At 30.4% G+C, this 72,089-nt stretch overlaps 1 protein-coding gene across 1 annotated transcript; it reads right to left on the bottom strand.

Moving 5' to 3' along the window:
• Positions 1-1,224: 1,224 nt before the first annotated feature.
• Positions 1,225-46,637, bottom strand: LOC109606180 (POU domain, class 2, transcription factor 3-like). Its single transcript, XM_049970146.1, has 7 exons — positions 46,045-46,637; positions 38,842-38,883; positions 19,435-19,536; positions 9,949-10,008; positions 6,814-6,926; positions 4,490-4,726; positions 1,225-3,899 (listed from the first exon to the last, which is right to left on the bottom strand). The coding sequence occupies exons 1-7, from the start codon at positions 46,364-46,366 to the stop codon at positions 3,039-3,041; spliced, it is 1,737 nt and encodes a 578-aa protein (XP_049826103.1). The 5' UTR covers positions 46,367-46,637; the 3' UTR covers positions 1,225-3,038.
• Positions 46,638-72,089: the final 25,452 nt, after the last annotated feature.

Raw genomic sequence — 72,089 nt, forward strand, 5'->3', positions numbered from 1 at the left:
TACGTCGCGATTTTTTGCAATAATTATTATAATATATATTGTTACTGCTGTACCAGATCAAATATTGTGTATTGGTGAGTAGAATTTTTAATATTAAGGTTATTTTATTCATCCTCTTTACATGATTTTTATACATATATTTCGGTTTTTACACCTATTATAAACTTAGTTTTGTTTCTACAGGGTGTTTTTTGAATTTTCTAAACTAGTTTAAATGGATGCAGGCAAATTTAAGTAGCAATGTAACAACATCTATTTACTGGATTGGGATTTGCAAATTTTCTAATAAACAATATTTATTTATTAATAAGTTAACTTAAAATTTGTTTAAATAATGTTCATAAAAGCTTAATGATGTCAATTCAAAACTAATATTTCAAATATTACAGAGCCTGTGATATTTTTCAACATTATTTTAATTTGTTTTCTTTTATAAAATATATTGTATGTGAATAAAATACTCTAAAATAAAATGTTTACTATGTTGATCTAACAGAAAAGTGATTGCAAATATGTAACCCATATTACACTCTCCGAGATTCATTACAAAATTCCCAAAAATTACTGGGACACAGAGATACCACCTATTGCGTGTGAAAAGGATTTATTTAACTTATTTTTGTACTCTGTTTAGAAATGCAAGAAACAAATAAAATTTAGTAAATATAGATTTTAGGGGATTACCCTACTTTCTGTAATCAAAGAAACCCAAAAAATAAATTGTATTTTTTTTTAAATTGTAAGTGGCAATACGACGAGATTTTCTTATAGGGAAGGTTACTAATTATCTTCATTTTTTTATTCTTGTAATAACTCCGTGTTTCGCAAAGTTTTGAAGGAATAAAATGTTTCCTCCTTTCTGTCTTGTTTTTCACGTCATGGCTTCATGAACACTTCGGAGCTCTTCCTGGTGTTCTATGAAAGATGATCCATGTGTTAGTTTGGAATTTAATTATGACCCTTCAGGAGCGGGTAAAAAACACATTAAATAAACTAAGTGTATTAGCAGATAATGAATTATTATATTATATAGTAGGACAAGTGTTTGACCCGTGTGAATTTAGAGAGAGACATCACGCATGACAGAGACAGTAGAAGTCTGTTCCATAGTGCGACTTACTGTCTCTAATGCACACGATGTCTCTTTTAGGATTCAGATGTATAATTTATTTATTTATTTAATTGGATAGCTTAGTAGAACATCAGAAATAAAAATGCGTTAAATACGAATCCATTTCTTTAATGAAAATAATGTACAAGTTATTGCCTAGACCACCATTAGTATCTTACAACTTCGAATAGGGTCCTTACATAAACTTTCTCGATAAAAATCTTCTAGATACAAAGTTATGTTTGTGTATAGTGTGTTATTACTATTTTTTGTTCGAAACAGTTTTTAGCCATTCTCTCGTGATTACAAAGTCACACAATCTCTAGAATACATTTATACTACACACATATAATTACTAACGATAATACTAAAACACTATGACTCTGAAATGAAATGTCATCTTTACAAAGGTTCGAATCTGCTCTGGTTATTACTAGTTGTACACATTGATATGGGTGCAAAAATTGGAAACATTGTCGGGTCGAGAAACCATTCGAAATGTGACGATATGTGCAATAACGGACCGGACAATGTTTCCCTATACATTTAAATCACAAGTTACAATATTAATTTCATTTCGGTACAATTTCATCCAAAGGAAAATGTACAGAAATAAATATTAAAAGCTCAAGAAGAATATCAGTTACGTTGTACAATATCACCTGAGTTTTAGGAGTAAATGATATTCTTCGGGCTTTCAGCTTAAGAATTACTGGTAAATATATGTGTGTAAAATGAAGAAAACATACACGACCCTATTCTTCTTCATTTGTTAAATTTCGAAGGTCTAAAAACAAGAGGTGCTGATTTTGTACAAGAACGCAATGAATTGTAAAAAATCGAAAAACAAAACCATTTTTTCCTTTTTCCTTTCAGTGTATACGAAATAAAGAAAGATATACAACAAGTTGTTTATTATTATTATTATTTTTAACTAATTAGGAACTTTTTCATTCATCTTCTAAGTTGGTCCTCATAAATAGACCGTCTAATTTCGATTATATACACTGACATACATATATAAAGTGATTATTAAAATTCATATACACTATGCTAAACAAAAATCTAGACCCTAAATTACTTATATATTTACCATTTGAATGTACGATCTTCTCTATGTTACAACAATATATTACACCAATTAGCGAATGACAATCACTCAAATATAATATATGAGACCCTGCTTTACAAATGAATGTCACCTGCCAATTATTTTATTTTTAAAACACGCCTTTCCGAAAAATCCGATCTTTTTAGTCGATCTCTCGAAAACGCCACCTCAGGGACACTATTTACATGATATATATATATATATAATAATATATAAAAAGGGATAAACAAAAAATACATTTTATACAATAAAAATAAAACTATAAAACAAGAAATAAAGGGGGGACACCTACCAACTATGAACATAAGTAGTTTTTGGCATAAACGTGTTGGGACCGGTGCGCACACCAGCCGCGACTTGAACGATTAAAAAAATTAAAAGTCTACGACAGTCGAATGAAAAATAAATCGTTGTTAATGACAGTACTAAAACGCTAAAAATAGGAACTTGTTATATGGAGTGGAAGACTGTTAGTAATGTTTCGTCAGCCGATTTCGTTTCCCGCAACGACTCGTGGCGGTTTGCATTCATGAAACACAAAACGTTATTTGATACAAATAAGGAAACGCCAGTGCAAAATCAGAAACGACCGGCCGATCGGGTGCGGCGAACATCCGTGCGTAAATTAACCAAATAAATAATGTAATTAGTAAGACTAATCTGATTATGTATTCTTGTTCTGCGTTCGACCGATTGTGAGATCCAATAAACCAATCGACAGTCGTGAAAAATGTCCGTCCATCGCACAATTTCACATAACAAGCATTCCATTGCACATTAATCGATGTAGTGATCGGCGAAGAAGTTGACGTTGTGTCATTCCTGCTTCACCATCACGTTCGGATTGAAATTGTGTCCCGACGACGTCACCAAACTCAACGGGCTGCTGGCCAGGGAATTGGCGATGGCGAACATGGCGCCGTTCGTGTTGGCCACCGAGCACGGCGATCCCATCGCCGCCGATGGCGGATTGATCCTCTTCTCCTTCTGCCGCCGGTTGCAGAACCACACGCGCACCACCTCCTTCTCCATGCACAAACTGTCGGCCAGCATGGAGATCTCCTCCGACGTGGGCTTGGGATTTTGCATGAACGCCTTCTCCAACGCCACGCGTACCGTCGTCTCGATCGACGTGCGCTTCTTCCTCCGTCTGCCGATGGTCTCGGGCGTCGTCATCGGATTGCTCAACGCTCCGGGGTTCGTCAGCGTGCTGTCCGCGTCCTCCAGCCACTTCTGCAGCAGCGGCTTCAGCTTGCACATGTTCTTGAAGCTCAGGTTGAGCGCCTCGAAGCGCGAGATCGTCGTCTGCGAGAAGTCGTTGCCGTACAACTTGCCCATCGCCAGACCGACGTCGCCTTGTGTGAAGCCCAGCTTTATCCTTCGCTGCTTGAACGTCTTGGCGAACTGTTCCAGTTCCTCCAGGTCGGTGGTCTCTTCGGGCGAGGGTTCTAGTATTCTCGAGGGGGTTTTCAGGTGCTGGGGCGTCAGACCGCCTGAGCTGGGAGTGCTGGGGGTCAGCATGCTGGCCGGGATGTGGTTGTTGGGGGGTGTCGTCTGAGTTTGGGGTAGCTGCGTGTTCGCTGGTATGCTCGTGTTGTGTTGGTTCTGTTGCTGTTGCTGCTGCACCTTCTGCAGCTGCTGGAGCTGTTGCGCCGCCTGGGCCGCTATCTGTTGCACCTAGGGAAGAAGAAGAATTGATTTAGATTATGCTTTGGGTTTTGGGCGATTGCATGTCTGGTTTAAGTGTGTGTTGAAAGTGTTGGGTATGAACGTCATGCGAATCGGACATTAGAAATTAAATTTCTAGCTTGTGCAATCAATGTACATTGGTTGGTTATGTAAATTGTAATTATGTAAGGGGTACATATATTAACTATCGGTGTCCATGCTGTGTTTTATTGAAGCGAACACTCCGGAAAGGCCACACTAAGATATATAGTTACTGTTCACGTGATTAGAATATACATTGAAAATCATCTTAAAATTAAGGTGGTCTTTTCGTAATGGTCTTCATCGGTGGCAACGTACAAGAACATGTAAATAATCGTGTGAAGGGGAACAACACACCTGCATGGGCGGTCTGGTTTGGATACCAGATCTTGGGAAACCTTGCAGAAAGCCCTTCAATGCAAAATAAAGAAAACCATCTTTTAATCCGTCGAAACATTTTAAATATCAGCCAATATTTGCGATCACGATAAAGATTAATGTAACGATAAAACACGTGACCATTTCACACATTTCGTGATAATTTTGATAAAACGTACCTGATTGTGCAGGAGAAATTGTGCCTGCGGGTTCATCTGGTTGCCGCTGGCCTGGTGGAGCATCGCGAGCTGTTGCAACTGCTGCAGCCCCTGGGGGTTCTGGAACGCCTGTAGCATTTGTAGGGGATTGCCCAGGAAGCCTCCTAGACCTCCTAGCGCTGCCAGTACTCCGGGACTGGAGCTGGTGACTTGGGAATTGGGCGTCGATATTCTCGGCTGATCATTCTCTCCGGTGACCTGCGAATAATGACAAAGCTGCGATTTAGTTGGAGGCTGATGGATGGGACAAGAACGTAAGACAAAAGGCTGACCAGTTTTTTCGGCAACGTAATTAAGAAACCGGCCAACACTTAAATGAAGCCGTAAGATGTAAAGTGGTAAATTATGATCTTAAATAGATGATGTGCGAAATTCGCTCAGGTAGTTAATCGTTTACTGTGCGCTCGCCACCAACAATTTACCATGCTTAATTTAACAACTAATTACGAGCGTCTCAAAACAAATAGCCTGGGAAATTAAAGGATGCGCCAGCGGTTTGTTTTCAGGGAGCGAGCATTGAATTATTGCCCGGCCGGTGTCTGCATAATTAATTTCGATACTGCCTCTCGCCGTAATCATCAAACCGACTCCTCGGACCGTCACTTTAATGAAGACGTCGAACAAACAACGGCGGATATTAATAAACCGGCAAATCAAACAAACCGGGGAATTTCGGCACGGATCAAATCTACGAGGGCCGCATTGGGGGGTGGGGGCGGTTTACTCCCCGCGGACCTTGTTCATTTAACTTTTCGGCCCCCGCCATTCACGAACTTTGCGATTTATTGTTGTATGATTTTCGTACAAACGTTCTGGGATGCCCGTCAAATATTTAAACTGAAAACTTTAATATAGTTGTGTAACGTTGATCTTTGTGCCCTCGGGACAACTCGACTCGATTTGCACGCGTCCGGAAATTGATATTATACCTTGTTTTTTCATCAATTTCTCTTCCATTTTGTTTATTGTTAATCAACATTTGTTGTTGACAAAATAATGCTCATAATTAAATACTTAATTTCATTTTTTATTCTCTGTAACATATATTTTTAATTTGCTTGTTTATTATGTTCATAATTCTTCTGGTATTTTGTGTGAAATGATAATTATTGACTAAACTATATGATTAAAAAAATATTTGTCCAATATTCTCTTTAAAATTACCATTTTACTTACTGAAATTTAGAAAATCATACCTCTCATTAAATAATTAAAAAATTGAACAAAAACATAAATGGAGTGACATAATTACTAATATTTCTTTGAAATTGAATTTATACAGGGTGATTCGCCCAACTTATTCATCAAAAGATTATGGAGAATGTAAAAAAGTATTGATTTGAAATTTACATGGTTTTTGTTATTTACGTTTAATTTTGTGCATGGCAATACTTATACTAATCGAAAGGTTTTCTATATTCAATTTATTGGAGCTAAAGTATATATTATTCCATTGAAAATAACAAAATTGTTTATGTTTTAAGATGCACAAAGTTAAACGTAAATAACGAATACTCTGTATAACATTTATTAGTATTAATAACTGCTCCTTAAAGAATGATACTTAATTAAGGTGTATGCCAAAAATGAACTTTTCATCATCAAAATTGGTGGCTTTACAATCATTTTAGTTGTTAGTTGGTACAATGATCAGTCAATTTTTGGAAAAAGTTAGTAAGTCAGAATCCACTGGGTACAGCCATTTTATTTACGATCCAATTTCATTTCTCATTAAACATCTTTTAAATAAGTTGGTGATTCATTGAAAGTTTGAAATAGAAAAAGATAAAAAGGTTATAAAAAATAAGTAGAAAAATCATTGCATTTTTAGTCAGTTTTTAAATATTTCAGAAATTCTTTAACAATACTGAACACTAAAGTCACTTCTTATATCTGTCTGGAAATATTCAATTGTCAACAGTTATAGTTATTTAATTTAAAATTAAATAATTAATATGTTAAATTTATATCAAAATTATAATTCTGCATTTATTTTATTGTTTATTTAATAAACAAAATAATATTTGGTTGATTTTATCATGTCATTTTAAATAAAATTATTATAAAACAGATGAACTTTTATATTTTTTTGATTAAAATAATTTCAGATTGGAGAAATATTTATATATATTTTTATATATATATAATAGGAAGGAATAAATTATCTGTCAAGTTGTATATAACTGATCCTTTCAATGTTTCCCTTTTTCTTTCATTTGAGATGAAATTTAATTGGGTAACTTTAGGAATGGTTATAGATTTGGTCTTTGGATGATTAGACTTACCAGGTTTAGTGCGCCTCCTCGGTCGCTGTCCATCGAGTTCTCATCCTGATTGTCGAGATGGTCGCTGTTGATGCTCTGATCGTCGCCGCTCAAATCGCCGTTAGGATCGCCATCTGAAATGATACAAATTCCCAATTATCCGTTAACTAATGCGCTTCTGACGATTTATAAATGACATCGGGGGAGGGTGGATTAAGCGTGTTCAATCAATCATCAATCATATCGGCCGTGGAGAAGAAAGAAAGACGGGGACCGGCGATAAAAGGGGTGTGAACGTCCGAGGAATGAAAACTGGTGTTAATGCGTGAAATACAACCCTCCTTAATCGATTATCGACGCGCCATATGTGAATTACGATCGCGCGACTGTGATTTTTTCAAATAAAATTCCCATTTTTTAAACCCCTTTTTTCCGGACTCCCTAATCGGTTTATTGTTCGCTTGAAATATGACCGTTGTACATTGTCTTGTTGGCCGTTTTGGTGGCACCATTTGACACTAAATATGGGAAACGAATTCGAATATTTATAGTATTTAATTATATCGTTGATTAGAAAACAATTCGTAGTAGGATTTAGGTTTATAAAACAATAATAGCGGCGCCGCAACATTTAAAAACACTTCAGATTACCCAGATAAACGTCGATCATTAAAATCGTAACGCGCAAATAAAAGCGAAATAAGAAAAAATAGGTTTATAAAACCCTAAGTGATGTTTAACCCTTTTTAATAAAGAAAATGGGCACGTGCCAAGGCTTATGGGTCACGTGCGACCGCTTGTTGAATTATACAGGATCGGAATTTATCACGGAACTCTTTGGCAACCCCTTAAAAAAAGATGCAAACGACCGTGAGGGGGGAGCAACCATTTTACATGGCATTAGCATTAAAGTGTGTTAAATTGACTTGTGGGGTGATCGATGGTAGTTTCACCCTTTGACGCCGCGTCGTAAACGCCATTTTAAAATGAAGGGGGTGAAAAAGCATCGCGGGCAATTTTCCGACCGATCTGGCGGCGGTGTTGAGTCCTGCGACCGCGCCGATAAGCCCCATAACAGTTCGGACGATAAGCAACCGGTCCAGACGAAATTTCACACCGGCTGAATCTTTATACGAGCGCGGTGTTTTTTTCTTTGTCGAGGGATGCACCCGCCGATGCGTCCGTTTGGGCGTGAAAATAGTTTTTTTTCCCCGTTCACACTCGCGCGCGTCCGCATCCACTTTCGGGGACGCAAACTCGATGGTCAATAATGGAAATCAGTGTCCGGTTTTTTTTTTTTTTCGTGGGGGGTGAAGTACATTGAATAATGTTTAAGGGAATTTGTGGGGGAATCATCGGGTCAATTTTCTGGCATTATGTTCCTGTAAAAGGATTTTTTATTGATGTATTGGAATTATAATTTTTGGTTGGAATTTGCATGATGTATGAGCGGCTGTCGGGTATTAAACAGTCTGCCAGTTTTTGGGGTAAACGAGACACGATTTCCGCATACAAATCTGGCAAGTTGTACGGTCTGTTGCTTTTGGGGTCCATTTAAACGACGCACAGAGGAGCTGGTCAAAAGTCTATTTCTGAAGTTGGCTAAGAAAGATTTATGTACCCGACTTTTTTTCATTCACTCACAGTTTTCAGAAGATTTTTTTAAATATTACTTCAGTGTCTTTGTGAGATATTTTCAATTTGTGATTTAAGCCAAATTTTGAGAATTTTTGGAGTAAACTCTAATTTTACTTGTTAAGTTAATAATAAAGTTGATGTCACTTCCAATGAAACCGGAATAGTATAAAATAAAAGAATTTAAATAAATATTAATTAAATTTTTAACTATTAAGAAAATTCATAATACAGTTTACTTAATTAATTTCAATAATAATCTATTTCAAGGAAAAATTATTGTTAAATTTAGAAAAGAATTTTAAAATTGATATAAAATACAAATTTTTTTTAATAATTTCAAGTAATAAGTCATTTAAGAATTGCTGAGAGGAAAATAATTTTCAAAAAAATTAAATTTGTGTCTAAATATTTTTTTATTATGTTTATGATTTTTTTAATTATAAAATAAAATTAATGAAATTTCAAAAAAGAAAATTTTTTATGATTTTTTTAATTAATAAAATAAAATTAAAGAAATTTTCAAAAAAAAAAAAAAATGTAATCTTACATATAAAATTTATTTTTTTTCTTTGTTATATTTAGTTATTATTAAATTTTTTTAGTAATTTCAAGTAATAAAAAATATATACAGAGTCAATTTCTCTAAATAAAATAAAAAATGATTTCCTTTAATAATAAAATAATTATATATTGAACACAAACTTCAAATTAATTTAATCTGATTATATTATGTACAAACTTGTTAAATATCATGTGATATATGTGAAGTAACCACTTTGTACAATAAAATATACTAATTTCAACTTTTAGTCCATACATTGATGTGTACTTTGAAATAATAAGTAAAAAATATTATATTTATCATACTACGTAAAATAAAAATTTGACTGTAAGCATTAAATTTAAATGAACACCTTCACAGTTTAAATTTAATGTACTAAACAACCAACAATCGAATTCATTTCGGCCAGCTTCCGGTGGTCAAACACTCCTTCGTGCGACGGTCAAGTTTGCGGGGCATGTAAATCGCCCCTCGTGATTTTTAACTCGAAACTACGTGCCCGGACTGTTAAAAAAAAATGAACTCGAAAAGCACATTTTTTTTCGAACGTTACAAAAGTGTTTTCCGGACATAATAAAGCGAAAATCCCCCCGTTTATGCATTTTTCATACCTGCGCCGATCGCATTTGAATAAGTCGACGGGGCTGAACGGAAAAATATTCAGATTTGCGCCCGTGAATCGGGATAATAAAACTATACGATCGCGCCGATACAGTGCCACACAGTGTGGACAGTGTGGCCGAATTAATAAAACAAAAACCGTTCATTTTTCCAACGTTCCAATTGTTGGCAATAAAACGTCGGCCGTAATTAGGCTGGGAAAGAGTGGTCGTCTCGACCTCGTGGGGTAAAAAAAAATGCTTCATATAAAGCCTCGTTACGTGGCATTACGAAAATTACCCGGGACGAAACAAAAGGCTTTCAGACCCGGTTTTTTATAATTCGAGCAAACTCACCGTCGTGGGACTGGGGCGTCGACGGGGTCTTCTCCAGCCTCGTGATCGGCCTCTGGTCAGCTGCAACACACACAAAACATAAGTCTTAATTTGAATCCGCTCCTGGTGGTGGTGGCGGTGCTGGTGTATTTTTTCTATTACAGGCCGGCCATAAATAACGTTCGGCACGGGACATAAGTGAAATAGTGTATAGGTGTAAGTGAGCAAAGGATAAGGAGCGGGAGTCCGGTGTAATGGAGATCGGGATGTATGCAAAAGCCGGGGTTAAGGATGTGAAATAATGGCGTGGGGTCAGCGATGTCCCAGGAGTGCACTAAGGAATAAACTATCCGGGACGAGTGTCCGGATGGACGGCGGCGCCCGCAAAAGACCCTCTTACGTTGTCCACATTTATAAATAAAACAGATGCCCCGGACTGCATCGCATTATCCCCCCCGGATTACTTAAAACTACTCACAATAATATTATAATAACAACAATACATATCCTCATAATTTTATATAAATATGAATAATAGGTAAAGGGGGAAGGAAAGTGGAGCGAAGGGCTGCGATTCGTGTATTATTCATTTGTCGGTTTGATATTTGCATGTAGAAACTAGCCCCCCGTCTTAAATAATTTATGATAGGATTCTCGCGTTCGAATTTCGTCCGACTACACATCTACGCAGCATGAATATTTAAATGTCCGATCGGGAAAATGCATGCGATATGAACGGACATTCAAAAATTCAAAACTCAATTACCGGTGCATGCGAGATTCGACGGCCCAAACACAAAATATCGATTTCAATATTTATCGGTTTAATTGCGATTGCGATTGCGATTGACGGCCTCTTATTAATGAGAGAGGGGGCGGCGGTAATATAAAAAATTAACGGTCCAGAAGGAATAAAGCAATAAACGACGGGATTAATTGGTTTACCGATATATTTCGGTCATTATCCACTATCAAATACAGAAAAGCAATTAATAGAGCGATATCAATTCGATCGCTTCTGTCGGGAACTAATTTCTTGTTATGTGCTTTTTTTTCATAAATCTCTTTGAAAGTGGAGGCAGGACAAATTCAACCACCTCCCCCTCAGGAAACAAAGGAAAAACTAAATAAATCTAAGACGGTTTAATCAAAATTCTCTTTGATCTTAATTATTATTTCCTGGTTGTTAAAAATTAATAAGATTTCTTAATTGATTTTTTAAAACACACAACCCAAAGTTTATTAAAATTTTTTCAATAATTTCAAGTAATAAAAAGTATATACAGTGTCAATTTTTCTAGATAAAATAAGTGATCTGAAAATTACTGAAAGGACAATAATTTTCAAAAAAAATAAATTTGTCTCTAAATATTTATGATTTTTTTAATTATTAAAATAAAAATAAAAAAAATTCCAAAAAATATATTTTTTTATTATATTTCTGTTTTTTTAATTAATAAGATAAAATTAATAAAATTTATAAAAATAAAAAAAATTCCAAAAAATATTTTCTTTTATTATATTTATGATATTTTTAATTTATAAAATAAAATTAATGAAATTTCAAAAAAAAAAATAAATAAAATTATATCTACATGTAAAATTTATTTTTTTTTCTGTTATATTAAAAAAAAAAAATAAAAAATTTTTCAAAGGTATGTTAAGTATCAATAATCAAATTGTGAAAAAAATCAACGAATTATTAATTAATTTATAATCAGCCATAATATAAATAGTAGAATATTATATTGTATATTAGATTTTAAAATATAATAATTTTATTATTATATAAAATAGTTTAATTACGATGATTTAGATTACAATATTTTATCAGTTATGTTATGTGTTTAATAATTTAATTATGATAATAAATTATTACATTGTCAGATGAAAAAAATTAATTTCTAAGTTAATAAATTGAAATATGTTCTTATCTTAATTTATGTAAATTTTTAAAGCTAGAATCTTTAATTTAAATGGAATAAATTAATATATTTAATTGCAGTGAATGAATGACACATTTTATAAAAAATACAAATTAGTCACTGATAAAAAAATAAAGCACTTAAGTTAATTTTTTCGATAAAATAATCCTTGACCGAATCTAATACATATTTCATCGGCAAAAATAATTGAACAATTGAACGCGGAGACGAGATAAAACTACAAACACAAAACATGTACTTACGGAAAGCAGGAAAATGAGGCACGTTGCTCTCAAAATTCAAGTAATTAAAGATGTGTCGGTGCGGCATACTATTACTCGTGACCAGTGATGTCATATTGAAGAACTTATTAAAACTGAATAATATTTAAAACGTATGAACTTATGAGGTGATAAAGATAATTCTTTTAAATATTGATAAGATCGATTAAATAAATAATAAATATTTTAAGTTAAGGCGCACGTGGAGTGTTTGATCTAATTACGCTCACTCACTCACACACACATTACTTATACTTCATTAATCACCACGAAAATTCCCGAATTCCTCGACTAAATCAACAAGAGCAACGTTTTAAAAACGAGCACGTAAATGAGCCAACTGATCACGAGCATCGGCATAAAGATCAAGAGATAGGCGAACATGATCTTCACCCTCCGAATGCACCACCGGGACTGGCCGCGGTCCACTCAACACAAATATTCCGATATTCGGGACGGTTCGAATTTTATTAAAATTCACCCTTCGAACGACGTTGCGGCCGCGACACGATGGAATCGGGTACGTGTAAAAAATGAACGAGAGGTAACACACCCGGGGTGTGTATCATTTATGCAGCAGGCCGTGATTGTTTGCGTCAACGGCGGGTTATTTCTGTTAACTAATAGAATTCGAATTTCGCAGGGGAAGGGGATGTGCCCCCACGTTAAAGGGTGGGGATTTATTTGGGCATTTTCAATTGTGGGACTCAGAAATGTGTGATTACTCTGAACTATTAATTTTTTTTGTAAACCTAATAGGTTTAATTAGACAGTGAACAATATTCCTTCCAAAAACACCTTAATTACCTTAATTAAGACTTTGGTTTGAGGGCACTTTAATCACGAACACTGAATTTGGATGCGAAAAACTAATGGCTGTGTCTGGATAGACGCAAAATACTGAAAACAATTAGATAAATACTTAGTTTTTTTCTCAATTTCAAAGATCATTGTCTTACAAGTGTCGAGATTAGACCCACGGTGGTGCGATAAGAGTACAGTACGTGAAAAGATGCTGTCAAAACAAATTCGTTTCCAGTTTTCCGTAAATTAAATAGTTGCATAATCGCTTAGGATAATTGAACTTTAATCAGTAATAAATAATTCACTCGACTCTATTTGTATAATTGGCGTCAGGTTGAATAATAATAAAAAAGAGTGATCGTTTAATAAAATATTTCAATATAAATTTCAAAACATCGATACTTGAAAAGCGATAACAGGTGTGTGTTTATTACGTGCAAACAAATTTGTTCTCGATTGATAATTTTATTTATTTTTCATCATTCCCTCAGTGAACAACACGGCGAAGGCCAGACTGGAATTATTATTATTATTATTACCTTTGATAAATTATCGAAATGTTATTTATACATACAATATTTAATGATATTATGGATTAACTTGTTTTGTATTTTTTATTATTTAAAATTTAATTAAAATATTTTAGTCAAGTCAAGTTACAAGAAATATCTAATAAATGGAAAAAGATTAATCTTTAAATTATCTATATTATTCTTCATAAACAGTTTAAGGTTTTTTATTTATTCTAACTTTAAATTATTATTCAAAATAGTATTTTTATTATAAATTTTATTATACATATTATTTCCTAACTTAATCTTACCTAACTTAAAATCAGAAAATGCTAAATAATAGAAAAACTTAATTAATTTTTTATTTTTTTTATATAAACCACTAAAAAAACTCATAATGTACAATATTATACTTTATACATTGTTTCACATTCTTTATTAAACTCTTTAATTAGAAATTTAATTTAGATCATTTCCTCATAAGTTATTTAAATTATTCTTATCAATCCAATTTCTGTAACTATATCAAAATATGAACAATTAATATATTATCTTTTATTATTTTTTACACATTACTTTTTATAAATTGTCTAGAATTGATAAAAAAATATAACCTACATCTAAAATTTATTTTTTTTTTTTTGTTATATTTAGTTTATTAATAATTTCAATTAATAAAATACACAGTGTGTATTTCTTTAAATAAAATAAGTGATTTAAAAATAGCTGAAAGGAAAATAACTTTGTTTTTTATTGTAGTAATGTTTTTTTTTAAATTAATAAAATAAATTAAAAGAAATTTAAAAAAAAAATCAAAAAATATTTTTATTATTATGATTTTTTCAATTTATTAAATTAAAATTAATGAAATTTGCAAATTTCAATAAAAAAATATTTCTTTTATTATATTTATAATTTTTTTAATTAATAATTAAAATTAATGAAATTTAAAAAAAAAATGTAAATTACATCTAAAATTTATTTTTTTTCTTTGTTTTATATAATTTTTTTATTGAAAAAATTGAAAAAAAAAAATTAAATTAAAAAACAAAATTTTTATTTTTTTAAAAACAGATTTTAAAAGATTCACTAAACATTTTTTATGATATTGAATATAAAATAATAAAGTTTTTCATAAATATGTTTTATTGTTTTCTTTGATTAGAGAGTCTTTGATCATTTTAACCGATATTATTTTCCTATAACTAAAAAAAGGAAAGATAATCAAAATCATATTAATTAGAAAATTGATTCAGATTATTCTTATCAATCCAATTTTTGTTATTCTATCAAAATATGATCAATTAATCTTTTATTATTTGTTACACATTACTTTTTATAAATTGTCTGAAATTGAAATATTCCTTTTCTTTGAAGAATAAGTAAACGTTTAAAAGTGAAATTCGTTTCATCCCAACGTTGGTCTTAAAAAATCGATTCGCTCACACATCCATACATAAGTGAGTCCTCTCATTTCGGCCCAATTTCCATACATACACACAGAAAGTGCATCTCACAAACGTGTTTACACAGTATCGGGAATGAGGCGGTGCGGGTGCGGGGGAGGCTCGGCCAGCTGCTCGCCCTCACAATTCGCACACATTCCTACCCCCTTTGGGCGAGCGCCCCGCTCACATGTATATGTGCATATTTGCCTTTGGCCCCATCAAATTTTACTCCGTCCAATGCATAGAATATTTAGTCCACCTTCATCGAAGTCCACCGGTCGGTCAGCGGTCAGTGTTTGCGCTCGAAATTGGTCCCGGCCACTCTCTTTGATATTTATGCGGAAAAAGGGCATGTTTTATTAATGCGAGCCCGCCGAAAAAACTTCATTTTTTTAATAATAAGCGTCCGTAAACGACCCATCCGATCGCAGACGGCCGTGTTTGCCCAACACTCAAAATACTCGTACAGTACGGTGTGTGTACGTACGGGTTATCGAGATAAACACCTTAATCGATTTTATGTGGAATCCCACGTATGGAAATTTTAATCCCGTGTAACCGATAACACACATTTAAAAGGGTGTCCCTTTAAATTGACACGTCGCCGCCGAAGACGATGTAAATTAGGGTACGTGCGATCCGGGGACGGAATTTAAACTACCCCCTTGACTTCGACACGCTCCTCCGGACGGAAAATGCGCCGCTTAACAGGTAGCCCATTATGCATGCACCCCCTCCTAATATCGTTTTTTAACCGTTCAATCCGATCCGTATCAGTTTGATGTGAGCCAGGTACGCAACCCCTTTTTTATATTCACGCGGATAATGTTATGCAAGGACAAGTGTTGTCGTTTTACATGTGTAATGAGGGGAGTGAGGATGGAAAAGAGTTGTTTACAACCCCTTTTTTATACGGATCTGAATGGGTTTATCGCGATAGGTAAATAAGGTGTGAGACACGGTCTATTTACATGTCAATGTGTTGGCACACTTTGTGGCTTTTAAAATCGGTAAATAAAGGTGGGGATTGACTGGAAATTACTACGGAAGATTATTTGGAGAGTCATGGTTTTTGAGAAACATGATTAATTGGAACATTTGATCGATTTCATTTAAATCAACCAATTTTGTTTTCATAAACATTATAATACTAAGAAAAATATACACATTTTCAATTTTAGAAATAATTTTTTTATTTCAATATGTTGTCTTTGGTTGAAATGTAGAAAAGGAATAAAAATATTTTAAAACATTAATTGAACTTATTTTGGTAATAATGCTGTTTATATATTGTTCGAAACATTTTATAAAAGTTATTGATGAGTAAATTGATTTTCATCATTTTCATAAATAAGTTTTCAATAATTTAAAATATACTAATTGAACTTATGATGACAACATTACCCTTTATAAATTATCTTATTTTCTTTAAGAAATTCTGTCTATAAAATTGATTTAAATCATTTTCATAAATATTGTTTCATTAATATAAAAATTAGAAAGATTTAAATATATATATATATATATAATTTTTGAATTTATTTTTTAGTATAATAAGAAACCTATTAATTATTGTTTTTACTCAATAATTATTTATTAAAGGATACTTTTAAAATAATTATAATCAGTTAATAAATTCTCTTTGTTATAATGGTTGAAATATGAATTTTAAAAGAGAAAATATATTTAATAGAAAGCAAACATACAAACAATTTTTTCGATTTAATTTTTTATTTTATAATAATTGGAAATAATTTATTTGTATATTTATCAAATATTTAAACAATTTTTTTTATTTATAATAATTGAGATATAAAAAAGAGTATGAATAATTCTATTAAATTGTAATAAATTTATCAATATGTAGATGTATTCGTTGTAAAAACTGATAAAATATTAATATTATTTAACTAAATATTTAAATATATAACGAATGTACTTTGAACATGAGTAATACGTAGATAAACAGATAAATTGCCGGGAGAAATGTTTCAAGAAAAAAGACCAGCATCATCATGATGAGTGTGGAACGTCGCAAAAATTGCATCCGACACTTTTAATGTGTTTTTACAACAATGAATGTGGAGGAGAAAGTATTTAATGAAATTTAATGAAATATGACGGCGAATAGCCATTATATCAGTATTAATAACTGTCAATTTATCAAAAAGACATTAAAGGCTTCTCATAAAAGCGCAAAAATATGAAACTTTGAAACATTAATTAATTTAATTAGTAAAGTTTCGGGACGTTTACCCAACACACATATATGTGATTTAGTGTCCGACATTATTATTTTATATCTCCCATTTTCTTTCGGTTTATTAATTTATGAAACTTTAGATTGATCCGGTGTCGGTTTCAATTTATACGAAAAACAATATCAATTTAGGTTGTTACGTTACTTCAAGCCGTATCGCAAAGTAAACAACACAATTAAAGTAAAATGTAATCCGGATTTTTAAAATTCTTGAATATCTTATCATAATCAAATAAAGGCGTATTTTAATAAGTTACGTAAGTCGAATCGACAGAAAACAAGGGAAGAGAAGAGAAAAAGAGTTGGACGTTTTACTTTGGCGAGGAAGGATTTTCGTCGTCTAGAAATAGTTGGAATTGTCGGACGCTCGCGACTGCATAAGCAGCCAACAAGAAGCAAGCTGGCGAGGAGGCAAAGAAGCACAAACAATGCCGGTTTTTTTTCGGGGTTGGGACGCCCTCAGCATTTAAAGTGCCTCCGCGCTCGGACCGTCGCCGTCGCTGAATCGCCGATTTACATTTCGGAAATCGGAATGCCTCTCTAATGAGACCGGGCGACGGACAAAAAATCGCTTTCGTGCAAAATTCGGACAATTATTCTAATGCCGTGCCGTGCGCCGACACAATAAAAGCCTCGCGTCGACCGAAATAGACCCCATCGACGTAATTAAAAGGCCGGGACACTCCCCCGCAACTGTCCTTTCCCCGATGCATAAACGATGGACGACGCGCCGGACGGGACGAATCGGAGTCGCGAAACGGAAAATAAAAAACAAATGGTAGACGACCAATTATCGGAGCTAGTCCATTACTTAGTAATCAGCTTTTTTCATTATTAGATGTATTGTTTGGCGCAATTATCGGGTAATTGTATGGGGAATGTCAAATTGCAGGTCTAATGTCGCGAAAAAAACTGTAATTTTATTGTGCGGGTCGATAGATCCGTTTCCAAGGATCCAGGACTCAAAATTACACGTGCATAATGTATAAGGTTCGTCCCTTTACTTATTTGCAGGTATTAATTACTTTCGTACTTGGACTCGTTAAAGAGATTATTTTATTAACTGTAACTACAAAAATACATGTATTTACAATCATTAAACGATTCTAGAAAATGATTTTTATATTATAAACTAGCGAATTGCCCTGTATAAATAAATGAAAGCAACTTGTTTCTCCAATAATTACTCAAAATCTGTGTTTAAAAAGAAAATTTAAAAATTCATCAACATATTTTGATGGTTATAATAATTAACATTACAGAAGAATTAGAAGATGTTTAAATTAAAATTAATAATCAGAAAATATTAATATAATCATAAAACAAAACAAATTAAATCAAATTATTTTCTACAAAAACGTATTTAATAATTATTTAATTATAATATTAATATAATCTGTAATAAAAATATAATAAAATAACTATTTTATTAATTTATGATTAAAATATAGAAGAGAATTAGAAGGCTTTTAAATGAAAAACAAGTATTTAACAAGTTTTAAATATTAAGAAATTCCATTACATAAAAAGTATTCACTAAAAGTGTCCGTTATTATTTATGCAGTTAGAGACACGGAATGAAAAATTCAAAAAAACGGTGACAATTTCGTGCAGCATGTCCATAGATCATCGAAAATGATGTTTACAACTTGAGCCGGTCGTGAAATAATTTTCAATATTAAAAAGGGATAAGGTCACGTAAAAAAAGCATATTTTTTATGCGACACCATAAACTTCCCCGTCCTGTCATTTAGTTTACGTCCTTTATCCATACGCTTTACATCGGTTACACCGTATATCGGGGGTGGAGAATGTTCGAGGCCGGGCGCCACCTTGGCCCGATGGTCCGCGTTGATATACTGCCCCCTGCCAGGTTATATATTCCTAATAAAATTGTCCGAAACGTAAAACCATAAATTACTATCGGAAAACGAAAAAAACAATAAAAAAATATTATTTACCGTCCGTGATATGCAACCAACAATACGAATCTTATCAATTTTAAATCGTACAAAGTGAAGAGCCCCATTTTATCCACTCTCATTCAAATCGAATTACACTCGAGTCCCTGAAAGTCCTGAAATACGTTTCGGTCGGGTTTGAGCACGTCCCGCTTTGTCGCACGAGAAATTAGTTTATTCGATGATAAGGGCGGCGCAGCTTTTTAACTCCCGGTCAGCAATATTATTTCACTAATAATGTGTCAAGGTTCAATTCAAATTAGCGTCGTTTCTTTGGGGGCGCAAAAATTGACTTTGTCAGGGGGTAAATACTCACTCGGTGACAATCCCAGTCTTGTTTGGAGGACTTTTGAGTCTTCTGGGGCTGTTGACAGCTCCGATCTCCACGGAATCTCTTGGTCGTTCATCCATAGTTTTCCTGAAAAATACACCAATTACTAAAATTGTTTAAAAATATAAAGAAGCTTAATTTAATGGTATTCTTTTGGCCTTAAATAAAGTAATCATATTTTTGATAGTTTTGATAAGATTCTTCTCAAATTATACAATTTTTTAAAAATTATTATTAAATCATTAAAATTTCAGTTATTTTAAATTATATTTCTATTAAAATTGGACACTCATTATAACTATTTTATGATTAAAAAATTATTATAATAATTTATAATAAACAAAATTTTGATTCATTTAAAAAAAATAGTATCTATAATGTTGGAATTATTTATTAAATTAAAATATATACTAATAATATAATTAAAATTTTGAAATCTACAATTTCAAATCAATTTTAATTAATAAAAATTAAAATTTTATTAATGTAGTAGTATTAAATGTTATTCCTATTAAAATTCTTCTTAAACATCACTCAACAATTGGGTTTTGATGTTTGGACATTCATTTTCACGTCACTGACGAGATTCTAGTATTGTAGATGTATTAATGAAGAGAATTCGTTCGTCCGGTGCGAGATGCTGTGTGTGCCGAGACGAAAAGAGGGTGGCCATATTGATTAGTGAGGACCCTAGTTAGCAGCCACCCCCGAACTACCCTCGAAGCGCGGCACTACTTCATTTATTTACCCAACATATTATTGGTCCTCCCCGGTTTTTCCATTCTCTTCTCGCGCTTCCATTCAACTGTTTTGTCTTTTGACGACGATTCGAATATTTGTTGTTTGTTTGGGTGGTGTCTTTGATTACGTACTGATTTGGTAAGCTGTTTTAAAACTGTGTTTAATAATAATAATCGGGTTGTGGGGCTTAAAACTGAGAGAGATTTATCCAAGGTCGAGGTAATTCCGTTTAATACAGATTTCGTTTTTAAGACACCGGCTATAATTGGTTCAAAGAAGCCAGTAGCTGGACTATCGTTTCGGTAATGATAGCCTTTCGGACGATTGTTTTTTACATTGCTCCAGGTACTAAGAAATATGAATGTTTTTTATTCGTTTCTGGTCCGGCGTCGAGTAGAAATGTAGCTATAATATTTATATAATTATTCGGTAAACAGTTAAATACCAGCCAGTTTCCCACCGTCCAACTAAAATCTTAATCAGCATCAGTTCTAACGGTCCGGGCCCAGAAAAAAATATTCATTCCAGAGTTAATAACGAACGGGACGTAGATAAGAGTCCTCCCGCTTAATCTCCAATTTCCCGAAAGTTAGTAGTCAACATTCAACAACCCGGCGGCTATCTGATTTAAAGCGGGATAAAACCCGAATTAAATAAAAGTGAAATAGGGGCATTTTGAGCGTGTGGGGGGCCGGGGCCATTTTCTCTCTTTGAACCCGGCGAAATTCGATTGAAAGGGGCCCCTAAGTAAATTGCGGCGACGGCTTTCAGGAGAGCCCGGTCCTTGCGAATCAGTGCAACGGAAGGAAGCCGGCGTGGGCGGCGGAGGTGGGCCGCAAGGAGCTACATTGTTTGCTTGTTGTGCGCCCGCATCCAAAAACCAAATGAATCTTATCAAAGTCCCAGTTCGTAGGAATATTCCTTCGGCTGTTTTGTGTGCTTTCGTCTTTCCATTTTCTGTGGAGAGTAATCGAAATCATGGGGAAATGGGGGTAGGAATTAGTCCTGCACACTTTGAGCAGTTGTTTAATTTATACAAAATGTTTTGAACATTTGAACCAACTTCAAATAAAATATTTAAATTTTTTGAGTAAATATTACAAAATGTAAGTTACCCACTTCTTTTACAGAGTAATTTAAAAAGTATATAATAAGAAATAATAAAAAAGTATGTAAAGAACAATTTAATTAATTTTTGTATATAAAAGTTTCATTAAAAAATACTATTTATAGACTGTAATACATTTTTTATAACAGAATAGTTTTATATTTATTTTTTATTCCTCAAACGTGTCATCGTCTTTATACACACACAAAAAATTAATTTTCCCATAAAAATTGTTGCACATTTTAGGGATGAAACCTTAATTTTCTATTAAAAAAACTTGGACAATAGATTCGAGACTTTTACCCCAAAAATGGTCTTTCTAAAATTTGCACCTTGTGAGAATTTTTAACCTTTTTATGGAAACCCTTAAAAAATTCACCCCTGTTAAAAAGTGCGTTTTTTCACATTTGGGATTTGGGTCACATCATAATCCACCCCTCGACATTTTTTAGGGTAAATCGTATGTTTTATTCACAATTTGATTGAATTGAAACCAGTTATGAGTGTGTATCAAATCATTAAGTTGTGTACTTTAAGGAAATGGTTAATTTGTGAAGATAATAAATGAATAAAGTGAATTAAAAGTTTTAATTCGGACAATAAAATGAATGAATAAAATATTATTTAAATTTTTTGAGAAAAAATTACAAAATTTAAGTTGTCCACTTGTTTTACAAGGGTAGTTTAAAGAGTATATAATAAGAAATAACAAAAAAGTATATAAAGAACGAGTTAATTAATTTTTATATATAAAAGTTTCATTAAAAAACCTTAATATTTTTAAAATCTTATGAAAAATTACTAATTATTAACTTTTTATAAGAATAACAGAAACGTCCCATCGTCTTTATGCATACACAAAAAGTGCCTTTTCCCATAAAAATTGTTGGACATTTAAGGGATGAAAGCTAATCTATTTTCTATTAAAAAAAACTTTGACAATAGATTCGAGATTTTTATCTCAAAAGTGGCCTTTCTAAAATTTGCACCTTGTGAGAATTTTTAACCTTTTTACGGAAACCCTTAAAAAACTCTCACCCCAGTTGAAAATTGCATTTTTTCACATTGAAAAGATTTGGGTCACATCATAATCCACCCCTCGATATTTTTTAGGGTAAATCGTATGTTTTATTCACAATTTCATTGAATTGAAGTTGTATCAAATCATTAAGTTGTGTACTTTAAGGAAACGGTTAATTTGTGAAGACAATAAAAGAATAAAGTGAATTAAAAGTTTTAATTTAGCGGACAATAAAAAATATATTAAAGTTTTGTAGGTTTAATAAAATGATATATAAACATGGTTTTAGTAAAATTGTTTTTCAAAAATAATAAAGCAATATTAAAAACGATTTACCACTCAAGTTAATTCAATTAACAGAATTATTAAATTTCTGAGATTTTATCATTTAATTCAGATTGTGGCACAATTACAAAAAATAATATAAATAAATCGTTAATTGCTTTGTCGGCCTTTTCCAATTTTCCACGCTTTTAACGTTAATTTCTACAAACAAATTAATACACGAGGATGATTTCTAATAATTTCTTTATTATTAATCGTTCCCATTCAGTTGGGGCGCATCCACCACGTCCCACTCGACTTCCTGTTCGATAATTGCGTCTTATTTACCTGTCACAGACACAGGGTACGGACCTGAGACGGTTGAACGTGTGTCGCTTGACATATGTTTGCAAAACAGGCGAGGGGTTGGTCTCGTGTCGAAAATCCAAAAGGGTTGCCATTGGTTACCGGTCGCGAATAAGGGATTGCAAAGCGGTTATGTCGCGCGCGGGATGCCCATAAAAATGAGCATGTAAAAACGTGCGAGGTCGCGCAAGCGTTTCGCTACCCCCTTTTTACATAATATCGATAAAGATATGGGCGGGTTACGCGTGCGCGTCGCCGCTCCCCGAGATACGCGGGCGGCTACCCCTTTCGCGTCCGCGTCATCTGCATACCGGGCCCGAGCGGCGAATTGCGATGGCGGTGCCCCGCAAGGGATGTTTTCGCCCTTAATCGTTCTTTAAAGCCAGACAAATGGTGAAGAATTTAACACAATTTAAAGTGTCTTTTCATAATATAAATTTAAAAAAATATATATTAATATTTAAAAAACTGACAAAAGGTATAAGCTATTTTATTATTATAATTTTATAAAAAATTTTGATTCATTTAGAAAAAAATATCTATAATATTTAAATTATGATGTACAGAATACATTCTAATAATACAATTAAAATTTAAAATATTAAAATTATTATAAATATTTAATTACTTAATTAAATATTCAAATGATGTTATTAGATATATTTATAATATTTCAAACTTTTGAAATAACTTTTAAATTGGAATTTAATAAAAAATTGCTCATTAAATTATTTCTATAAATTTATAAATTAATTAAAAAAAGCTAATTAATAAAAATATTAATTCAAAAAGCAGAATTCATTTTAATTTAATAAAATATCTAAATAATTTTATTAAATTAAAGTGGTTTTAATATTTTAAATCTTTAAATTGAAAATTAATATAAAAAAATTTTTATTAAATTATTTTTATTATCTAAATTTAAATTCTAAGTAATAAAATTAATATTTTCAGGAACAAAATCTTATTTTAATTAAAAAATAGTATTTTAAATGGTTAAATATAATAAAATATTTAAATAAATTTATTAAATTAATATAAAAAATTTTATTAATATTATAAATTAATTAAAAAATATTAAAAGTTTTATTTAATATTTAATATTTTTTTTATCTGATAATCTGAAAGTCAGTATAAAATATTTAAATGGTTTTATAAATTAATTTCTAAGAAAATAAAGATTTATAAAAGAATATACTTTTATAATACAGATTCGTCATGACAATTTGAAATTTTAAAAGCGTTTAATGCTCTTAAAAACCGCCGATCGAAACAGTCGAAAACCGTCAACCGATTTAAAACCCCATAAAAAGGGAACCCCACCGACCAAAAAAAATCAAAACATTAAAAAGCAAATACGCGACTCGCCAAAAATGGTGTTTGTTGTGCGCCCTTTGAAATCATGACATGTGGCCGCATTGTCGGACGCACGCTCTCTTTCATCCCGCTACCTGGAGGGTCGCAACCCTTATTCGCATCAGCTGTGCACCGTGCAAACAACCTGAAAACCGAAAACCCGAATATTTTTTTTTTCTTGCACTGAAAAAGAAGGAAACTGAAATAATATCATTTTTTCTTCGGCGCATTGTTCGGGGTGCGTCTTTAAGAAATCGTGAATCGGGATTATGGTCCGTTGACGTGTTCATTTTCGAACCCGAGGCGAATCGGGGACTGGTAATAAAAAAAAACCGTTGGCAACAGAAACAGTAATATATCAAAATGCGAACAAAGGGGTGGCTTTAAAATAAATTTTAGCCCGTGTTTTTTAAAAGGACAAACCCCTTTTGTTGAATCGCGTGCCGGTAATAATATAATGGGGTTCTATTGTGCGGATTTTTTTAACAATTTCCATTGGACATAACGAACCAATTGAAAGTGGTGTTTTGCATAATAACCGACGGAATCGTGAATTTAAACGGGTCGCTCACAAAATGGCGCACCGAAATTTAAATTTATTCTCATTTCATTTGAATAAACGAAGGTCAATCGCTCAATTTATTATTAATTACTGTTACATTTCTTACAGCAATTAGCACCATTAACATAACAATCTTCTCACGGATACAAACTATGTTAAAGTGGCACTTTTTTTGCTTAATCCATTTTTATAGAAATCACGCAACCCCGAAGAAAAAAAAATCAATTGACATTCATGAACGTCAAAAATTTAATGACTCGCCCCATTTTTACCTTGCTAGGTAAACTCGGTTAAAAAACAAGGGGTGGATTACGTTATTGTTCGTTTCGATGTGAAAAAATGCGTTTTTGTGCGTAAATCGAGGGGAAGGTTTCCCGAAATTGGTCGTATTCGCACAAGGTGGTTTTTTTTATTAAAAAAATACTTTCCGGGGTAAAAATCTCACGACCTATTGTTACGATTTTTTTGTAAGTTTGAAGAATTTTTGTGGGAAAAATGTCGTTTTTTGTCTTGATTTTTAGGGGATGTGCTTCAGATATTTCTCAAGAAGGGTGTTTTTTTTTTTTTAATTTTGCAACGACTTTTACTGGACAATTCGGGGTGAAAGGCGTTAAAAAATTTTATGGGAAAAAAGTAAATCTTGTATTAAGTTTCGGGGGTTGTTTTTCATTATTTTTTGGTCCCCAAAAGTTCGTTACACAATCTGTAAGATCCATCAACTGATTCGTTTTAAATCAAATTTTGTTCAAACAAAGAAAAATCGTTACAACTTCAACAGTCTTAAAAAACCGTTTAAAAGGCTTTAAAGGGAAAAACGTAAATCTGGCTAGTTTCAGGTGTATCATCTATTGTTCAAAAGTTCGTTACTAAATCTAGAAGATTCATAAAAAACGATGGAATCTTATACTCCTGACATGTATTCATCTCAAGTCAAAAAAGTACGTTATAACTTTTGTTTGGTCAAAAAAACCGTTGAAAAATTTTTATAGGAAGTAAATGAATCTAGTGTTAAGGGCTGTTTTTAATATTTTTTCACGTAACTGATGATTTTAACGGTTAAAAAGTTCCTTGTGGAATCTAGAATATACGTAAAAAACGTTAGAAACTACTTCTGAAATATATTTATAGGTTTTTTCATTATTTTTTTCAGATTAACTATTTTTATTGTAACAATTAAAAGCATCTTTAACGGTTTTTTAACTGTAATCTATTTAATAACAGTATTTTTTTCAAATAAGAATATTTTAATATTCTGACATCATTAAAGATCAGTATTTTATGTATTAAGATTAAAAAAACATATTTTATGTTCAGTTTTATAACATACTTTAATTAATTGATGTTTTATTATCTAAATTTAATTTCTAAATAGTAAAATTAATATTTTCAAGAACAAAATTCTTTCTTTTTGATTAAAAACATGAATAATTTTAAATAATTAAATAAAAAACATGTTTAAATAATTTTTATAAATTTATATATTAATTTAAAAAGACTAATTAATGAAAATATTATTTTAAATTATTAAATAAAATAAAATGTATAAATCTTTAAATTGAAAATTAATATAAAAAAGTTGATTTAAATATTTAAAATAATTTTTTACTGGATATAGAATACCAGATTAAAAAGTTTCTGTTGTAGTCTGATAAAAATTGGACACAAATTTATCAGAAATTAGGAATACAAACAAAACAATAATTTTTCAATGTTATGTATTTTCTTAATGAGTAAACATTTTTGTAGATTATAAAGAAATGAATAGTAAAATAAATGATAATTGAAGTAAATCTTAAAAATAAATAGGACATTAACGAGGCCTGTCTGATGAATCACAGAAAAGCGATAGAGGGAACAAAACGCATTTGTGTTATTGAAATCGGCTGTCAATTTTATGAGAAATCACCCCCGAGATAATTATTCCGAAAAACACCAATTAACAAAAACCCATTCAACAAACACTCGACCCGGAGATAACAAAAAGCCCCTTAAAATCCAATATTCTAATATCACTTATCCCATTTCGCCAAAAACAGGTAGAACGAAATATGTTTTGAGATAGTGGATGATTGACACCTTAATAGGCGCACCTATTCACAGAAAATATGAAACGCGTCCGGAATTCCAACAAAAGCACTTGCCTCACAAAAATTACGATACACCAAGAATCGCTTTAATTAAACCCCGAAATTCCACCCCCTCCACCCCCTCCATCCCACCGGAGGGCGTCGATTTTTAAAGACGCTAACTGTTTCTCCGGAACAGTAATTGAATTGTCTTGCTTTGTACAAGTGGTTTTGTGTCGCCGAAGTAAATCCGAAAGCAACCCCTCGCCACCGCCACTCCGCCCCGTCCCTAACCGGCGGCGATCTAATTGAATTCCACCCCCTTAGATACATATATATTTACAAGCCGATAAATTTTATTCCAATAAACTCCCCGCGGCCAATTACGGCGACCTCCGAAAAACGTCTATTACCCAAATTAAAGGGTTGAGAAGTGGAGGTAGCATGTGTGCGAATCGATCCGCCGTACAATACCCAAGCCGCCTACTCGCAAAATAAATAATAAAAATAAAAACATGTGCTCCCGTTTCTTACCACCGTACTCCTCCTTTAATGACACGTAATTATCTATTACTTTGCGGGGCAAAAATGGCCGGTCGGTTTTAGCGAGAAATCGTTAAGTTCTTTTTTCGTGGAGCGATTATTTTTCTGCCTCATGTCGGAACGGAATTATACATAAACGATAATTTACAGTTTCGACTCTTTTATTCGACGACATTAAGTGGGGCACGCCATTCAATGCGAATTGTAGTAACACAAGGGTTAAAAATTACAATAATTTGCCGCTGAGAACTAACGAATAACCAACTACTAAATGAATTCATCATATTATTTATCATAAATTTTCGTTATTATTTCAGTTAACTTATTTACTTACATTTTTAATAAGACCTATCGAACGTCTTATGGAATAAATCCACTGGAATATTCAAGAAATTTTATCTATTTTGACACACTAATTATAATTTAATGACGCTAAATAACATATTTAACGCTTGCGCATGCGCATATGCACATGTACATGGACACTGCCATCTATCAGACAATAGCCATATTAAGCAGGTATTTTATAATAATGTATAATTTTAGTTTTGGAATTGTAAATGAAGTAAGTACATAATTATTCTGAGTTTAATTTCACTCAATCCATGAGAAATAAAAACTCAACTATTAAATAATTCGATGGTCTCTACCACCACATATTTTAATAGTTATGCAAAGTTACGAAATGGAATAAAAGCAGTTTCGAAAGTAAACAAGGGGAAATAAAAAACCAATAAATCGGACCGCATGCACGGCCGGCAATAACTATACATAAATCGCCGCCAAAGAACGATAAATCTCGCTTAGCTAGTCTAATGGAGCCCATCAATACGAAACAATTAATTATTATAATAAGAGAATCGATCTTTCAATCAAGCCGGTTGTTCCGCGATCGAATTAATTAATTAAACCGGAATTCGATTGGCCGGTACGGCACTAAAACTTTGTTGTTTGTACATTTCGGCGGCCGTACAACCCGTACAAAAGAGCCGATTAATCATATCGCATGTTCGAATGCACTAATGAAATGCGGACTATTCTCTCTTCTCTTTAAAATAGTTCGTTCGAGGCTTCGTCGTCGGTGGAAAGTGAAAGGAGACCGAACGATATTAGTTATTTAAATCGTGCACAAAGGGAAAAACCAATAAAAGGGGCTTGAATTTTCGAAATTCAATTGGAAAATGGAATCGCATTGTCGACGCTTATCGAACGGGGCCCAATCGTTTCGACGACGCCGAGATAAGAATCGCCCCGCCGGACCAGCAAATCATCGCGATGAATATCCATTTATACGAACATAAAGGACCCCCTTTCGGCCATCTCCCCCGCGCCCTCGGATCCGGGGATGCGAGTTGGAAAAGGTGAAAAATCGAAAAACCGAAAAAACGTGCCTCTCCCACAGGCGTAACTCATCCGCGGGACGCGACCTAATACAACTAAATTATTAATGATTAAAACACCGTGGCCGATGATAAATACCGAACTGATTTTATGGGCGGCTCGCACGTGATCCCCCGGCATACCGGCTACGAATAACCGAAACGCGAATGCAGATTACGAAATTTATGTGTGGTGCTGTACCGAGAGAGTACGAGAGCTCCACATTAATTTTTTTATTGGTTTATTGGTTCGTCAGCACGTTCTGATATACTGCAAATTGCCTCGGCCCGAACCCGAACGCGATTGAACGCGGGACACAATGAGGAAAATGCAAATCCCATAAATACGATTTTCAATTAATCAGTTCCGCTGTTTACAGTACACCTGTGCGAGCCCGACTCTCCTCTGCACACTTTTTCTTCTTCATTAACACCAACAAACGAAAACAGTTATGGCTTAAATTTACTAATGTGCTGCTAAAGAGAACAATCATTTTGTAATGGTTTGATTTATTGTATTACATTTATTACAGTGATTAATGGCAAATTATTTTATAAGATTTAATACCAAATGTTCAAGACATAATTACGAACTAGTTTAACTAGATAAATTTAATATTAAATATTTGCACTTTAGCCATATTAGCTTAAATGTTGATGTATAATTTAAATAACGCTAGATAACATATTTAAGACTTGCGCATGCGCATATGCACATATACAAGAACACTGCCCTCTATCAGACAATAGCCATACTAATCAGGTATTATGAGGAGAAAATTAGGCAGCCGAGAGTACATTAATAATTTATAAATGATTAATTGAATTGAATGTAGATAACTGGAGTAAAACGGCATACAAGACTTGAGCAACAAAATCAGTTAACACAGTTTAATAGTTATGACACATGTGTATATGGATATGCGATTTGGCCATAAAACAATGCACGCAATTAATTAGATAGTGTTTTGGAATTGTGCGCGATCACATAGAAGGGTATAACGAGCCAATAAAAATGATTTTTTACGAATTAATTGCCTTGTCAGACCGAAAAAATTGTAAAAGCGTAACAAGCCATATAGTAAGAACAAACGTCCGTTTAATTAATAAAATAACAAAGAGCCGGACATACATATTTAATCGATTGTGTGCATTTTGAAATATCAATTCAGCTCTCGTAATGTAACACAAACGGTTTGTGTCTAATTAAAGGCATGGACGTAGGTAAAAATTTTGCATGTATGAATTTTTATGATCTTTTGTGCGGTGTGTGCACGGTGTCGTGAGAACAGAACAAATAAAATCTCGTTTCGTAATTATCATCAAAGGCAAAAACTCGTCGTCCATATAATTTCCATATATTCCAGCAGATTATATTCACATATTGCTCCAAGTAGAACTTTATAATACGTATATCCTTAACGAGCTAATGTCATTTTGTGCGACGCAGCGAAAAAAAAACGTCATTTACATCCTTTTCTACTACTTTCGTTCGTCCGTGTTTGATTGCATATTATTCAAAATTGTTTTATTATATAACAGTAATAACGCAGACAATTAACCGAGGCTAATCGACCGTTTCCCTTGTTCTCTTAACTTAAAATTAATTTGTTTTCGGTGTGAAAAATTCACTCGAATTTGTATTTGTCAGTCCCTTTGAATTTTACCGCAGCAGCCAATTAGAACTATTCAGTTTCTCGCATCGTGGTTCACTAAAATTTCTATTTATGCACTGATTTAAAAAGGTAATTAAAATATTTAACACAGTGCTGATTCTTTTAATTCATTCAAATTTATTAAAACATTCATAAAATAATCGTAAAATTGTCGGAAATTAATTTAAATTGTGTTCATTTGGGTCAAACTTACTTTTAGCACCATAGTGCCAACTTTAGTATACAATCAAATTAAATTTATTCGTTGTTCTGGTATTTTTTAAATATATTGATTCAACGAAATTAATATAAATTTAATTTTTAGGCATCTACATTTATATAAACAACTGGAATATTTAACACTATTTTAAAACTTTAATTTTTAACAAATTCTTTAAGTTATTTTAAATTTAAAAAATTATATAATTTTTAAATAGTAACAAAAATGTCCTATATTATTTTACTTACTTTGTCAAATCAAGGTACACCTTAGCACCACAGTGCTAACTTTGATATTTAATTTCTAAATTTACTGTACGATCAAATTCAATTTGTTCTTTGTTTGATTCAATAAAATTAATATAAAATTTCATTTATTGATTTCATAGTTTTATATAAACAATTAGAATATTTAGCACTATATTAAAATTCTTATTATTAATAGACTCTAAAAATTGTTTTAAATTAAAAAAATATATAATTAAGTATAATAATAACAATAAAATTGTCGTAAATTATTTTAGAAATTTAATCACTTGTTCAAATTAAAAAACAATTTAGCACCACAGTGCTAACTTTGAAATTTGATTTTTAAATTTACTGTACAATCAAATTCAAGTTATTTCTTGTATGATACAGTAAAATTAATATAGAATTAGTTTTTTTGGTTAAAAAAATATGTTACTTTAAATAAAATAATAATAATAATAATAAATTTTAAAATCTGATCATTTCATATAATTAAAAATACAACTTGACACCACAGTTTTAACGTTAAAACGATGACATTGACAAAATTGACTCTAAATGTTGTTCATAAATGCGACTTTAGCACCGTGGTGCCAACTTTAATTTCGATCTAAACAAACGAGTTTTAAATTAATTTCCGGTATATCATTTTCATTTTGTGCATGTAATTACGGTTGTGTTACAACAGAAGCGAAACTGTAGCACGGAATGTTTAATAAAAAGATGATTCATGAATTTTCAATGTGTCGAAACATCACTTTCTTCCCGATTGAGAAACCCAATGGATTATAACGAAATTAGTTATTATAATTGAACCACTAATCAATTTGAGCGTTTTGCGTCCGGAAGACTCGATAATAGTAAAACTAATCGTGTGCGGAAAATTAATTTAATTGTGATTACATGTGGATGAACCTGGCTGGTATTTACGTGTGCAGTTAAGCCGTATAATGACGTTAAAAAAATAATTCTCATATTTAAATAAGCGCTATCTGCGCTGGTTGAATATTCATAATTCCGAATGAATTATAGCGATTGTTGTTATGGTTTTTGAGCATGCAAATCCCATAGTGCTTTCTAATTAATGCCCTAACGAGACGATTAATACGCATTAAAAGTAAATGTATTTCAAGCAGATTAATAACCATCTAATAATAATAACAAGATCGGCAGATACAGGAACAGAATGCGGCCGGCCGGCTGGGTGTTATGTAAAGCCGTGGCCGTAGCCGTTAAGATGCGGAGCCGGGGCCGGGGCCGGGGCCGGAGCCGGAGGAGCGAGCGATAAAACACATGTAGATGCGCGATCGTAAACCAATATTTATATCGGGAGATGATTTTATTATATATGTCGGCGTGGTTTGCGCGACGGGGGGCGCCCTAATCATTCCACGGGGCTCGGACCGGCGACCAGCGACCAGCAGGTAGGAGCCGCATCTTGAAAAGCCCCTAATTGATTGACTTTACAATCGCCGAATCGTACACACAAACAAAACCGTCCTTATCGCCATATAGATTGATAACTAAGAACTGAATTCGTTACGTTACGTTACGTAAGAAGTGGAAGCTCCCCGGACCTAATTTGCCGTGTCCGACAACGAATTACAATTTATATTATTTTTAATGCAAAAATCGCAAATGAGTTGTGTGCAGTGTGCACTTTAGTAACGCTTCTCACAATACGCGAAACAAACGGATCGAGCCGGTTTTTGAATAATGATGATTGGTGTTACCATTTTGCCCCGGCTAAACCGGAAGTTAAATGTTATTACTTTCATATTAACAGTTAATAAAGTTCATGCAAATTGATAAGCATCTCGCACGTAAGCAAAACCAAGACATGCACAACTATCCATTTGCTTACATAATTCATTCATTAGTTTGGATTATATACTTTCATTTGCTCGAACCGTTTTTATGATTTTTCTGTTGCCAACTGTCTAATTTTCACACTAAATTTAGTGATTAGAACAACTGGGTTAATGATTTAAGGAAATTTAGTGACCTAACCTAATAATTAAATCGTTTTTATGATTTTTCTGTTGCCAACTGTCTAATTTTCACATTAAATTTAGTGATCAGCTCAACTGGGTTAACCTATCCTAATCATTTAAAGAAATTTAGTGATTTAACCTAACCTAACCGTTTTTTTTTTATTTTTCTGTCTAATTGTCACACCACATTTAGTGATCAGTACAACTGGGTTAACCTAACCAAATAATTTAAATAAATTTTGTGATTTAATCGAACCTAATAATTAAACCGTTTTTCTGACTTTTCTGTTGCCAGCTGTCTAATTGTCACACTAAATTTAGTGATCAGTACAACTGGTTTAACCTAACCAAATAATTTAAATAAATTTTGTGATTTAACCTAACCTAGCCTAAAAATTGAAACACTGAATTTGTGATGAAATATCAGTTTAATTAGTGATTTAATCTAATTCATTAATGTTAAATATTTCAATTTAGATTTAATTTTAAAATTTGAATCCATTGCTAGTTTTTATAATTATTTTGAGTTACTAAATTTGTGAATTATTTATTAAATTAAAAAATGATTTAACCTAAACCAACATTTAATTATTTGTCGACTTTTCGTAATATATAAAATACTAAATTTTTAATTAATTTATTTAGTGATTTAGTTGAATCATATTTTTTTACATCATTATTTGAATTCCTTGTTGGTTTCATTAACATTTAAAGCACTATATACAGTGATTTAACCTAACCCAATTTGGTTAATCCTTAAGGTTTAACTAATAATTTAATCAAATTAATTTAGTTAATACTTAAATAAATTGTCAGTTTTCCTAATTATTAAAATCATTAGATATATGAATTAACTATTAAATTAGTAAATGATTCAACCTAAACCAGTTGGCTGAATTCAATATTTAAGATTTGATTTTTTAATATATAAAATACATTTTTTTTCATTTAACTACTAATTTATTTAGTGATTTAGTTGAATCATATAATTTTATATTATTATTGAATTTCTTGTTGGTTTTCATTATCATTAATACACTAAATTTAGTGATTAAATTTAGCCCAGTTTGGTTAACTTAATATTTAAACTCATTGTTAGTTTTCCTTAAGATTTAACTAATAATTTAAATATATAGTGATATAATATTAGCCAAATGAGTTAAGATAAAATTTGAATTCATTATTAGTTTTCTTAATTATGAGAATCACTAAATTTAAACTATTTAATTAATTTAAACTATTAAATTAATAAATGATTCAATCTAAATTAGTTGAGTTAATTAACATTTAAAATTCATTGCCAGTGTTCCTTAATACCTTAAATTTTTAATTTAACTACTGATTTATTTAGTGATTCAGTTGAATCATACTATTTTACACTACTATTTGAATTCATTGTTGATATATGTTTTTTAATGTTTAACTAATATTTTAAATAGTGATTTAACTTCAACTTAACGAGTCAAACTAAAATTTTAATTTATTGTTGGTTTTTCTAATTATTTGAATCACTAAATTTGCAATTTAACTATTGATTTAATAAGTGATTCAACCTAAGCCAATTGAGTTAATAAAATTTTTAATATTTCTTAATATGTAAAACACTATATTTTTTATTTAACTATAAATATAAATAGTAATTTAACTTAATTATATTAATATATAAAGTATTAAATTTTTGATTTAACTACTAATTTATTTAGTTATTTAATTGAAACATTATTTTATATTGTAATTTGAATTCCAAATTGGCTTTTATTATAATTTAAAGCACTAACTAAATCTAGTGATTTAAAGCATTAAATTTATGTTTTGACTATTAATTTATTGGGTTAAGCCAACATTCGAAATTCGTCGTCGGTTTTACTTATTATTTAAAGTACGTTGATGGAACGGTGTTGCGGTCACGGATTCTTGACTCTCCCTAGTCAAATATGCTTAGCGACTGTGACAAAATCTTGTTTTATATAAACGTACACAAAAATTATTAAATTATAACGTTATGGTATGTGGGGTGTTACGGCATTATTGTCACATCTCCGCGTGCATTAAAATCGAATTAGCTTTAATTTCCAACTAAAGGTTTCCTTTTTGTTAGCTTTATGTTGCGTCAGATACGCAAATTAACTGTGCGACGCCGTCCTTTTCTTCGCCAACGTAAAAACAAATGCCGTGAAGACGGACGGCGTGTACTTTCACCGCAGGAATTGAATTTATTTTATGTAACGTCAACTTTAATGATTCCCCGTTTGTTTGTCCCCATTTTTATTGTCACCTTTACATAATCGCTTATTGATATGGCAAAATTAGTCAAAACACAACCAACAACTAGCTCTAATCTAAGTCGATTCCGGGAATGGGTTTAATTTACTTAATTCCCAACGAGCATAAAGTCGTAAATTACAATATTAATATCAATTCCTCGTCCGTTTTCTACGAAACTCGTCCGGCTTGATTACAAAGTTATCTTTTTTAAAAGCGCCATAAAAGCTTTCTTTAGAATTTTTTGATTGTGATTAGATAAAAGTGAAATTTTACGATCGCAATCACGATTCCGGACCACGAATTCCATAATTACGGGGTGCTGGAATCGTCCCCACAAACCAAAACCAACCTTATTTATGTTATGCATGTCTGCAGTGCATCAGCATTACACGACGTCTAATTAAATTTATTAGAATCATAATCAAGTGCGGAGGCATGTGAAAATGAACTCGCGCCTTCCACCGATACGAATCTCCGTAAAACGAAAAAACACCTTATAATATATCATCGAAACGACGAAAAAACCGGGCCAATTTTCGACGGACCGCACTGATGATCTAAAAAGTCCATATTGAATGAGCGAATTACGCCGTAATGTGGTAGCCGGTCGCGTTTAATTTTTTTTTTCCCTCTACCCCCACCTTGCGGGTGGCATTTTCACCAAACTACCTGCGCAGCATTTTAAAAGACATTACGACAGCTGACGCACCAAAGAAACCCCCCCATTATAACAAATTCGTGCAAAAAAATCAATCTCGAATCTGCTTCCTGTTGGCATTTTTTGGATATGTTGATTACCCTAATTTGGTTGGTGGTATTCAGTAATATTAAACACTGAAATAAGATCCATCTATTAATCAACAGACGAATTAACAAGCGAGATTCAAAATTTAAAGCAATCTACAATTCAATTAATAAGAGCCACCTTTTAATCAATAGTTAAATTAACAGAAGAGATTCGAAATTTAAAGAAATTTATAATATTTGAATTAAAAACAATTAAATATTCAGTTAAATTATTAACAGGATAAATTGAAAAATGAATCATAAAATGTTTAAATTTTATTTATTTCTAAATTTAATAATTGAAATAAGAATAATAGTCAAATTATTAATAAACATTTAAAATCATTAAAATTTAATATTTATTAAAACCAAATTTAATAATTAAAATAAGAATAATTAAGATTCTAGATTCAAAATTTAAAACAATATATAATTTATTAATAAAATACTGCAAGAAATTTGTAACCAATTTTTGAAATGTCAAATTTTCAATGGAAATAAACCCATTTGCTAAACAGTGACAATTGGTAAGACAAATAATTATTGACAGACAGACAGAAAAGGAAATTTAATATTTATATAACTAAATTTAATAATGAAAATAAGTATCATCAAATTAGGACAAGATTTAAAGCAATTTAAAGATATTTGTAACTAAATCTTGTCATTGAAATAAGATCCATCTATCAAACAATAGTCAAATTAGCAAGAGAGATTCAAAATTTAAAACGGCCTGCAATTCGCAAAAACTTGAAACATGAACATGAAACAAATAATTATTAAATATTGAATAGCATTTTTTCGCTGTGTCACTTTGTTGGCAAATTGTTAATAACGAGGGCCGACCAGCTGTGGGTCGGTCGTAGGAATTCGTGGAAACGTCGTAAAAGTCGAAATCATTTGTTGCCACTACTAGAGAGTGATTTTTTTTTGAGTTCTTTATACCTGGCTTCCTTGAGGGTACTAATGAGAAAAATGTTAAAAACTTCTCTCTACCTGTGCGAAATGATCTCTCACGAAGTGGCGGCGGCGCCAAAATGCTCGGCCGACACACCAAAACATCGGCACCGATAAATTTCCCATCGGGACGCGTTTATTTCTTCATTTTGCCACCCGGACGATAAATCTGAATCCGTGTAAACCGGCGATAAAATCGCACGTCGAAAAACCGAAGCCTGGGTGAAAGAGTAGAACCGTGTGGTTCATAATTGTAATTTCGTAACGATTCCGAAGCCGTAAAGTATGTGGAGCATTCAACATAATTAACGCTCGTGTTTGAACCCCGGTCAAAATCGCATGTCGAGACCGCGAAGGATGTATGCATGGAATTATATGGTGATTGCCTTAAATAATTCATTTCGACCATTAAACAGGATTTGCATATATGCATAACGTTCACCTTATTACTATTTAAAAACACTCGTAGAAACCGGAAAACGTGTAAAAGAACGGACAATCCGGTTAATTGGGAAACCAGCGATTCGACGGTACCGTGGTAGATGTCGACGCGACGCGCCGGGAAGCAATTTGTAGTCCCCCGGGCGGTTGCATGTCCGAAACAGGAAACGCACCTGTGATTCCTTCGTTTTCATTATTATTATTATTATTATTATTATTATTATTATTATTATTCGACTAACGTAATTAAAACGGACGCCAAAATGTTCGAGGCTCAATTAAATTATCGAAATTATTCAATTACAGTTTCCTTTAAATTTTGCGTCAGTGTGTGAATTTCTGCAACTACAATGTAGCAGTTTTATTGTGGCTTAAATGTCCAAGAACTGTTTTATAGTCATCCAGCTAATTTTCCTACAATTAGTGTATAGAAAACGAGTGTAGTAGATCATGTTCCATAAATTACTGGTTTATCGTCTCTGAATTGTTTAATTACGGAACAATGTAAAACACCGGAGTGAACGTTAATCACGATCTTTATGCACACTGGTCGGATTGTTGTCGTAAAAGACTAATCTAAAAATCTAGACTTTTTCGTCACCGTAGCATGTCGTTACGGCATTATTAAATTAAACATTTCGCTTAATATGCACAGCCCGTTTTTTTCTTCATTCTCTCCAACAGCAACGTAACTGTATCGCGGCGAAACGTGTAAAAACACAAATGTAAATCAACGTGGCTAACTACCCGTGATCGCCACCGACACCGACACCTCGCCACTATTTTTTCATATTTATATTTGTTGTACGGTTTATTTAAGACGTTACCTCGCGTAAAACCGACATTAATCTAAACGCCACAATCAAGATTTTACTCGAGAATAATCGTAAAAAAACGCAATAAAACCAACATAATCATAATTGTGGTGAGATTTTATTAATGACAGTTACAGATTCCTTTAAATTTTGCATCTTTACCCCAACGCTTTAAATATTCTGTGTTGGGATGAGCCCGACACACGTTCAGGCCATTTATTTAACCTTGCAAATCCGAAGAACGTGTCGCACAATCGTCACCCCTTGGGTACCTGGTGGCGCACTTTCCATAAATAAGACGGGGTGCGCGACAAAAGGCTTAAAACCACTTGCTCGTGCACGCTCCGGTTCTCGTGTCTCATCCCCACGGGGTGTATCGATATTAAAACCGCATTTAAAACCTGTTGCCGGTAACCCCCTTGCAAGACACGCAATCCCTCGGGTTATGACACTTGAATAAAAAATCCGGGAGCGACGTCAAGAAAATGTCCGGGGTGCAAATTGGGGTTGTCGACGTTTTATTGAGTGATAATTGGCGTGTTCTTTTTTTCGCAACCCCTTGTAAAATATTATTTTTATTGAGTGTGGGGGAGCTCGGTACTTACCGTAAGGTTTTTCGCTGAGCATCTGCGGCGAGCGGGGGATGTCTGCAAGCAAAAGAAAAAGAAGAGTCAGAGGAGGAATTATTGACGTGTTTTTGGCCGAAGGATGTTTTATTAATGCCCGTATTAAAGGCGGACATGCAAATAATTTCACCGTACAATAATGGGCCTTTAATAATGACCATTATCATCACTCACTGAAAACTAATAATGATCCATTAATACAAGCAATTTATTTCATTATTATAATTCATTCTTGCGATATGACTCAGCTGTATCGGGACGCACCGCGATCCGAACGATCAGAACGGTCTAACCGAGTGGCCGGCCGCAAAAATCATTAGCATGGGAAAACGCGCCTCGGTGCCGCGAAACAAAGGCGCAGGAGTACGAGTGAAAGACCGTTTGGCGATCCTGAATAAAATGTTTACATCGGGCCCGCGCTTAATTAATATCGAAAACTGGCTCGCTCGCCAGCCGGACAATGGAGGGCCGTTTAGTGGAAAAGAGCCGCATCATTTACATTTCCTATTAATTTAATAATGTTAATGGAGCCGGCTTCAATTTCTATTGGGGACTGTTAAACTGTGTCTATTGTGCGTCTAAGAAACACTTACTTACGGATTGTGTGAGAGTGTTTTGGATTTTTTAATTGCTTGAGTAGATACAAAAATTAGTAATTAGAAGAATGTCTGTCTAAGAATGATCATGAAAATAATTGTTTTAGTCGGTTTTAATTAATCTAAATATAAAAATTATTTGAGAATAATTGGAAGAATGTTAAAATAATTTTTCATATTTATTAATTTTTAGATGGTAAGAAAAAACCTTGTTTTGAATCATATCACAAAAATTAATACATTTATTTTTATTTAACTTTGGATTTTTCATCAAATAATAAAAAATATGAATAAAAATTAGTATTTTATTCAATATCATTAAAAAAATATGTAAATATTTAATTTTTAATAAAGTATCTATAAAACATATCAATAAAAATTAATATAAATATAAAAGCTATTATTTTTTTATTTAACTTAATCGAAAAAATTATAAATAATCATAATTTTTAATATCAATTAAATGGACATTGCTAATTCTTTCTTATTCTTAATATTTATTCAATTAACTAGTAAATGCCATTATTATTATATAATAATTTTTCATACCTTCTTAATTAACTTTCCATTAATATTTTATTTATTAACATTTAAATGATAAAAATGGTAATTGTATTACCAAATGTGTTACTCAAAAAAATTAAAAAATATATAAACAATCATAATTTTTATATATAAATTCTGCAGACATTTTTAAACTTTGGATTTTTCATCAAATAATAAAAAATATAAATAAAAATTAATATTTTATTTAATATAATAAAAAATATGTAAATATTTATTTTTTTTATAAATTAATTTATAAATCTATGAAATATATCAAGAAAAATTAATATAAATATAAAAATTATTAATTTTTTATTTAACTTAATCGAAAAAAAATTGAACTTTAAAATTATAAAAAATATAAATGAAAATTAATATATTATTCATTATAATTGGAAAAATATGTAAATATTTAATTTTTTATAAATTATCTATGAAATATATCAATGAAAATTAATATATTATTCATTATAATTGAAAAAATATCTAAATATTTAATTTTTTATAAATTATCTATGAAATATATCAATGAAAATTAATATAAATATAAAAATTATTAATTTTTTATTTAATTTAATAGAAAAAAAAAAAAAAATTTGAACTTTAAAATTATAAATAATAATTACATTAATATTTTATTTATTAACATTTAAATGATAAAAATGGTAATTGTATTACCAAATGTGTTACTCAAAAAAATTAAAAAATATATAAACAATCATAATTTTTATATATGCAGAATTTATATATTATTTTATATTTTTAAACTTTGGATTTTTCATCAAATAATAAAAAATATAAATAAAAATTAATATTTTATTTAATATAATTAAAAATATGTAAATATTTAATTTTTTATAAATTATCTGTGAAATATATCAATGAAAATTAATATAAATATAAAAATTATTAATTTAATCGAAAAAAAAAATATAAATAATCATAATTTTTAATACCATTTTTCCTTCCTAATATTTATTCAATTAACTAGGCAATGGCATTAAAAAAATAATTATAATTTTTCATACAATTGAAAAAATATAAATAATCGTAAATTTTAATACTGTTTTAACAATGGACATTATTCTATTCCTTTATTCTTAATTCTTTCTCTTAATATCTCTCTCTCAATTAACTTTTAAATGGTATTAAGAAAGAGTAATTTTAAAATGAATCGTTTAAAATTAATCTAAATATATAATATTATTCGACACAGTTGAAAAAATGTAAATAATAATATTTTAATACAAATTTAATAATGAAATTTTTTTTATAAATTTTAAATATAAATATTTTTTTATTATTCAATACAATTGAAGAAAATATAAACAATCATAATTTTTAAGGATTTAATCCAACAAATGTCTTTGTATTTATTCAATTGTCTAGTTTATGTTATTAAGGAAAATTAATTTTAAACTGCATGGTTCATAAATATAAAATATAATATACAAAATTACTAAAAATAATTGAAAAAAATATAAATAATAATATTTTTTAATACAAATTTAACTTCTAATCTCTTTATTTAATTCAATTGAAAAGAAATTTATGTAAATAATAACTTTTCACACAATTATTGGCATAAGGAACAATTAGTTTTAAAATAAGTCTGTGTAAATTATTCTAAATATAATAATAATCGAGTTTGTTGAAAAAAATATTTATAAACAAAACAATTTTTAATTAATTTTGGTTAATGAATATGACGGATTTCTTTAAATTTTGATTATTTCCTTAAAATTTCGTTAATTTCTCACTTTTTAGACTGAATCAAAAACGAAGCTAAGTAAATTAAAAAGCCCCAGTAGTGAATCGAAAGACAAACCACCTCCTTAAACCCCAATTAATAAATCGAACCACTTTTTGCGGTAGTTGGCGCTTTGTGCAGGTGTATTCGATCGGTTTGCGGTTTTCGTCGTTCCATTCTTAAATTCCTGGAACCAAACCAAACCAAACCAAACCAAAGGAAAAGAAAAAGAAGTTTCCGTCGTCCTTCAACCGGACGGCCCTAATTCTAATTAAGTCGAACGTGTGAACCGGACCTTAGGACGCAACCACGAACAGATCTTAATCCGTTGGGGCTTAAGTGGTGGAAATTAAACCAAATAAAAACGATGTCGGGGGTCGGACCATCGAGTGGCATAAATCAAACCCGGTACGTATGCAAAACCGAAATATTTTAATTTGTTGCTGGGCGGCGCGAACCCGATACCGGGATGAAATATTGCCGCACGATCGAACGGTCAGACTATATTGCCTAATTATCCTCGTAATTACAAAAGGGCGAGACGAAATTATCATTGGACGATAATATTACTTTGTTTTTTATTGTTCCTACTCGTTGTTTTCTACGTTTCTATTGTGCTGCAACAAAACTAATTTGATTTAAAATAGATATCCTAACACCGTGTTAATTTATGTGCCACTTAAAAGTTTATTTAAATATCTTTGAGTATTATGTAACCAATTTTTTAATCCTGCTGTGTCCAAATTTAGTTTTTATTGTTGAGTTTTTATTAAGAAATAGACACGGACTTAATTTAAAAATCATTTTTTCCAAAAAACTTAGCACCGTGGTGCTAAAATTAATTATTTAACTACTTTATATGTTTTTAATTAATTGTTTCGATTTACAAAAAGTTACTGTGAAATTATAATGTTAAAAAACTAATTTTAGTTTTGATACCACAGTGCTAAATTTGTTCCAGTCATTCCTTCACACTCCTTTGTTTTCCTTAAACGTCCATTGTTCCAAAAATGTTTCTCCAAACTTATAATTTTAAAGCCTGAGGATTTAAAACGTAAGAATTTAGTTTTTATTAGAAAATGAACACTGACTTAATTTAAGAATTATTTTCTCTAAAAAATTTAGCACCGTTGTGCTAAAATTGATAATTTAACTGCTTTATATGCTTTTAATTAATTGTTTCAATTTACAAAAATTTACTTGTGAAATTATAATGTTAAAAAACTAATTTTAGTTTTGGCACCACGGTGCTAAACTTGTTCCAGTCATTCTTTCACACTATTTTATTTTCTTTAAACGTCCATAGTCCCAAAAAATGTTTCCCCAAATTTATAATTACAAAGCCTGAGGATTTAAAAGGTAAGAATGTGTTGATAAATTTTGTACCATCCAAAATTTCCTAAAGGCTTCATTAAACAGTCACACAAAAACTATGGTAATCACCTAGTTCTGTTCTCAGGTCGTTTTGTGGACTTAATTTGACAGAACAATTCGAAAAACAGGCCCATTTAAATAATTCGTTGCCGAAGGGCCTGAAACATGTAAATTCATGCAAAAGCCAAACATTTAGCACTAATATGACATCCGAAAACGTCTCCTCGCTAATCGCCCTCCAATTATCTGTTTAGCCCGAATAAATTCACTTCTTCGGCGCGTTCTACGAATTCGCCACTTTTCACGTAAAAATCCCCAAAAATACCAAAGCCAGGTGGACACATAACTGTCAGCGTAACAGTTCTAAATGCGGTGATATATGCACGCACACACAATGCGAAATTTCCGAAATTTGAATATCTCAATAGAAGCTGGTAGTTACGGGGTTTTTTTCTCTCTTCTACCTGCGCCGGTAGAAATCGGACCCGGGGTGCAGGTGAAGACGAATCACATGTCCGGGGTTGAGTTTTTGTGGAGGGTGGCCTCTCGCACCCACGTACTTCGGTGTGCACGAGATTTTGCCATTCACGCCGGCAAAAATTTCTTCACGATAAGCATCTTTTGCTCGCATTGTGTCTTGGACGGATTGTAATGGTGTTTTGTTCAGTTTATTTTATTAGTTCGGAGCGTTTTTTTTTGTTGGGAAGATTTGGGAAATGATTACGGATTAATGGAGCTATTAAGATGGTTTAATGTAATTTTATTGGATTTAATTTTATGGACTACTGAATTTTTGTTATTTTTCTTCTTATTATTATTATTATTGGATATATATTTATTTCCTAATGTTTGACGAAATATTTAATTGTATATTTAACATTATATTACTTAAAAATTTAATTAAAAAATTCAGAAATAAATTAAAACATGAAATTTTCTTATTATGTATATTGTTTATGTTAGATAATAATTATTATATTATATAAATATTAAGTATTAATTTTAAAAAATCAATTTAACTAAATAATAATATAAAAAAGTGTTAGATAAGAGTAGTAGTAACCATTAATTTATCATTATAATGAACAGTAACTCGTAATCAATCAATTTTTAAATAAATTTATTGTTGATTTCAATTAAAAAGAACTTATTACAATTGTAAAATCTTGATATTAATATTGTGTACATAATTAGATGTTAATAATAAAATTTTAATATTTTTAAGTAGAATTTCATAATATTACATTAATTAAACAAATTAAAAGAAGAACTTATTATTCAAAAATTATTTTTATTATAAAGAACAATAATTAACAGTTATATTTTTTGTAATTTTAATTAATTAGTAACAGTTCAAAGGTGAATGAATCGTTAGCTATATTAAATACTTTGAAGTTTTGAATAAATAATTAATCACTTGAATACTGATCACTGGAATCATCAAAATTTTAGATAATTGGAAAACAATGAATAAATAAAATTAACGAATTAATTTTGTACAACATTCAAAAAGTCTTTTATGTACACAATTTAGCATATTTAATTTAGTTTTTTTTAATAAATTAATTAGATTGACTGTGATTGTGTTTTTTTCTCGTCTATTTATTTTTTTTTTTTTTCATATGAGGATTATTAATTAATGATATAAATTATTTTTTTATTTTTTAAAATAGCTTTGTTTTATTAAAGAAGATTTCTTTTGAGATTATGAAAATGTCAAATAAGATAATCAATATAGTTTGTGGTTTTTGGTGGTTTATGTATATATTATTGGAATAAAATATATTTTGAAATTCTGAAGATTAAATAAATACTTCTGTAATAAATTTATATTTTTTGTATGTCATCATTTTATATAATTTTTATTTGATTTATATATTTAGTATAATAAAATATTAAAATATATACACAAGAAAATGGAAATAATTATACTTATTTACGTATAAAATGTTGATAAACAAAATATATTTTAATAAAATATGAAGAAAAATAAATACTTCTATAATAAATTTATAAAAAAAACTGTATTTAATCTTTTTAAATAATTTTTATTTGACTTATATATTTAGTATAATAAAATATTAAAATATATGCACATGAAAATGGCAATAATTATACTTATTTAGGTATAAAATGTTGATAAACAAAATATATTTTAATAACATATGAAGAACAATAAATACTTCTTTAAAAAATTTGTATTTAATCTTTTTTATATAATTTTTATTTGACTTATATATTTAGTATAATAAAATATTAAAATATATGCACATGAAAATGTGCAATAATTATACTTATTTATTGTTGATAAACAAAATATATTTTAGTAAAATGTGAAGAAAAATAAATACTTCTATAATAAATTTATAACATTTTTTTATTGAATATTTTTTATATAATTTTTATTTGACTTTTATATTTAGTTTAATAAAATATTAAAATATATACAAATGAAGATAGAAATATAGATATTTATTTACGTATAAATTGATAATAAACAAAATATATTTTAATGAAATATGCAGAAAAATAAAATTAGTAAGTTTTATTAAAATTAAACAGTTTATTTAATGATTTAAATTTAATTTATATTTTCAATTAACTGCTCATTGTTATAAAAATCACAATTTGGTTAATATTAATCAATTAAGAGTTTTCGTTGTTAATTTTAAACTTTGAATATATTGAGCTGTTTATACAAATTTGTATAAAACAACAGCAAATTTTGTGGATAATCTTATCATAATGTAAAGATTGTTTCGACACAATGTAATATCGTTTTATTTGTTGTAAATTTTTGATTTGAAAAGTTGAGTAGATGCCAACAGGCATGAGATATTTCGTATCAAATTGGACAGTCAATCCACCTGTCAACGTCAAGTGTCACGGAGCAACATACAACAATGTGCAACTTACCGTCGCTACGTAGGGGCGGACTGGGCGGCGGGCTCCTCGGCGACGCCGGCGGTCCCACATCCTCCTCGGGCTCGCTGCTCGACGGCGAGCTACCCCTGGTGAAGGTCTTGTTGTTGTTGGTGGCGGTCATCGCTCTGTTGAAGTAGAGCCCGTTGTTCATCAGCATCATGTGCTGGTGGGCGGCGAAGCTGTTGAACTGCTTCAGCTGCGACGCCACCGTCGACTTGCTCTTGAACTTCGACATGGTGAAGTCGAGCGGCTGGTCCGTCTCGTGGGCCGAGAGCAGGACGTGAGAGGGCGGCTGGTGCAGCAGCATCGGCATGTCCTTCTGCCACAACTCGATCGTGTTGTTGTTGTTCCTGATGGATTTCGGGGTGTCGGGGCTGCTCTGGAGCGTGGGCTGGCTGTCGACCCACCTCCTGACCGTGTCACTTTTTAGATCCGCCAGATTTGCACAGTTCTCATCGCACCACGTACCGCAATCACCTCGCGTGTGTCACTGTCACTTTACGTCTGCGTCTCTTGGGGGTGAGAGAGAGTGTGGTTGGAGGGTTGTTCGGTGTTCGGCTGTACGTTACACGTGCACGCGTCCGGGCAGTCTGGAGCCGTCTATGCGTTTAACGGAGTCGCGATTTGCATCGCGGGATGCTGCGTGGAGTGGGGGCGACGGAGTCCGGACTACGGCGTGGTGGGGATGCGGTGCGGACCAATCGCGTGCGCCGCCTTCGCCGATATACAATACTACATAAATTCTATGGATTATTTATTTATTCCGCATCTTATGTATGTATTTATGTGGATGTATGTATAGGAGGAAAAGGATTAGGTTTCCGAACCCGGTCCTTTTTGCTTCGGCCCGCGTCCAGCTCCTGTCGCTGATTTTAATGGCGCTCTAAATCAATATGATTGCAATTTAGATATGAACCACCATTATGACTAGCTGGATGCTGTTTTACATTTTTTTACTTTACTTCTCTCCTCTCCTCTCCTCTTCTCCTTCTTCTCTTCTTCGCCTCCTTCTTCTCTTTCTTCTCTCCTTGGCATTTTAATATAAATCATCCTTTTTTTGATAACTTTATTATTTCACGTCATTTCGTAAAATATGTGGCATCTCAATAAAATGTGAATAAAAAACAATTACGAATTTACTGTTTACCGTTACTAAGTTTTTATTTATAAAAATTATTTTTTTTATATTAAAACTTAATTATTTTATCGATTATGATAGAAATTTATAAAAATTCGATATACTGTTGTAAGTTGTTGTTAAAACTAATGAAAATTTAAAAGTAGTCATAATACTTAATTAAATTATTTGAAATTTGAATGATCTTATTAAAACTAAGGAATTTTAAATATAAATAAATGTTAAGTGAAGAAGCTCTAAAAATTCCAATTAAACATTGTTTTATTTATTAATATTTTCATAAGAGTATGATAAATTTAACAATATTTATACAAAAAATTTTTGTTATATTGTTTGTAATATTAGTTTTTATTAAAAATAATGAAAATTTATTTATTAATTTTATTAAAACTATGAGAATTTGAATGTAAATAACAGGGAACAATAAAGAATTATTCAACTTAAATATTTATTTTACAGTACTGTTTATTTTATAGAATAGAATAAGTTTTAGGTTTATTTTTCCTAAAATTTAACACTTTTAAAGGTAAAAAAATAAAATAAAAGTAAATATAAAACCAATAAAGAATTATTCAATTTAAACAGTATTTTGTTCAATATTAAGACTTTTTATGTATTTCACAATATTTATTTTTTATACGAGTAATTTTTGATATATAGTAAAAGCTTTTTATTCGTGGGCTATATGTTCCGTAAATATGCCGCGAATACACAAACCGTAAATATGGAATGGTAATGTATATAGGATTATAGGGGATACGTTCCTAGGTGACGAAATAAAGAACAAATATATAAAAAAACAATTTAATTGAGGTTTTTAACCATACTGATTAATTATTATCTTCAGTCTTAGGCAATGGCTTAAAGAATTTTGTTTTTTTTTCTTGCTTGGCAGTTTTTAGAAGCTCTTTCAATTCAGACTGATATTCAGCAATTTGCCTCTTAAAAATAAGACTTTGTTCCATACACGGATCAATTTACATTTCATTTTTTGGTTGCGGTCTTCGATCCATAATGATAATGCCACTTCCATTTTTTCTATTGCTGGATTACGAACAATTTTAGCTGAGAGTGAAGTTGAAGCTACAAACGACTTTATTTTATCTACGGATTTTTTTATTGATCAATTACTCGATCACAATTTTTGTAATGAATGGAAAGATCAAAGAAACTATAAAAGCGTATGCAATGCGGCTCTTACCAAAGGACGGAACTGTTTGTTTGAATTCTCATAAACAACCGAACGCGGCGAACGCTGCTTATGTCAAAGGTCGAAAAAAATACAGCATCCATATTATTTAAAAACATGCTTTTGGCGTAGTCGTAATAAGTTCTATTTTACTTTTTTATTAGTTCATTTGACGGCGCGTTTACAAAGGATATTGTACCGATGTTCAGATTTAGATCCGCGAATAAAGAAATCGAGTGTAGGAAGCGCGAATAAGGAGGTTTTACTGTATTCTTTGTAATATTATTTTTGTTAAAACTAATGAAATAAATTAAATGTTTTTATTAATTGCTATTTAATTAATTAAATTACTTGTAACTTGAATGTTTTTAAGAATTTTACTATTTTATTAAAATTAATAAGACTTTAGAAGCAAATAGGGAGAACAATGAAGAATTATTAAACTTAAATATATATTTTATTGCTGTTTTTCCATTTACGTTTAACGTATTTCTCTACACTTGTTTCATACAATAAATTTTATATTTATTTTTTCTAAAATTTGAATCCTTTAACAAAACTAAAAGTAAATATAAATGCAATAAAGAATTGTTTCATTTAAACATTGTTTTGTTTATTATTATTTTTTCAAAGGAATTTCATAAGAAAATTTCACAATATTTATTTTTGATACAAGTAATGTTTTATATGTTCTTTGTTGTTTATTAATTTTTGTATATAACTAATGAAAAATAATTAAAATATTTTTATTAATTTTTATATAATAAATTCAATTATTTGTACTCTGAATATTCCTAAAATTTGTTTATTTTATTAAAACTAACAAGAGCAAAGGAAATAGAGAGGACAACGAAGAATTATTTAACTTAAATATATAGTTTTTATTACTGTGGCTAAAATTTAACTCTTTTATTAAAATTAAAATTAATTTAAAAGTAAGTAAAAACAATAAAGAATTATTTATTTATATATTTATTAAGTATTTAAAAATACATGTATATTTTTTTAAATTTGTTTCATAAGAAAATTTTATAATATTTTTTTTTGGTATAAGTAATTTTTGATACATTCTTTGTAGTTTATAAATTTTTGTTGAACTAATGAAATTTTAAAAATAGTCACAATATTTTTACTAACTTGATTTAATTAATTAAATTATTTGTAATTTAAATTTTCCTAAAATTTATTTATTTTATTAAAACTAATAAGAAAAAAGAAAATAGAGAAGAGTATGAAGAATTATTTAACTTAAATATATATTTTTTTATTACTGTCGCTTCATTTAATTATATTACTAAAATTAAAATATTATTCAATATAAACATTATTTTAATTATTATTAATTATTCATAAAAATTTGATAAAATTACCAATATTTATTTTTAAAATGAGTCGTCGACATATTTGTTTGTAAAATTAATTTTAATAAATTTTAATTTTTAAAAGCAAATGTAAAAACCATTTAAATAAAATACCTTTATAATGAAAGTTTAAATTTGTTTTGTAAGAAAATTTTACAATATTTTACTAATTTTGATTTAATTAATTAAATTATTCGTAATTTAAAATTTCCTAATAAATTAAATAAATAATATATTAAATATATTATATATTTTATTAAAAGTGATAAGAAAAAAGAAAATAGAGAGGACAATAAAGAATTATTTAACTTAAATATATAGTTTTTATTATTGTTGTTAAATTTAAGTCTTTTATTAAAATTAAAATTAATTTAAAAGTAATTAAAAAACAATGAAATGAATTTAAACATTATTTTATTTATAATTAATTAACCATAAGAGTTTGGTAAATTAATTAATTAATTGATTAATAAATTAATAAAATAAGAATTTAAAATTTAAAAAATATAAAATGTATTATAGATTTATTATTGCTAAAGTCTATGTTCTTATCTAAACTAATTAGAATATTTTTTTTATTTTTATTTGACTATAACGTTTGACAAAAAATATTTTATAAAATTGATAAAATTAATAAAAAGGAAAATAATTAAGAATTATATGTTTAAAGATTTTTTTTATTTAACCATGTTATTTTTACAAAAATATTACAAATTTCGTAATATTACATAACATTCTAAAAAAATATTAATAAAACATATTTTTGCATTATAATTTATCCATTACTTTATTACTATTGATTAAACAAGATATTCACTTCAACTTATCATTTTTTTTAAATTAATAGAATCTAATATATAATTTACATAAATATATATTCATTTCTTTTTAATATTTGTAACATAACTGAAAACAATTTGAATTCCAATCAGACATTAATAAAAAAAGTAATTTGAATTTATTAACGTCCCATTTGTTTATTTATTATTACAATCATGGAATCGCAATGAATATTAATGCCACATTATCACATACTTCTGTGATAATTGCTGATAATAATGTCGAGCGAATATTTATTGAAAAATAGCAAAAAAAAATGTTTGTAATAATTTGCCAACAAACCCTTTTACAAAGAGACAAAAGTTGAGATCAGTCTAAAGAACCTCCATCTCCGTTTGATGCCGCCATGTAGGTAATTATTTTTCGTGATTATTCGTGAAGCTCGCTTTCATACACGTTATAATGACACTATTATAAAATAATTATTATTTTAATGTACATTACAATTAGTTGGTTAATTACAATGAAATTGAGCAGTAAAATCCATCTATGTAAATCGCATTATCAACTGGAAAAACTCATTTAATTCTCGCGTGGGACACTCGGAGATTACAAATAACATCATAGTAAAGTCACATTCGCAAATTCCACCCATATAACTAACAATGACGCTAACAATAAGAGTGTGGCGGAGACAGATAAACATCGCGGTGCATATTTAACTCGACCATTCGATTATTCGATTATTCGATTATTCGTCCCGCATGTGGTTTTCCGAAAAATCCGTCCAGCTGTTTTCTGCCGTTTCGACTGGTTAATTGCCCGTCAATATAATTCAATTAAACCACCGCCGTTCACCGTCAATAAGAGGCCAATTTAAAATTGTCATACGGCACAAAACCACCTCCGTTATTAATTGGCTGCATTTATCTCAATTCGGCCTAATTGAACGGGGATCGGTATCTATTCTGTTTGTTTTACCAGTTAAATGTGCCAGTTTAAATGACGGCTCCGTTTCAAGGGGGAAAAAACTTAATTAATTTGATTAACTTAAGGGTGTTTCAATAAATGTTCATTTAATACCAAAAACTGAAGAGTTCCAAACCCAATAAATTGATAAAAATTCTGTGAAACCCAAAAAAGAGATTTTAGAAAGTTGTACCCCATAAAAATTTGCATAGACATTTCGCTTTCATTTCGCACTGACAACAACCCTTAAAAAAGGCCACAAAATCGATTGTTGCAAAATAGCCGGACATAAAATACTAATAAATATAAATTTTTTTATTACCCGTTTTAACTCGGGTGGTTTTTTCGACGAAGTTATAAAACCCTTCGGGTAAAAAGTGGTAAAAAGTCTTAAAAAATATGATTTTATTATGCACGATTGGTGCAATAAATTTTAATACCTGCACAATGTATGGTTAGAAGTATTTCCATCGATGTTTCTGATGACTTAATTGACATTTAAAACTAATTAATTTGATTGATGACATTTCGGTTGGCTTAATAACTTGCTACAATTATTATTAGATTCGGTGGAATAATTGAATTCGTTATTAGTTCTGTGTAAAATGCGGTCACTTACTTATTAATAACAAAAGAGAAAATTGTCTTTATTTCAATATTAAAAAACTTAATTAAAAACCACAATTTCATATTTCTAATTAATCTCCAAGACAATTTAATGATTTAACCAAGTGAGTCGCCGTATAAATGTTATGCGAACGAAACACTTTTCTCATTTTTTTTAATTAATTGCTCCCCTTTAAATGAAACAAATTTATTTGTAAAACATCCACCGAACGAAATTTATTCATAATTATAAACACGTAAACCTTAATTAAAATAAAGATATAACTTATGGAGGGGGCTAATTGACCCAACAATTCTGTCAATTAGCCCAAACGAAAATTTGAATAACTGGTTAGGATTTAATGTCTAAATTAATAGTCTTAATAAAAATTTACCAAAAAATTATCATAAATGAATTTATATTGGATAGGTACTTATAATGACTTATTTTTATGTTAATTCACTCTCTAGTAGTAGTTATTTGTTAATTATATATTCTAATTGCTTGTACCCAGATATACGAATTAAAAACTAAAATTATAAAGTGTTTTTCATTTTTACTTTTTATAATTTTAACTTTTTAAGTATATTAAATTTTTTAATTGTAATATTAAATATAAATTTCTCATTTTCTTACTATAATTTACAAAGATAATAAATTTAAAATGTTTTTTTACTTTTCATTAATTTAATTTTTTACTCACATTAGATTTTTGATTATTAAATATAAATATGTTTTTTTCTCTTAACATAAATTCATTAAAATTATTATTTTTAAAAGTTAGTTAATTTTTTAGTTATTAAATATAAATTTGTCCTTTTTTTCGTAACAGAAAATCTGAAAAAGTACTTAATATTTTTTAAAAATTGTTAAAAATTCTGAAGAATTTTAAAATGTGGTACATATAATGACTTAATTTTATGGTAATTCACTCTGTAGTTGTAGTAGTTACTAGTTTGTTAAATATTCTAATGGCTCGTACCCAGATATATGAATTATGAATGTTTAATTACTTAATTTTGTGTTCACCGTACGGGTGTTACTTTATTTAACTGTTCAATCACCGTTTCCGATTAATGTACAGTCACACCAGGAGTCTGTTTATTCAAAAAGTATTCCGTTAAGTGAGATTCAGGTGTCGATCCCGACCCGATTTCGTACTGTGAGAAATTTACACAAAAACCACCCGAATACGATTTTTTAGGTAAAAAATCACGAAACTAGGTCGCAACCAACAAAGAACGAGAGAATCCCGTTTCCTGGGAATCGAACGCGACCCCTCGCACCGGTTCGTTTCTTCTTTTTTTTATAAAAAACGACCCTTTTGGAACGTTTTGCATTCGACGGAATTTGCGAAACGGGGTTTTTTTTAACGAAAAAGGGCTTTTTCAAAACCGTTATCGGAGGATCGATTTAATGCTGGAACTCGTGAGAATGCTAATTTTTGGGAGTTTTGAAAGGATTATGGGATTGTTTGGCTGTCAAAAATGTGCAGGGGTTGTTTTCTGGATAATTGATTTGATGAACCTTGATTTGATAATTTTCTTGGGAAATTTAACGGTCTTTACTTAGAAATATATATTTTAATTAAAATATAATTTAATAAAATTATTATATTTATATTTTATTTAATTATTTCTTGTGTTTCTAACATTAAAATTAAAATTGTGTGTATCACTGAAATGAAATTGTGTGTAAATTTAAAATGTGTTTTTTTTTACTTTTTATAATCTTTTTTTTAGGTACATTAAATTTTTTAATTGTAACATTTAGAATGTTTTTTTTTCTCATTTTTTATTAATTTAATTTTTTTATCACATTTTTTTTGGAATATAAATAGTTTTTTTTTCTCTTAAAATTATTATTCTTTAAATTTTTTAATTATTAAATATAAATTTGTTTTTTTCTTCGTAACAAAAAATTTGACAAAAGTACTTAATATTCTTTAAAAATTGTGTAGATTCTGATGAATCTTAAAAGTGTAAAAATTGTTGTCTACAGCAAATGATGGAAGGTAGCTCCATCTATTGCAATAATAGATTATTAAATTCTAATAATGCATTAATATTTATACTGAAAACAAAAAATAAAAAATGATAAATCATATTGCTTTTTTTAACTAAAACAATTTTATAACACTAATTTTTTCCTTCAAATAAAACATACAAAAAATAGAAGTGGGACAGGTTGCCAAAATATTGGACAACGTCAACTTAAGAACCGAACAAAAGAAATGTGCATATGCCAGATAATTTTTTACGATGGTTTATCTAATTAAAAGCAAATGGACGTGTTTATTAGAAACTTTTAATACCCCCAGATAAGATCGGGCATTGTTAGGGAAAAAATTAAGACAAGGGATGTTTAAATTTCGGCCGTTCCGAACAGCTGACACCCTTAGCGACTGTCCACTATACAGCTGACACTTTACAGATTTTTCACCCCGTGCTGCAAGTATAAGCTCAGTTTTATGTAAATCATTAAGTGAAAACATCGACAAGGAAACGAGAGAGTGTTAAAAAATAGTCACAGTATTATCTTGGGTTATCAAACGTCTTTACAAAAATGGCTCCTAAACTCAGTAATGTATTAATTATATGCCCCAATAGGACAATAAACAAATTTCTGTGCGGACATCTGTCAATAAAATCGGTCCTGAAAAAAGCGTTATCTAGATTCCGACCGTAATAAAATCGAATACGATCCAATTCGAAAAAAGGGTCGGAACACCAGAAAAAAAAAAAATAATCCATCTCGTGTTTCGCATATTTCTGCATCCCTCGAGCTACCTAGGAGCCATCCAGGTAGACGCGAACACCCCCGTGTTTTCGGTGTCCGTGCCCGAGTCATTAACGTTTTACATCGGGGCTTTTGTGTTGTGTGCATCCATAATTCCGTGGAGGAAAAGGCCACTTTTGTTATTCCATTTGCGGCCAGAACTAATTGACATGTTCTAATGATACGAGTTTTTTTTTCGACAACTTAACACACTGGTTGCCGCAACGGTAGCTCTAATATAAGTCGGGTTTGTTTGTTGATCTCTGTTCCGTTGCCACTTCTCTTTAATTTTATTGTCCGGCTGTAAAGTTTTTTAACGCAGATTTAAATAAATGACACGATAAAACGGATGGGATCAAAATTTAATAAGTGTTAAAGTGGTTGCCTACTGGGAAATAACGTTTAGTGGCGCCATCTATTAAAATAATTTCTTGAAAATAGATTTTAATATTTTATTAGGTGTTCAGAACGAATTCCTTAAATTTTAAAACATCCCAGACTAATAAAACTAATAAACAAGCACGAGATTATTTTTAAGAAACGCTTAATCGACCATAAATCGTAATTTGCATAAAATTTGTGGTGTAGACACATTGAACCTTTTTAATTAATTAGCATAAAACGATTCATCCCAATAAAATTTACCGGTTTTCGTCCGATCGAACACAATTAAATCATGTGTCTTTGTGTGAAAAATTTCAATAAGCACGTCGCAGCAAAAGTAAATTAATTTAGAAAATTTATCTCTTCATAGCAAGGGGGGAAAACGGTATTCGGAACAAATGTTATAAAAGGATTTTATATTTGAGCGTCCTTAGTTAAAATTTAATATCCCGAAGTCTGTGGACATTATCAAGATATAATAAAATTTCTTGGCGCGAGTTTAACTATAAAGATGGAACTTTTGCGGCACACAATAAAATTTCATAAATAATTTACTTTGCGCACATTAATTGTCGTCGACCCCAACATTTAGAACGAACCGAATAATTCACTTTTATATACGTGCATTACGACTTTGTTTCACCAGAATACTACTGGCTCTACTCCCATTTTTACTATTTACTTCTTTACATTTATTTTCTCCGTTTTACATACTTATTAAATAATTATCACTCAATTTGCTTCTTTATAATATTATTTATTATTGACTACTATAATTTATAAGTGATTTGTTGACATAAATTAATTGAAAACTTGGTTGCATATTAATAATTAACACGTAGGGGCGTCATCTTTTGGGATAATTGGATTATAAAACCTCATCACATCACAAGTAATAACATAACATAATATAATAACAAATTATGACTTTGTTTGACTACAATATTACTGGCTCCACTCCCATTGTTACTAAATAGTACTTTTTAACGTTTATTTTCTCTGTTTAACATACTTAAAAAATATAATTCATTTTGTTTCTTTGAAATATTAATTATTAAATTCTATAGTAATACGTAATTTGTTGAAATGAATCCTATCTATAATTGATTAAGTTTAGAAATTAAATAACGTTGTAAATTCATGGAAAAAAAATATATTAGTAATAAATTGGGTTGCATAATAATAATTTGCATGTAATGGTGCCATCTATTGGAATAATTGAAATGTAAAACATTTATAAATTATGACTTTTATCACAATAATATTTTCTCAGCTTCTGTTTTTACAAGCTACTTCTTTATTTATTTTATATGAATTTTAGTTAATAAAAAAGTGTATTTTGAGTTGTAAATTCTGTTAAAATATAAGAAAATTTTGTATATTCAGTTGCATACTAAGAACTAAGGGACAGTGACGTCATCTTTTGAAATAATTATTGTTATTTTAAATATTCTGATTATAAATTAATATAACAATAAAATTTCAAAGCTTATTGTTGTTGAAACGAAATAAATGTGTATTTCGAGTCCGTTCCTGGAAAAGGCGGGAGCGCAGCTCGCATAGAGAAAGAAACGGGGCTCGTTCCAATATTCATGAGGCATAAGGACTGGAATTCTACGGCGTAACATTAAAATCAATACAGGACACTATATGCCATAATACATCTGCAGTTCACATTCGCCCATTCTCATACGCGACTCCTCGCACTCATTCTCCCCCGAAAAAAAACCTCTCCTCCACCTCCTCCTCCACCTCCATCCCTCCACGTCTTCGCATCATAATTAACTCCCCCAGTTTTATCGACGTCCCAACCAATTTATTTATCGACCGGTTTAATTACCGGCGCAACTCCTTGGCTGGAGTTCCACCCGCTGCGGGGGCCCGACGAACCCCCGCGTTAAACTGGAAGGCGTTGCTTGGATGTGTATAAAAAAAAGGCGAGCATATCTCGGCGGTTTGATGTACGCATATTCAGATTTGATATGCGCGCAGACTCGCATCCCGCATTACGTATGCACCAATGGAGGCGCGGTCCACCCCCGCGACCCTGGGGGTTGATACATGGATTTTTTATTTTAAAACGCGCCTTCCATTGGCGCGGATTTTCGCAGCGCCCCGGATCCTGCTTTGTATATAAGGTGTTCGCCGATTATGGATTGGCGAAGCGATAAGAAACGGAGGAGGAGGAAGCCAACTTTTTATTTTGTGTATGTGCTTTAAGGGAAACTTCGGTCTGTGCCATTTAAAATAAGGCTTTGTTCATTATTATAATTTTAAAATTAAAACTAAAATTAAAACAAAGGGTAGCTAGTGTTGCCTAATAAGAGATGACCGAGAGTGGCGCCATCTTAAATATAAAGTAAATATTTACATAAATCGACAGAGTAAAGTGCAATCAGTTTATTTTGTTTGGAGGGTGCGGCAGCAAAATTAAAACAGTATTGATTGAATATCATAATGAACGTGGCCAAATGTCTGACATTTCTCGATTGCCTCTCACCACTTCCGGCAAAATACCCATAAAAATTAATTAGAAGCCCATAACGCGGTGGCTTTTCTAACAAAAGGTCTCGGGGTCCCGTATTTAAATTATTAATGGTCTTCGGGGTAGTTCTTTTGCGGTTCGCCATCCATTATAAACCGAAACGTAATTTTATGGTGGACTCACCGTTTCTGGGAATGATAATTACAAGGTGGGATGCGGCGCAATATAAATAAGGGCGCCTGCTAACGAACTATTGCGGTTTATTTTTATTTTATTTTTTTTTTTCGTAGTGGGCGCCAAAATCGATCGTACGAAGAGGAACAATTCAGAGGCGAGAAAATACTTCCGGCAACAAATGAAAAAAATACGCCACGTGTCGCAACCCTTTACGGTGATTTATGAATGGGACATGCACGCGTGTGCCGACGACATTTTTACAAGAGTCGACGGAGTCTTGTGGCACCGGTGTTTGGTTACTGGCCCAGGTATTATTTGGCTCAGGTATCGAAACGCACACGACCGATTAATAACGACCTTATATCTACGGGGCGAAAACCGATAAACATCTTTTGTGAGACTGTCACTTTAAATCCTCAATGGACGATCCGTAAAAAACTATCAAATATATAATATTTAACAATTGAATACGTTAGTATCAAAGTATTCTTTAAGTAACTTAATATGGTGTACGAATAGTTGCATATTAATATTTGACTCCAAGTGGCGACATCTTTAAGAATGATTACAATCTACATTTTACATTGTATTGGATATTTGATATAAGTCACAAAGTGGTAAATTTTTATTGTAATGTAAAATAATCCGATCTAATAAACACAACATATTATGGTTAATTTAAACTCAATTCTCACTGATTAAATCTACAGTATGATACCATCAAATTCCGCATTAAACAATAATAGTATAATTACCATCAATTCGTATACGTTTAATTAAAGTTAAACAGTTGAAGGTTTGGCACTTTTATTGTTAACTAATTAAAACTAACAGAGATACGTTAATTTCTAATTTTTGTAACCCGCATTAAAACAAGGCGTGTTTATTTACCGTATTGTAATAATGTAAAACAGTACTTTAATTTTTGACTGCTGTACGAGTTAATCCTCTTTTTTTACGGCTTTTAAACCCTTTAAGAGAATTTATGCGTTACTTTCCCTTTCGCCCACCCCCATTATCATAAATTTACCAGTGACGTACCTATGGCTTTTATTAAATGAATCTTATTGTAAAATGTTTTCCTCCACCCATGATTCTGGTGCCGGTACCTTCCTTAAACCATTAGCATATCCACATTATTCGCAACCAGAACCTAAGCTTCTTTTTGTTGGTAAAAAGGTCGTATTGGCGTCGGATCAAAAGCGGCATTTGTTCGCGGGATTTGCATATAATGGCTGTGGGAACCTACCTGTTCCATTTCGATTTCGGAAATTCATTATTAGATGATAAATTAGGGTTTTATTTGGAGGAAACGGCAATTTTTGTCGGGATGATTTCACACTTTCTTGCGGCCCGTTTTCTACCGAGTCATCCTTATAAATAGTGAAAGCCGAGCTTCTGGATGTTTATAGTGCGAACACAATGGACGTGTTCAACGGAAAACCTAATAATAGAAAATCAATTTGTCATTATTTAATTGGCGTTTTATTGTTTCCATTTTGTTCGATTCCATTTGCATTGATTTCGCATTTGATGATTTGATGGGACGCTGTTTCTGTTGCGGTTGGAATTTTTTAACCTGGATTTTACTCAGTTCATATTTTCCTAGAAATTTCGCCCAGTGGAAATTTATTTTTTATTGAATAATCAAGTACGTAGGTTCAATTACATAATTGTTTACATCAAGGAAAAAATATTTTTTTAATAAGTAACATCAAAAATACTTTTGAATTTTATAAAAATTACTTTTATGTTTATATTCCTGTGGAAAAAAATATAAATGAAAACAAAATATTATAATAATAATAATAATAATAATAATAATAAAAATTAACTTACATTACGTGTAAATATGGTTGCCCGATCATGAAGAGTAGACGATGGCGCCATCTTTTAGTTTCGCTTTAGAGAAGTATTTATACACGCATTTATACATTTCTTGAAATTTGATTTTGAACTTTTTTATACTTCAAAAATTCTGTAACCGACATATTCCTGAATAAATTAATTTTTATCTCATTTTTATGAGGTAAAACTAAAATTAAGTTTCAAATTTTTTAAATCTCTTGTTAAGTTCGTCTTTTAACTTAATAACTTTTATAATTAATTTCTCAAATAGTTTGATTTTTTTCTTGCTTAAAATATATATTTCTTATACGTAATTCATTACAATAAACGCTAAATCTGAAGCTTCTAATTTATAATTTTATCATTAATTTCTCATTAGTATCTTGTTTTGCTTTTGTAAAAATATTTTTTTACTATATTAATCAATATTATAATATTTATTTTTATATTTGTAAAGTTTCATTCTGTAATTCTCAACTTGTAATTTTATAATTAACCTTTTTTTAAATATTTTGTTTTTTATATATGTTTAATATATATGTTTTTTATTGGATTTAATATTTATTTTTTTATCAAGTTCTAATTCTGAAATTCTTATCTTATAATTTCTCTTAATTATGTTTTTTAATATTTATTTATTAAACTAGATAATCTTTATTTATTATACTAGACAATATTATTTATTTTATTTTATTTGTAAATTCAGTAATTCACAACTTATAAATTTTATAAATATAATAATAAATATAATAAATCTCTTAAATATTTTGATTTGTTTCATGTTTAAATTAGGCATTTTATTGGATAAAATTATTTATTTTTTTCTTCGTAAACTTTAATTCAGTAAATATCTCTTAAATATTTGATTTTTTCAATATTATTTAGTTTTTTCTTAGTAAACTTAAATTCTGAAAGTCTTAAATTATAATTTTATAAATAATTTCTCTTCAAAATCTTGTCTTGTTTTTGTAAAAATATTTATTTATTATATTAGATAATATTATTTATTTTTTTATTTGTAAAGTTTAATTCTACAATTCTCTACTTATAATTATATAATTAATATCTCTTAAATATTTTGATTTTTTCCATGTTTAAATTATGCATTTGTTATTGGTTAAATTATTTATTTTTTCTCAGTAAGCTTAAATCCTGAAAGTCTTAAATTTTCATTTTATAATCAATTTCTCTTCAATATCTTTATTATTTATTTATTTTTATTTTGCAATGTTTATTTCCGTAATTTTCTACTTATAAGTTTATTATTAACCTCTTTTAAATATTTTCTCTTCTTTAAAACATGTATTTTTATAGAATAAAATTTATTTAATAATTTTTTTGAATGATTTTATCTAATTTGTATGGGGAGATTTGGAACATTTGTATATTATATTTTAATAGTTAGTTCTAAATATTTGAATTTTTAACTGATCTACATTCAAATTTCAATAACTTGAATGAGATTGGTATTAGTGCCGAAACTTATAGAAACATTCATTTATTTGATAACTTAAATTTTTTCATCACAGAATGAATGACGATGAATTCGATGAATCACATTTCAGAATTTGTCAATTTTATACAGTTATGGTATTAGTTTTTCTAATACAGAAAGCAAAAAAATTCATGTTTGGTACTAAGTTTCAGCTAAATTTATAAGTAGTACTATTTATATAAATATTCAAGTGTCTTAAATGTGTATTTAATTCGTGAATTAGAAATAAAAATTGGTTTTTCTGATAAGTTATAAGATTTACAGTTTAAAAATATGTTTCACATTTTTCGCAAGTAGACTTATTTACTCTTTTCTTGATTCAAGCCATCAATCCCAACTGTTTTCTTTTGATTATTTAGATTTTTTCGATAATTTTTACAAGGTGAAACGAAAAGTGGAGCATGCACGTTAAGAATCCTGGCACGTTTTCGCCTTCCCCTAAATTTCCATAAAATCACTGAGAAACAACATAAATGTATAATCCAAAAGAGTAATTAGACCATAAAGAAGAGTGGAGCAGCGCATTTCCAGACATTAACAGTTATTATGTGGACACACCTAAACAGTCATTTAGATAAACTACTTCAATTGCTGCGATGATATATGATACATTCGTTATTTATCGCCGATTGAAATAATAACCGCCCGTTAATGTTTTCCAAGTCGTTTCGTATTATAATAATAACATTTCATATTTTACATTGTCCATTACCAATTGCCGATTGGTTCGTTATTGTTCAAGATTCAATCGGGACGTATTCGAATTAACAATTCACATTTTTGCTAAAGTCATTTTCCCAGATTGAATCACCGCGTCGAACGGTAATCGATTGCGATCGTTTAATAAAAATTTCTTTCCTTGTACCGGTTGATTTTTATGACTTTTAGCGGCGACTCATTTGAATAAAATGTCTTTTTAGATTGTGCAATTGTGCAAATGAAGGTGAAATATTGACATGGCACATGGTTTATTGTTTTATTGTTACTTAAACGTACAAGCCATTTACATTTATACCAGATTTATACTCAGGCAAACAATCTCAATGATTAAATAATGCAAATAAATCTAATTAAATTTTATTTTCCTTTACTCTTGGAATTGCCATTCTTAAAACAGCGCCGCATTTCTGTATAATACAATACTCACACACTCATACGTTTCTTTAGTACACAGTGTATTCAAAATAACGTTGATGCGGTAATTATTACTTATGGGATGTTTGGTTTAAAAGGATAATGATGGACAGACATTTCCTGTACTCTTTTCCATCATTCAAATGTGACACAACAGCGTTGAAATAATACTCTGAATTAATAATAATTTATTCATTGAAATAACACTATATACATTTTTTTAATTGGCTTTACTTAATTAATCTTCAACGCGTTCAATTAATCTTCCTCTGTGACACGTTGTGTTACCTAGATATCTTCATTTATGGTACTTCTCCTTACACCACTACATCTTGCGTGTCAATAGACGAATTATTCTATTTTATTATTTCAAAAACAATAAGCTATTGTGGACAAAAAACGACGACAACAACAATAACAACAAATCCGGTAATCGATAAACAATTGGAACTGTGACAATGTTTCGTCGTGATAAAAAGCACGAACACGAAAGCTGATTTATTATTGTTCCCCTTAATTACAAACGGCGGTCATGTACACATATTTAAGCGCGATTTTAATAAATGAATAATAATAAAGGTGTAATTAAAGGTTGTCCGGATGCGCCGTGAGTTGGAAATTCGATGATCACAGGTGTTTGAACAGGTGTCAATCAATATTCATAAGTCGCTTATACGAATGCGAAATATGTCTCTCTCGTTTGGTTAAAGGAACCTTCCTATGGTCCTTTGTGTATTTATTAATATGCATTAGTCAAGCTATTTGGTGTGTCAATAATTTGATCACAATCTGCAATTAACTAAGAAGCTTTACAACTGTCTAAATTGTCCTCAGAATTCATTATGTTTTAAGATTTATAAAACATTTTAACAAGTGTCACAACTGACTTAAATGTATACGGAACAACCATCTCAAATTGCATACAGAACTATTAAGTTCCATAACTCCCTTAATTGGATACAAAACAGTTTAAGAAGTTTCACAGTTCTATTTAAAAAATATTATAACTGTAGAATTGTTAAACTGTTCCACAACAGTCTCAACAGAACAGTTTTAGAAGTTTACGACATTAACTATTTAAGATGTTTCACAATTAACTTATATACAAATGTTTTATGACTGTCTTAATTGAATCTTAAGTCTTAAGTGCATAAAAAACTGTTAAAAAGTTTTGCAACTGTCTCAATTGAAGATGAAGTTTATGTCTGTTTTAATCGTATAATTATAGTAATTCAACTAACATATTTTAGTAGTTTACGATTATATTAATTGGATACTGAACTATTTACTTAAGCTTATACAGAAATAATTAAAATTTTTAAGGAATTTATAACTGTTTTAATAATATTAAGAATTATTTAGAAAAATTTGGCAGTTGTTTTATTTGAATTATGTATATTGTATGTATATGTTAAGTAATATGTATTGTTAAAGAAACTATTTAAGAAGTTTCATGACTGTCTTAATTGAATACAGAACTGTTAAAAAATTTCGAAACTGACTTAACTGAACAATCATCTTAATTAAACTACATAATGTATTTAAGAAAACGATTGGTTCAATTATATATTATATGAGTTTCATAATCATTATAAATAAATTATTTAAAGAATTTTACGACTGCCTTTAATTAAATACTCAAGTTTCACGGCAGTATTTGGTTGTATACAAACTTTTTGAAAAATTTCACTTCTATTTTAAGTGGATACAGAAATATTTAAAATTTTTCCTGTCTGCCTTATTGAATACAGAATAATTTAAAAAGTTAAGTTTGAATTTATTTTAATTATTTTCAGTACTATTTAAGAAGTGTCACAATTACTTGATATATTTCACGACTGTTTTAATTGGAACATCACAACAATTTAATATAGAACTGTTTAAGAAGTTTCGTAACTATATTAATTGGATACAGAACTGTTAAAGAAATTTAGAGACTGACAGATATTCTAAACAATTTGAGAAATTTCATAATTATTATAAATATATTATTTAAAGAATTCTACGACACTTTAGTTAAATACGGAAGTTTTTAAGAAGTTTCACAGCAGTATTACAAAATATTTGAGAAATTTCACGACATTTTAAGTGAATAGCGATTGTTTTAATTGAAATATGACTATTTAAGGAGTTTATTACTTGTTATAAAACTATTTAAAAAAATTCGAGACTGTCTAAATTGGATACAGAACAATTTAAAAAGTTAATTAATTGTATACAAAACTACTTAAGAAGTTTCATAACTGTATTAATTGGATACAGAACTGTTAAGGAAATTTCGAGACTGACTAATAATTATATTCTAAACAATATGAGAAGTTTCATAATTATAATACAGCTACATAATGTATTTAAGAAATTTATGATTAATTCAATGATATTCTAAACAATTTAAGAAGTTACCAATTTATTATAATTATTAAAAAATGTCACTATTACTTGAGATGTTACAGCGATTGACTTAATTGGATATCTATTTAAGAAGTTTATTAATTGTATATATTTTGTGATCAGATACTGTATTAATTAGATACGGAGCTGTTAAAGAATTTTTGGTAGTGACTTAAATACAGAACAATTACGTTAACTGAACAATTTAAGGAGTTTACGACTAAAAATCTAAAGTATTTAAGAAGTTCCATAATTATTTTAACAGAACTATTTGAGAAATTTTACGATTATTGTAGTTGGATACACAATTGTTAAGATATTTCATGCCGTTGTTATTTAATACAGAAGTTTACAACTATTTTAATTATATTCATCACTATTTAAGTTGCCTATATTATTGAATAAAGAATAAATTAAAAAAATTACGATTGTTTTAATTATATTGAGCATTACTTAAAAAATATTATAATTATTTAAGATATTCTACAATTGTCTTAATTGAAAAATATTCGATGATTGTTTTTGTTGAATACAGAACTGTTTATGTTGAATACAGTACTATTTGAGAAGTTTCACGACTATTTTAAGTGGAAAGAGAGACATTTAAGATGTTTCTTCTTCATCTCATTGAGTACTGAATAATTTAGATAGTTTATAACTGTTTTAGTTATATTTATAAATATTTAGGAAGTTATCGTATTCAAAATTACTTAACAAGGATAACAAATATTTTAATTGAACTATTTGTGCTCTGTGATTGTCTTAAGTGGATGCTGTAGTATTGAAGAATCAATTTTACAACAAATTTTAATAAATTATAAATAATTGCATTATGTACCACATAATGGTTAAAAATTTTCCCTTATATATCTCAACTACTGTGTTGAGGTTTATCAAGACTTACGGTTAATTTTGATATCTATGTGTTCCTCTAATGGATGTGTGTATCAGTGAACCTTGATTATCAGAAAATTTCCAGCAATGAAAAATGAAAAATGAAAATTGGACAGATCGTTAGCGGATAAACCATTAGGTTATGGCAAAAGTTGATGACTGTAAACGAGGAGCTGTTCACCTGCGGAATATTATTAGAGACAATTAACTGTAACCGCAACTTCTAACACCTTGTTTCGCGTTGAATCGTTTAATGGTTTAATCTCCCATACACCACGACACTTTCAATAAACGTTCACCTGCCAACGTATCATTAGAACCCATTCCTGTCCGACGCGCCTTCCACATAATTGAACCACTGTTTGTTTATTTTTTATTTTTTATTTTTTTTTTTTTTGTGTTTCACTCCCGTCAATTATCATTTTTGCACTATGCAAAATTTTAATTGAATTACGCGAACGAGCGCCTTTTTCATCGCTAATAATACATTTTGCATAATAAAGCGGACTGGTTTATTAACGGCCGAACTAATTGCATATAACTAATATATTATACCGTGATAATTAATAGAACAGATGTTCAGTGGAAATGCTGTATTATAGTCGTTATGAGCCTTTTTGACCATCCTCGTTTCTTATGCCTAAGAGAATGCGCAGCGACTCAATCGTATCATTCAATATCCTTTATTTTGTGTTTATCACTGTTTAACTGTTGTTAAACTGTTGAAATAACTAAACTAAACTAAACTAAGATATTTATCCAATAATATTCGACATGTGTTAAACCCAATTGCCAAATTGACTTTATTTAATCCTCACCCCATTCCCCCGTCCCTTTTTACATCCACTCATATTTAATAGACTTGTACTAAAGAACGTTTACCTCCCCATTTTTCCTGCACCTCAATAAATTCCTTATTAGCCCGAAAAAATGCGGTAATTTTCTCAGTGGGTGTTTTTCTCGTTTTTTTAACGAAATCCCTCGCTGCGTTTCCCATGTTGAGAAAGGGGGAAACGTACTCATAGGGGTGGACGGAATTTTTGTTTGAAATTTGAATTTTTAAGGGAATTTCGTTGATTAACTTCGGGGTCGGGTCAATAAAATTATTCCATTCATGTCGCCGTTGTTTGTTCGGGAATTCGACAACGGGGGAACCGAAATAATTTTTCGTGTTTTCATTGTTGTTGCTGCAGTCCCACAACTGAATTTTCGTGTTTTTTTTATTATACGGAATGATTGACGTTTGATGGAAGTTCACACGAAGATTGAACCTGTTGTGTGTTGCGTAAAAAGTGCGAATTTTTCTTACAATCTTATACCTGCTCCACATTTTAAATGGAATAGGTTTATTAAACGAAAATGGAGGATTAATAAACGGACTGACACATGTGTAGGTGCCCATACAAGTTGTTAAATGCACTGTAAAATCCCGAATTATGGAACCTTTTTTTAGAAATGATTTACTGATGGAAAAAACAAAATTCTCACTGTCGTGCAGTGTGCATTCACCAAAATGTGTTGGAAAGTCATTACGGGGAAATTTCAAGCCTGTGACATGCACATACAAAGAATCGAGTGTCACAGCTTATCAAAGGACAGTAAAAATTTTACGAGAGGAGGATAACCGTAACCTTTTACCAGACAGACGCGTTTAATATTAAAATTTTCACTTTATGATCGTGAATTTTATATTAGCGAAACGAAACAATGGAGTAGCGATTTTTTAAAATATTATATCTACTGTTAATGTCTTAAATTTATTGCTGAATTTACTGAGAAATACTTCGTTAAAACAATTAAATTGCCCATAATGTAATTAAGGGATTCGTGTGATGAGTGGTGATAATTCAGATAAGCTTTCCCTCGTTTTCTTTTTGGTGGATTTTCTTCATATTCCGACCGGTATTAATGCAATGATCGATAATTTGTGGAAATAAGCGTTGAGTGTGGTCGTTATTCATTGGATTAACGTTGTCATCTTTCTTTATTAGAAGATGGATTCGCGTTCACATATTGTTTCTATTTCATGTGGCCAAATCACACTTTCAAACCGACAAAAAAAAAACGGTAGTTTCCTTCAAACAACGATTAGGTGGCCTGAAAGACGTCTGGAGCATTGTCCTTTGGTCAAGGTGTAAGTGCGAGCAAATAAAGAGATCTTAAATTTGTAGGACTTTCGTCGACGATATATTCAAAACATACGGCCCATATTTCACTTGGGCCTCCTTTAATAAATTGACACTCGAAATTTAGGAAGGAACGGCAACACATAAAACTACAATTGGGCCAACTTATTGCCCCACTCCGTCCGATTTTGGTCTTTAGCGCGTCGAGTTTTTCGTACGGAATTCGCACGTCGTGGACACAATGCGAACCTTAAACGTATTCGTATATTTGGTCGCATTGTGATTGTGTAACCACCCTCGCCGATTGTCAACCGATTCGAAAAGTCGTCGGAACAGATGCGTCCCTTAAAAAATGAACTTTTCAACCTCCATCTTAGCTACAGTTAATTTAACCCGGGACCTTCGTCTTAAGACGTTCCCAGATTCCACGCAGATGCGTTTATTAAGATGGCGAACGCGGTTTCCATTCAATCTGTCATTTCTAAAGGGAACCCTTTGATTGACACTTTTTCTGCCCCGCCAAAATCCGTTCCAAAGTGGATTTTAGCATTTCAATTCATTAATGAAACACCGACACAATTTTTGACCGTGATTGAAACGTTAGACGGTAATTTATGGGGGCGGTTGAACAAGTTATATAAAAGGTGGACAATGCCGGACCTTTTGGCTCGTTTCGTCCGGACCGCATTCATTCCGGACAATTGTGCCGTTCCAATTTTTCTAAAATGTCCGGCCAGTGCGTTTTTACACGTGACTAATGCTGTGTTTTGAATCAATGGAGATGAAAGGTGCGATCGAAATGTGCACGACTAATTTTACAGTGGAAGACACTTTTAAAATGCTATAAACATTATCTACGTCATTTATTTTACAAAAGGATAGGGAATAATAAAGTTGTTTCAAAATTATCTTAATTTTATTCAAAAGTATGCAAGTTTTAAGAAGTTTTACAATTATTTTAATTTTGAACGGGCCTATTAAGGAAGTCTTACAATTTTTTTAAGTATAGGTACCCATAATTGCATTCTTTCTGGGAGTCACAAGTCTCTAAATTATATACAATTATATATAAAAAATTGCACGACTCTCTTAATTGTGTATAGATTTATTTAAAAAGTTTTACAATTATCTTACTAAAGAGTTTAGAATATTCACAGTCGTCTTTTATACAGAATTGTTTTGTAAGCTCCACAACTGCCTTAATTTTATACAGAACTATTTAACAAATTAGACAACTATATCAATTGTATACAGACTTATTTAAGAAGTTTCATTATTATCTAAATGTATACAGAAGTTTTACGACTGTCTCAATTAACTCACTTTGGAAATTCCAGAATTTCAGTTATTTTATACAGAACTATTTAATAAGTGTCAAAACTACCTTAATTATATAGACGATTGTCTAAATTGTGTATAAACTTTTTTAGAAATTTCACTACTTTTTAATTGTATACTGAACAGTTTCGCAACTGTCTTAATTTTATACAAAACTATTTAATAAGCAACACTGTTGTTTCTATTTAAGAAGATTTACCACTGTCTAATTGAATACAGAATTGCTTTAAAAGTCACATAACTGTCTTAGTTTATACAATAGTATAAAAAATTTATCTTTAATTTTAATATTATTTAAGAAGTTATACAACTGTTTTAGTTGTATATGCTTTACAAGTTCCATAACTGCTTTAATTATGTATAAGAGTAGGTAAGAATTTATTCGACTACTTTAATTTCATACAGAACAATTTATGAAGTTTCACAGTCGCTGTAATTTTATACAGAATTGTTTTGAAAGCTCTATAATTGCCTTAAATTTATACAAAATTACAAGTTGCACAATTATTTCAATTGTATACAGACTTATTTAAGAAGTTTCATAATTATTTATTTGTATACAGAATTCCTTTGAAAGTTCCACAACTGTCACAATTGTTTAAAGACTTATTTTAGAAGATTTACAACTCTCGAATTGAAGACAGAATTGTTTTAAAAGCCTCATAACTATCTTAGTTTTATACAGTTTAGTTTATACAATTGTATATAAAAAATTCTCATAATTGAGTAGATATTTATTTAAAAAGTTTTACCACTGTTTTAATTTTATAAAAAAAGTTATACAACTATCTAAATAGTATATAAAATCATTTTACAAGTTCCATAACTGCCTTAATTACATATAAAAGTAAGTAAGAATTTATTCGACTCTCTTAATTTCATATAGAAGAATATATGAAATTTTACAATCGTCTTAATTTTATACAGAATTGTTTTGGAAGCTATACAACTGCTTTAATTTTATACATAACTATTTAACAAGTTACACAAATATCTCAATTGTATACAGACTTATTTAAGAAGTTTCATAATTATCTAAATTTATACACAATTTCTTTGGAAGTTTTGAAGCTGTTTCAATTGAATACAAACTCACTTTGGAAGTAAGAAACTATACAGAACTAAAATGTCTTAAATATTTACAAATATTCATGTAGACATTTAAAACAAGTCCTTATATTTTAAAATTATCTCAATTAATTATATGAACTTCATTTAATTTTTCTTCCACCTAGAATGAATTTTTCAAGATTCCCTTTTGTTTGTAATTGCGTTGAGCGTCTTAAGTAAAAACTTTTTCAAAGTAGAAGCACCATAAAGTTGTTTGCCTTGATGTTTTCATCTCTCTAACGAGTGTCAATTTGTGTCTTTTTTGTCTCATTTCAATTATTTATATAATTTCGTTTGAATCCAATTAGATATAAAACAATAACGTCTTATTGCGCTACTTATGTGTGGGTTTCATCAATCATGTTTCGTGGTTAACATCTGGTCTCCGCACACATTTAAATATGCATACGATGAAAACGAGTAAAAAAATTAATTTCCACGCGGCGTGGATTAATAGTTTTATTAATAATATTGAATAACAGTACGAAAAGGAATTTTACACAATTAATTTTAATGGTTGATTAACTAGAGGCGTTTAAGCGGCAAGGAATAGTTTTAAAGTGGGTTTATTGCGTACACGAGCCAAGTTAAACAATGCAAATTGCTTTGCTTCAGATTGTTCTACAATAATGTTGGATCAGCGTCAGGTAAACGAAATAAGGCATTCAGGTAGCCGCTTATTTCTCGAGCAAAATTATAAATTTTTGCTATTAACATCGGCATTATTATCAAATTTTCTGGTTCCACTATGATTATTGTACCATTTCCCTCAATATCTATTGACATTATGGTTGTTGTAGGGGTTGTTGGTTTTTCAGTCGCTGGAACTGCCAAAACAACAATAGCAACACCCACTAAAAGTAACTAAAAATAAACAATAAATTAAATATACAGAAAAAAACTGTAGAACAGACACATACAACAAGTTTCAACATTTTTACACAGCTACTATTTGGAACGATCGTCAATAAAGTGACCTGTTTCAATATTTTATATTTATGTGGTGATAATGTTACCATTAATATTAATAATTGATTATGATTCATTTGGCTGACCTACAATTAAAGGTCGTTGTGATATTAAATAACATATTACATATGTAAATATTAATAAGTGATACATTTTAGAACGGTGTACGTGGTACAGTGTAGAAGAAATTGATGGTTCAAAAGTTAATTAAGTCTCCAACATCGAATCATAATAATCAGAGTATTAAAATACGATTTCTTAATTTCGTGCAGATGTTAAGAAAAAAGAGTAAAATTTTCAGGTGGTCCCACCATTACATTATTATATGTATATTAACTCTGTTGGTGGCTTCATCTCTCGCCGAACTAATTTACCGAATTGAACAGGCACAATTTTACTTTTACAGCCAACTTAAAACACACACAACGTTGTTTATTCCAATTTCTTGGAACGCTTGCTAATCATACATTATTATTTTATACTTTCCCATTACCCATCAAATTGAATCAGGACGAACACCTCGAGAAAAGTCCGAGTTGACACCCTCTAATCAACGTGTTCGGGGGCCGCGACCGAAAAACGGTAACGAAACAAATAATTTCACATGAAATTGGAAGGAATTGAAGACGGTGACGAAATTTCTGCGTAAGCGTGCGTTATTATAGGGGCGCCAACTGAATAATTATGAATAAATTAAAATTACTGAGGCGGCTCGCATTCATCCTAACGAGATGTGCCACGCACGTTCACTATTATTAGATCCGTTTAATTTACAACAATTTGTGTCACTGAATAAACACTATTGTTTTACGTATTATCATTTCGACAGTTTCTCTTCGCGTTTCTTTTTATGTGCTTAATGT

The sequence above is a fragment of the Aethina tumida genome, chromosome 7 (genome assembly GCF_024364675.1).
Source record: "Aethina tumida isolate Nest 87 chromosome 7, icAetTumi1.1, whole genome shotgun sequence".
Taxonomy (NCBI): Eukaryota; Metazoa; Arthropoda; class Insecta; order Coleoptera; family Nitidulidae; genus Aethina; species Aethina tumida.

Bases quoted from the DNA above. Each gene is read 5' to 3' on its own strand.
- LOC109606180 (XM_049970146.1), bottom strand. From the start codon at position 46,366: ATGCCGATGCTGCTGCACCAGCCGCCCTCTCACGTCCTGCTCTCGGCC. The intron at 6,927-9,948 runs GTGAGTTTGCTC...GTATCATTTCAG, and splicing joins GACGCCCCAGTCCCACGACG to ATGGCGATCCTAACGGCGAT. The intron at 3,900-4,489 runs GTACGTTTTATC...CTTCTTCCCTAG, and splicing joins AATTTCTCCTGCACAATCAG to GTGCAACAGATAGCGGCCCA.